Source organism: Parasteatoda tepidariorum, chromosome 1 (genome assembly GCF_982258835.1).
Source record: "Parasteatoda tepidariorum strain Cologne lab strain chromosome 1, Ptep-v5.0, whole genome shotgun sequence".
Classification (NCBI taxonomy): domain Eukaryota; kingdom Metazoa; phylum Arthropoda; class Arachnida; order Araneae; family Theridiidae; genus Parasteatoda; species Parasteatoda tepidariorum.
The window spans coordinates 137777746-137849834 of NC_141755.1; the positions used below are offsets into that span (position 1 = coordinate 137777746).

The 72089-nt window shown below is 30.2% G+C and overlaps 1 protein-coding gene and 1 long non-coding RNA gene across 26 annotated transcripts; one reads left to right on the plus strand and one right to left on the minus strand.

The window, feature by feature from the left end:
* Positions 1-6347: 6347 nt before the first annotated feature.
* LOC147817080 (pre-mRNA 3' end processing protein WDR33-like) lies at positions 6348-23390 on the minus strand. 23 transcript variants are annotated; one of them, XR_015430208.1, is made up of 7 exons: positions 23089-23384; positions 19782-21360; positions 19604-19708; positions 14544-14626; positions 13088-13147; positions 10450-10508; positions 6348-7561 (listed from the first exon to the last, which is right to left on the minus strand). XR_015430208.1 is itself a non-coding variant. In XM_087154493.1 (5 exons), exons 2-4 carry the CDS (start codon positions 19809-19811, stop codon positions 14558-14560), a joined length of 204 nt encoding a protein of 67 aa, XP_087010619.1. In that variant the 5' UTR covers positions 19812-21360; positions 23089-23385; the 3' UTR covers positions 6348-7561; positions 14544-14557. The 23 variants fall into 23 exon arrangements, 5 of the variants coding, with proteins under 5 accessions (XP_087010619.1, XP_087010632.1, XP_087010617.1 ...); XR_015430213.1 differs by lacking the exons at positions 10450-10508; positions 23089-23384 and adding exons at positions 16716-16817; positions 17596-17684 and having other exon boundaries at positions 19782-20728; XR_015430218.1 differs by lacking the exon at positions 14544-14626.
* Positions 23391-23757: 367 nt separating this feature from the next.
* On the plus strand, positions 23758-37082 carry LOC147817081 (uncharacterized). 3 transcript variants are annotated; one of them, XR_015430204.1, is made up of 5 exons: positions 23758-25777; positions 27282-27370; positions 29305-29389; positions 31006-31082; positions 36811-37082. It is a non-coding gene; the product is annotated as an uncharacterized LOC147817081 (long non-coding RNA). The 3 variants fall into 3 exon arrangements; XR_015430206.1 differs by lacking the exon at positions 27282-27370; XR_015430205.1 differs by lacking the exons at positions 23758-25777; positions 27282-27370 and adding an exon at positions 27383-27542.
* Positions 37083-72089: the final 35007 nt, after the last annotated feature.

Genomic DNA, 72089 nt, shown 5'->3' on the forward strand with positions numbered 1-72089 from the left:
GATGCCGCTACGGGAAAACAAGAAACGCACCTTCTGCCTTAAGTTCGCTTGACTTCCAGCAGGTTTGGATACTGGCAAGTGGCATTAGAGACAACAACAAGAAGACTTCTGTAGTTTCATTAAAATCGGAAGTATCTTTTTTAAAATAAAATTATATTTATTATTCAATTCATAATTTTATTTTTAAAAAGCATATGGTTGCTAATTTCAATTTTGAAGATAAATGAAATCTATCAATTTAGGAGGGGAGGACATCACTCTCGGTGACCGAAATTCTCTCTGGATCCGCAGAGGGAACGGTTAAAGGCGCTTTTCAAAATAGTTCAAACCAATCTTCCTTGATGATGGAAATATGACTGCGTAACCTACATTTAAAGTATCCTGCTCTCAGTTTCGGTTTTAGGCATTGGTTTCTTAGGTTTACATTTGGCTGTTTTTCGTAGGGTCATATGAAATGATGCCTTTTTTGCGAATAATATACTATTTTCATAGCTGATGAGTTTTCAGCAGTTACTCGTCACTGTTAGGTCAAGTTTAGCCTATCTAAAGCAACCGCTGTCTTTGCTTATTTTCTGAAAATGCCGCAAAACGTTAATCCCAGTCGATACGAATTCCGCATCCGGCTTGCACCGACCACAGTGCTGACATGAAATATCTTCAGTGGTCGACGGATCATGGGTTAGAGTCCCCTTGCCGTCAGGCTAATCGTGGGAGGTTCACGAGGTCTTCCTCTCCGTGTGACGCAAATTCGAGTGAGCTCCATCAAAAAGTCCTCTACGAAGACAAAATTTCTCCCAATACTCGATCCAGGAGTTCTCTTGTCTGCTGAATGGGTTTAAAATTACAATTCCACGGAGTTGAACATTAGTAGTCGTAAACCCTAAATTGGGTCGTCTGTTCAATGACGGTTATATTAAATAAAATAGTTTCTTGTTCAGCCCCGATGGCTCAGGGGATCGAGCGTTCGCCTTCCAATGAGGAGAACCGGGTTCGAACTCCGAGATGGCTTGCACCGACCACAGTACTGATGCGAAATATCCTCAGTGGTAGACAGATCATGGGTTAGAGGGCTAACCGTGAGAGGTTTTAGAGGTCTTCCTCTCCATGTAAAGCAAACGCGTGTTAATTCCATCAAAAATCCCTTCACGAAGGCGAAATTCAAGCCAATACTCGATCTAGCAGTTCCCTTGTCTTTGGGATTGTGTTTAAAATTACAAGGCTACGGAGATGAACATTAGTAGGGTCGGCTTTCAACGACGGTTATAAAATAAAAAAATTAAATAGTTTCCTGTGCACCGCTGATGTAAAATAACCTCAGTTGTAGATGGATCATGGATTAGAGTCTCTTTGCCCACAGGCTTACCGTGGTAGGTTTTTGTGGCTTTCCTCTCCATATAACGCAAATGCTGGTTAGTTTCATCAAAAAGTCCTCCACGAAGGCAAATTTCTCCTGATACTTGATCCAGGAGTTCCCTTGTCTTCTGGATTGGGTTGGTTCAAAATAACAAGGCTACGGAGTTAAACATTAGTAGTCATAAACCCAAATTTGGTTCGGCTGTTCAACGACGGTTACAAAATAAAATAAAATTATAGCCAACAGTTAATTTTTAAAGTACTACAAATTGTAACTACAACCTGAAGCTTTATTTAAAAGTGCATCACACAGAAATTCGAATTTAGCTTAACTATGACGGAAAAAAAATTTATTAAATTTATTTGACACAGTTAAAGATGTTGGTGAGAATGACGTCGATCAAAGTGTCGATTGCATTCTGAAATATCATTCGTAAAATTCATTATTTTCTTCAAAAAGCACTTAGTATTCAATTTATTGGAGATAATAATTTTATGAATCATAACGATCTATCTCGTATCTAACACAATTTTTTGCAACTCACGTTAAATATATTTATCATTTTAAAATAACGTTGACAATATAATGTAAATAGCTTGAAAGTTAACTTTAACGCTTAATAACATAATCATACACCGATTAAACTTAAAGAGAAAAATATTCTTTTTTAAAAAACTCAATTCTCATTTTTAATTCTCGAACAAAACTTTTCTTACAAGCTCGAGTAGGGGTTTTGAGAACGCACCTCGAATACCCTCCTGTAAACCAGTTCCTGTTAACAAATAATAATAAATCAAATGGATTTTAATAACCACTTTATTTAGGTTGACTAAAAATGTGATAGTTTTAAATATTTATCACACTATAAATTGAAATTGTGGAGTGAATCACACTTAAAAAAAAGAAAGAAAAACAACGACGAGGTGATAGAAGCTTAATGCAAAAAAGAATTTATATATCACGGTGATCGAAATTATTTTAAATCAAATTTAAATCATTATTTGCGGAGCAACTGAAATACATTTTACAAACCACATTCTCATCTGTGCGACTATTTTTATTTAAGCATCTAGTTTTGTTCCATTTCAAAACGGGGTCTTCATTTCTTTCAATACGATATGCCTCTTTTGCTAGCAGATGCTTAACTTACTCATCAAATTTTACTGTGTCTGTCAACTGTGTCTTTTAAAATATCGTTTTCATTCTCAAGCAAAATTTTTCTTTTAATTTTATTTCTATGACACAATTTTAAAACGATTTTATAACTCTAATAAAAAACATGTAACTTTCTTCGACACTGCGCTTAAAAATAATGATATTTAAATCACAGTTTTTTTTAAAGTGCTTGCTTAAAAAAATAATAAAAGTAATGAGAATAGTAATGATATTCCTCACTTTTAAAGTATAATGTCATTTCTTTAATACCCACATACACTCGAAAGTTCTTCGAATTCAGAGGAGATGGTAAAAAAAAATTTGAATTATCCAAAAATTCAAATTTAGAATGAATATTTGAAAAACACTGATTTCACTAAGTTATTTATAAAAAAAATAAACGTACTTTAAAATTGCTTATTTTTAATGATTGCCTACGAGTTGTGTCAGATTAAATTGATTGCTAATCTGATAAATAAGCTACACTAAATCAGAAACGAATCGACGATTTTGTGGTCAACGGATTATAACTTTTCTCTGGGGCCATCTCTCTAAAAACAATATTATACACACACTGTGGAAATTTTTACTCTTTAAATTATAAATTAAGAGTTGATTTATACATACTTTAAGTATTAATTCTTAGTTTAAATTAATAGGGCTTTGAATCGGAACTTAATATGTTAATGAATTAGTGTTAACTATTAAGTCACGAAATCAGACAACAAAAAAAAAAAACGCACTTTCTTCTAATTAATGAAACTTTTTTTTTTTGTTAACGGATATAGATTTTTGACCACCAAAGTAGCCATAATTGTGGAAAATAGGGTTCCAATAATTTAGACTTACGTTTGGGTCCCTTAATATTAATTTTTCTTTTTCCGTATTTCGCGGACTTATCAAGCAAGCCAAAACATTTTTTCACACAATTATAAAATTTGATATTTTCCACAAAAAAAAATAAATAAATAAATAAATTCTTTTTTATTATTTTGTTCAATAATTGTCAATTTTTTTAAAATTGTATGATGTGTAAATTTTTACATCTTTTTAAAGCATGTAACTTTAAATGAGACAAAATTTGAACGAAATCGGTTAAACGGTTTCTGAGTTATTCAATTTAAAAAAACCGTATGCTTAAAATTTGATTTCTTATGAACTACTCCGTAGATTTTATTCTAATTTTGCCATTTAAAATAATTTATTTTGTAATTTAAATTTTGCCATAATAATAGAAAATAATAAATAATTATTAAGAAGTATTTTCTTCTCAAATTATCTTAAATTTAACGAGCTTCATTGATAAGTGTAAGAATTGTTTTTAAATTACTTAATTAAAATAAAGCATTTTATATTTTGCTAATTTTCAATCTTTAAAATGAAAACGAGGTTCTCAAAGTGGTTTGTGGTTTGCTTTCGATGATAAACAAAGTCTGATAGTCTAAAAAAAAAATATCGAGTGGAAAAAATACGTTTACGTTTATGAGTTCGTATTAAAAGTTCTTAAAATGAATCACAACATTTTTGAATTTACTATACTCAATTCCTCGTTCAATTTATATCACACGTCTTTGGAGGCAAATTGTTATTATTATTTCTTTTTTTTTACTTTTTATCATGTTCTTTCCTTTACCGTTCTGCTCTTTTTAATACCTCACACCTCAAAGAAAGAAACGATTACTTTGTTTATATAATAAAAGTGCAAATAACAAAACTTATAATAGTTTCTTTTCATGAATACTGTAATTTTGTCCTTCTTTGAAAAGTATTAACTTAATATTTTATTTTATATTATAACCGTCGTTGAACAGCCGACCCAATTTTTGGGTTTACGACTACTAATGTTCAGCTCCGTAGTCTTGTAATTTTGAACCCAATCCCGAAGACAAGGAAACCCCTGGATCAGTACCCCCAGAGATATGATTTGTTATGGGGACATGGAGGAGTTTGTGACTCGGCAGATTTAGTGTGCACCAGTCACCATTTACTAAATCAGTCACCATGTTTACTAAATCAGTCACCATTTACTACACGGGGAGTCTTCGGCCGGCAGGGATCGAACCCACGACCTCTTGGACATGGGCCCAGTGCCCTACCAAACAGGCTATCCCGGTCTCTTCACTTAATATTTTGGAATATTAATTGCTAATTCCATATAGTAGACGGAGTAAAAAAAAGTTCTGATTTTTTTAGTCTTAATAAATAACCCAAAAATGGATATTTTTTTTTCGTCTTTAAAGGGGCTTCTGGATTTGCACGAGTATAGGCCAACCGGATTTCTGGTTAGTATAAGATACGACCAGAATAAATAATTATAAATAAAACGAATATCATTATCATTTACAATTATAATTAAATCAAATGATCAAAGGTTAGAATTCCTTTGCCATTAAGGCTCCGTTAGAGATTCTCATGGTTTTCCTCTCCATATAAAATTCTATCAAAAAAATTTTCTAGTTTATCCCAATTCTCTATCTAGAACTTTCTTTGTCTTCTAGGCTGAGTTCGAAATTAAAAAAAAACTAGGAATAGAGCATAGATAGACGTAAACCCAAACATAGATCGGCTTTTCAATACCAGACACAAATTAAAATCATATTCGTGACTTTAAGTTATAATTACTTGCACTCGTTAAATTTTTAGTAGCAAAACAGGTTCTAACACTGCTCCTGAATGCAAAGTGCAATTAATATATGAACTTTCTTAATAGGTTGCAATCATAGTTTAAATTCTTTGAACTCAGTGGTCGGAATTAGAGCACTACAAGTTGTGAAACTACTGTAGTCACCACATTTATTCGTAGTTTGAAGTGTAGAGTGCTACTTTTTTTGTAAAAAAAAAAGTAGTATAGTAGTTTGTTACCTATAGTGAGGAGAAAAATTTAAATATCTCCATAAAGTTCGGTTCTTCTTTACTGAAGTAATAAAGCAAAGGGGGTCCCAATTAGGCTAAGTCGGGGCTCTTGTGAATTTTTCAAACATGAAAAAAATTATAAACAACAATGAAATTGACTGATCAACATTTCTCATCAACCTCCAATTACTTCAAGATCAATTTGAAAAGCGAATTCAACAATTCAATATCATAAGGAGCTTATAGGCACCTTTTTTTGTAAATCCAAATAAACGTAACCGAAATAGCAACATACATTTCAGAATTTCTTCAAGTAAGGAGATAGAAATTTTGGATCTCCAGAATCACATTAGCCTCAAAACTATTATATCTGAATCTGAAAAACGGGAAATTCTGGAATACAGAAATAAATTTCCATTCTTAAAAAGAGCAGCATATAAAAAAAAGTCGTTTTTTAGTTCCACATATACTTGTGCGAATCATTACTTTTGACAATGAATATCATAAAATCAAAATATGGATCATGACTTACAGATGAACACCTTGCCGATTGCTTGCAAGCAGGAATTTCGTCATATTCTCCCGATTCTGAAGTGCTGGTCAGTGAAATGCAATGCCAAAGATCACATTGACTGTATTTTATATATTTTATAAGTAATTTTTATATATTGCTTTGCAAGTTATTTAGTGATCATTTATTTTACACAATATTAATTATTCATAAATTAAATTAATTTTTAAAATTAAATCTTTTGCGCATTACATGTAGTGTGTATTATTACCTATATCTAACAACTACAAATTAATCTTAAAAAAATAAATGGTGCCCGCCATTCGATCGATATTTTGGTATTTGCTCTTAGGTACAAAAAGGTTGAGGACCCCTGGCTCAGAGTATTAAGCATTACCAATTTCATTTTTATTAATTTCAATTCAGTAATTCTATGGAAGTTTTGTATGCAACAAATCGAAAAATAAGCTTAACTATTTTCAAAAAACAATTTTATTAAAAAAATATTTACATGTCCATTAATACAAAAAACGCAAGTATAATTAAAACAAAGTATTCAAAAATATATATGTTTTTAACATTAAATGTCAACACTACAGATCAAATTAAAAAATTTACAGATAAAACAATGAACTCATATATTTACAGGATGGTGAACATATTTTTTAATGGAGTTTAGCTTGCTAAAACTTCAATATAAAAAGTATTTTACGAATTCGGAACGTCTTGCAGCCTTCCTTTAAAAAAATTATAAAACTCTGCTCCATTTTTCAAGATATTCTCAAATTCAGACTTCATTTTCCATCCCCTGATATCGAACCGAAAATTCTCTTTATCAAAGAGTTCTTTTTCAAAAACTGGTTATTTTATCATGATCAAGTAAAGTCCATAAAAATTATTTTGCATTTTGTTAATGTATATAGTGCTTGAAAATATTTTTTGAGTACTTAAAAAGTTCTTAAAAGGTGCTTATTTTTTGTTTTAGGATTTGGGTACTAACCTTGTACATGAACTCTTTACCTTTACAGTTTGAGTACAATTCTCAACCTGTGTTTTTACGGTAAAACAGTAAAGTTCACACCATTGAAGGAACCATTCCTCAATTTCACAAGACTGATATTGTAAGCTTAGGATATAATACATCACTTGTAAGATAATGTACTGGGTGAGAACAATTATTAAAATAATTATTTTAATTGCTCTCAGTATACAACCCTAATTTTTGTATGTTGTAAAATTATATACATAACGAGTTATCATTGTATAATTATTTAATATTGTATAATTATGTCCCCTTGTCATCTGTCTAACCGTGGGAGGTTTTCGTGGTTTTCCTCCACATTAAATTAAATGCAGGTTGGTTCCACCAAGAAGCTCTCCTTGAAGCAAATTTCTCCCAATACTTGATCCAGGAGTTCCCTTGTCTTCTGGATTAGCTTCAAAATTACAAGGCGACAGAGCTGAACACGAGTAGTTGTAAACCCAAAATTGGGACAATTTGTAAAATCACTGTTATTTTATTTCTCCAATGTTGGCAGGAATGCAATGAAAAACTACTTATCATTTTGAAAATATTTAACATGATGAACGTATTTTCCTTGTTTCATCAGTCATAAAATTAAGTGTTAAAGAAGAAAGTTTAATTTACTGGTTTGGAATGGCATCTAGTCTATTGGCATCTGCACAAGCTAAAAATGAATATAATAAGAATTATGGTAATTTTCCACTCAAACTTAGTAATAAAATCTCCTGACTTTTCCACAATTTTCATTAAAATTTAAATTAAATTCCGAACTACACTTTTGTTATAAAAGGCAATATTTTGTCAGAAATAAAATATATTTTTGTTCAATTGGCAATAAAACTTATTTCTTGATAGAAAATTTGCAATATATCAAATTTTGTAAAAAATAAAATTCAAATAAGCTTAACATGTGGATTTTTAGTGTAGACAATTAGATGAATTTCAGACAGAAGCATTATTTTGGACAGAAAATGGAAAGAAATTTTTTTTTTATGAAGTAATATATTAAAATTATTTAGTCTGCCATCAAGCAGCCAATTTATGATTAGAAAATAACAAAAAGCTTAAAAAGCAAGCTTAATTTTTAAAAACTAAGCATTTTTAACTAATTTGAAACAGGAAATTGTTTAACAAAAATATTTTTCACAAATTAATATTTTTAACAAAATTTAATAATAGCAAAATTTTTACACAGAATAATAAAAATATATGTTAGACATTGGAGCCTCATTGGTTACTAATTGTTATCATCAATTTTAAAATTGATTATTTCTCAGGTCTGTGTAAAGTTTTTTCAAGTTTTGGCCAACACCTGGAATGATTCTTGAAAATAATGATAATTAGCCAATGAGTTGAATAAGCTTCACAAAGTTAATAGGTTGTAAAAGCTTTACTGCAACATGGTTAAACTTTTTTGGATTAAAACTAAAATTATATCATTAATTTGTAAAAACTACTTTTTGTTCAAAAATTTGTTTTAAATTTTTTCTTCAATCTAACAATATTTTCAGTTCTAATACTATATTTTTAATCTTTCTGCATAAATTAAGTTTGGCTTTTAATCAGATGTAAGATTACTTTTTTCTTTAATAATAGATTTATTGATGAACTATGTTACTTTGTTACCATGCTACTTAATTTTTTTCAGATTTTGTGCTTAAAATATTGCTTCTATCTATAATTTATATACTTGTGTATTTTAAGATCTACATGGTAAACCATCTACTGAAATGTCATTTTTTACAAAAATAATATGTGATATATTTTTGATCAAAAAGTAATTTGTAATTTATTGTATAAAAAATTATATATTTGATGAGATCTTGCCTCATATTAAAAAAATATATTCTGGAAATTTGAAAAATATTTCTGACTAAGTATGGGGATTTTATTTCTGAAATTTTAGTGGGAACCCTGCCACAATAGTTATGAAAAAAAAAAAAAAAGCTTTTTGCATAGTAGCATAAAAAACTTCAAAGACACGATTTCCAAATCACAGATTAAAATTTAATAAAAAATGCAATTTAAAAGAAGCATATGTTAAATAAAATATTTTTTTCTTTTATTAATTTCAAAATTAGATTAATTATTTAACTCCCAAATGAAATAATTTCATAATATGAGCCCATTAAAAAAATTTAAAATTTAGTTTAAAATTGTAAATTAATTATTTTTTTTAATAAGATTTCAATATTTTTGATTGAAGTATTACTAATTTTAAATGCAACTAAATGTCATTTCCAAAAATATAAATTTGAATTCAATTCCTCAATTTTAAAAATTCTGTGGTTATTGAATTCAAGTTTTCTTCTTTATAATATTAAAAGTCCTAAAAATTCTGAAATAAAAAAGTAGTTAGAATGTATAAGATACTTTAATCACTTGGTAGAATTATTTGTGGATAGTTCCACACTTCAACAAATCAAATTTTTACAATTTCAATTTGTCTATTAAATCTTAATAGATTAGACAAAAAAGTAAAATTTCTAGGATCTATAGAAAGGTGATACATTTTGTATTTATTAAAACTTTTTAAAAGTTTTGTTGAAAAAATTACAATGTTCAGGTACTTATGTTGATAGGCAATTCTGAAACTAAATTGGCATGAATTTTGTTACTTTTCAATCTATCATATTGAGATATATTCCTGAATAGAAATATTATGCACATTATTATATTTGAAAATATTAGTCCATTTTAAAGAAAATTTTATGTAAAAGTATGTATAATTAAGCAAAAATTGTAACATATATATATATTTTTAAAAATATAAAATTTTACTTATCATTAAAATTTCTTTACATTTATTTAATTTTTCTTTTAAATATTACCTGTCAGTTTGGAAAAGATGATATATTGGAATATGATACTGAACGCAATAATCTCACTGAACTCAGCTCAGTAGACGCTCATACGGACTCACAAGTATTTCTTCAAACTGACAGTTGGATTGTGGTTAATTGTTAAAATGGGTTGTGGTTGAATGAATTGTGAAAACGTTGTACAGAACAATGTGAAAAGTAGGTATAAGAAAACCACGTTTTGCATAATACGAGGAAAAAACCGACAGGGTAAAGAAAAAAATCTCCTTTTCCAAAAGGGAAAATTAAGTACTTTTTAAAACACCCTATGGAAAAAGAACCTTAAAAGGCTTTTAAATAACGAAAATCGAAAATAGGCACCTTTAAACACTTTTTAAAAACGCTACACACCATGATGAACAGGGTAAGGCTAGCAACACCTAAAATTAACATATATTAAAGCATCATGATAAGAAAACAAATAATATAGTATTATTATTTCCCAGTAGATTTCCATAGACTTTAGAAAATATTGATCCTTAGGAAACATTACATCCAAATTTCCTTACACTAGAAGTGGGTTCCCTATTTCGAATGCGAAATCTCAAACTTTTTATTCATCTATTAATATGCACATTCATAATTATTCTCACTAATGATGGAAAAAACAAAGAAATTTAGAACTTGAATAATCAAGACACTGGCAACAAAGCAATGATGTAATTCGATACTCAGATTTATTATAACTTACCTCTATAATTTATTCAGAAAAATATTTTATACATACAGTAGGACCTTGATATGATGACGCTGTCAAATTGGTCAAAAACATCATAAATTAGAAGATATCATTATATCGGAGATATAAAAATTGCCATTATAATTGAAATTCCCATGAAAATGCAAACAAATTTAATTACATTTTGTTATTTTTGTTTGTTTACTCTCATCTTACTGGAAGGCTTGGACCCCTGCTCGCTTTGCTCACCAATCCCCCCAAACGATTCTCGTTCACCATTGTTTACTTCCCTCTTAAATGTCAATATTTTGCATAAACACATGGAACATTTTGGTTTCTAAATAAACAATCATTTTAGCTTCAAGAAAGAACATTTGCTAACATAACGAAACGGATGATCACTTGAATTTGTAAAATAAACCTTTTTTCTTTCTGTGCACTACAGCCTATGACAGGCCAAGGGAGTCCCAATAAGTTTTTGCCATCTTGATCTATTCTGTGCCATAGCCTTCCAGTTAGTTACTCCTATTATCTTTAGGTCCTTCTCAACTGCGTCCAGCCACCCAGTTGGTGGACGACCCTTTTTTCTTGTACCTTCCGGTTTAAAAATGGTTACTTTTTTGCAGAGTTTTGGTAAACAGATCTAAAAAGGTGTTCCAGTCATTAAATGATTAGCCTTAATAGCATGAACTAGGTCTGGGCGCTTATACTTCTTTTTTGAGAGAGAGGGATACTTAGAAGAATTTTTGGTGCAGTCTATGAGAATAACAAATGGCGCACCCTTTACAATCATGAGTTATATTACATGAAATAATCCTTTGGACTTTTAAAAAAAAAAGTTTAGCCACAAGAACACAGTATGTGTGACTCAATCAGAACAGATAAATAAAAAGTAATTTTACTCATTTACAAAATTTATATCAATTCAAATAGAGAAAGGTTATCAGGGGTCTGTCCAGACATATTGTAAAAGGTCCTGTTTTTGTAAAATTGTGAGAAAAACTACACATAATTTGTGAATATAAAACTAGCGGTAAGTCATACTCTTTCAACCAAAGTCCTACTTTTGAGAATTTGTGCAAATAGGGTCTTGTTATTGAAAAAATTGCTAAAAGCCTTTTTAAGAAGTTTTTAAATTGCAAATAGATACAAGATTCTGCTCAACAATGGCTGCTACTAAATTAGAGATGCTACATACAAATATTTGGTATTTAGCCTATACTGCTCAACATAGAATATTCATCTCAGATGAATAATGGAAACAAAATCACTCACATTTTTAATAATTTCATTTGACATACTTTAAATAACACAATTTAGTTATGTATCAATTTTAATGTGTTACACATTAAGTAAACTTAAACAATTCTTAAATTTATAATATTTTATTTCAAAAATTGCCAGAAATTAATTTTTATTACTTAATAATCTATTAATTAATGTTAAGAATAATTAATTGATTATGAATCATAAATTGATCAATTATTTATTTACAAAAAAAAATATTTAATATCATTATGAATATGCACACGATGCTTGTAAAAGTAGAAATATTTTCTTAGAATTTAAACTTGGGTTAAATTTAAAATCTGTAGTTGCATTTCAGCAGTTATCTTTTTTTTACTACAAGTTTAACAGTTGCTGAAATTGTAGTAAATTCTCGAAATAACAATAGAATCATACTTTTTTTCCTTGTACACATTTCTACATGCTTTCTTGATTTCAAGTTTCTAAGTCTAATACTTTTTGAGCAGAAAAAGCAAAATGCAATGCAAAAGCAATGAAAATAAAAAAAAGGTAGAAAAAATTCACACAAAAAGCTTTCAAAATTGAAAAATTCGTGAACAAATTGAAATTTTAAAAAAAATCTCCTTGTTAAGATTATAAACAAACACGTGGAAACCTTTTAACATGTCAAATTTTGACTCTGTAGTGGTATCCCTGCAGTCTGCGAACAATGGTATTTTTTCCAACAAGCTTAACAATTAATTTTTTAATGATAATTTTTTTTATTTCATCACAATTCCTGAGCACTTTTCTAAGTATCTTAGTAATTTCAAGTTTTCATGCAGCAAAACAAAACATAATGAACACTCAAAAGAGTTTTTATGATTTTTTAATAAAGAGAGAATACACAAAGAATTTTCCAACAATTCTAAAATACTTATTCTTTTTTGTTGAAAGATGACTTGGTAAGTTGTTGAAACATGGTATTTCAAGGCAATAATATTAGAGGACCCTCTAAATACCATGATTTTTAACATTATTAATATAGAAGATTAAATAGAACCAAGCTGAAAAGAGGCTAAAATTGAGAAATCGTCATTGACGGGTATATATATATTTAAAACTGCATATAGATTTAAAATCTGTTTGTAATTCTGTCGACATAAATCTACTAGCACGCTCATTTCCTTCATTTTTCTGCATTTGAGAATTACATGTCTAAGTAATGCATCATGATTACTTAATATTCACATCTCCTCTACAACCTTGGCCACAATTGACGCATTATAATGCGTAAGCAGATTACTCCTGTTATTTACGATAATGACTAGATTTTAAATTTCAAATGAAATCATAAAAAAAAAAGAAAAGTGATAAATAATTACACTGTTATTGTTCACAAATGCAAGTGCAAAATACACACCTAAAGCTTGTGTTCATAATTCAATTATCGGCACTTGGTTCGGGAGAAGGCTACATTCATCTGCAATATAAATTTATACTAAATATCAATTGCAAAAATTTAATTTTAGTTTGTTTAAATTTCAAAATAAAACATCTAATGAAGTACCAAAAACTTTGAATGAGAACTAATTGGGTTCATTAATTTTCTGTTAATAAGAAATAAAATAAAAGATTTTTCATAAAAAAGTAGGTCCAATTTAAATAGAATAGGATATTTAAAATGAAATCAAAGAATAATGAGGGTAATATGAAACATAATGCAAAAACTGCGCAATTTCCAGAATGATAAAAAAGATTTTGTGTTCATTGTTAAGAAATGATCCAATTATTTATACCTGTTACAAACATATTTATAATACATGGCAAGAAAAATAAATAAATAAACATTAAATAAGCTAATGTTTGAACAAGAAAAAGTTTATTTTTGTGCAATGCTTAACTTGTATAATTCTGATAGGATTTAGTTTAAAAAAATACTCAAAACATTAAATACTTTTTATTCATAAGCAGATAAAATAAAAACGGAATTGTTCTTAATAAGAAAAAAAAAAGGATTTTTTCTGGCCCATACAAAACAAATCCAAAATGAAATTAAAAGTTAAGATTTTTTGCTCATATTACCCTGCATTAAATGTATTCTTAAAACCTTAAAAAATGCAGTAAGGAAAAAAGAAGTAAATTCAATCTAGCCTGCCTTTAAAATCATATTTAAAAATATTTTTCATTACAATTGTTTTGATCGCAAAAATTGTAGTTTTTGATAATTACAATACTATTATAATTTAACTTTTAAAATATTATAAAATATTTTTTTTAAATGTAGTAAATAATTTTTACAGAATAAATATCACTTCATAGATTAGTGGGTATTTTCCTAACGTCTACTCTTTTTTATTATTAATAAAACCTTCGGAAGGTTAAGATAAAATAAAAGAAAAAATATATTTAGCAACCGAAACAAAGAATCAAGCATATATTTAGGACTGGCTTCTCAATTTTTTGGGTGCCAAAAATCAGTTACAAATTACTTCAGATTAGCCTCATTTATTTAAGCTAATATAAAACATGATAATATAAGTTCTGTAAAAATATGTTTTTACACAAGTAAAACAAAAACATGAACACCAACATTTTCATTTTGAACAGATTAAACAGTTAAAAATATTAACCCCAAATAACCTAATATTAAAAAATTTATGTGCATATATATTTAATAAATTCCTGATGGATTTTTCGACATTCCATTACAAAATTTACATGGGATCCAAAAATTAATTGGATGAAACAATATATTCTGCACTTTGTAACATAACACCTAGTTAATTTTAGCACTGGTTTAATGAATTTACTATTAAAGTATCATTAATTTAATCAGTTCAAATAAAATAACAAATAAAAAGAATTAACATTCATACCTAATAAAGTATCCTCAGGTTCTGAACCATGTGTAATCAAAGTTTTTGTAAACAACAAAAAAGTGACAGAACATCCAAATTATCTAAAATAATAATATAAAACATTTAAAATGCATATAGAATAAAATATATAAATTCATAGAAAGGAAATTTTATAGTAGCTAGGGATTTCCTCTTCTTGTTGCAAATCAAGCCAGAAAAATAGGAAATTGGAGCATACTGAAATTTTATAAACATATGCATATGCAAATACAATTTTATTTCAAGCTAGAAGAAACACATTTTTATTTGTTCAAGTAAAATATTTTAAATCTGTCGCTTCAAAAATGTATTATCAGACTATTGAATAAAAATTAAGTAAAATTGAAACACATAACAATCCATTTTTAATTAGAGAATTTTTAAATAAAAAAAATGTTACGACGATGGGGCACATTTTATAACTCATATTGCTTCCTTCAGTGGAAACTAAAAAAAGTTGATTTTAAAGATGTCATACAAACAAATTATGCTACTCACAAGACATAAGTTTCATCAAATATTTCAACAAAAAGCAAACACCTTTTAAATGCTTTTTAAGAAATCAAAAATTTTTCTTAAGCACTATATACATTAACAAAATGCAAATAATTTTCAAAGACTTTACATGATCATGATAAAATAACTAGTTTCTGATAAAGAACTCTTTTCTTGATTATATGAGCCATTATAAAATGATCGATAGATTTTTCAGCTTGATTTCAGAGGGTAAAAAAGAAGCCTGAAATGGAGAATATCTTGCAAAATGCTCCCACATATTTAATCTACTGTTTTACCTTAACTATATGGAAATGAAATATTTTATGACTGTGGTGTAAATGGCAAATATAAAGTACAAATTTTTATAACTCTATAAATAACTAAGGTTTTCAGAATAAAACATTTAAATTCTCACATTTGTGAGTCCAGCCAGCGAGTGTAGTAAATGATGACTGGTGCATGTTAAACCTGTCAGGTCACAAAGTTCTCCATAACAAATCAATACCCCTGGGGTACTGAATTAGAGATTCTGTGGTTCAGGTCAAAATTCTGTAAACAAATGAATGGGTTTGCCCTATAAGCAGATGTGGCAGAATTATTGGCCAAAGATGGAAAACAAGAACAATTGCACCAGCTCTGTCTCAATGGCCGACAACAACAAGAATCAACTATATTTGGACAACAGGAGAAATTTAAGAATATTGATTTATAACGGGGGTAATATAAAATGATATAATAATATCAATTTTATTAAAACATTAAACAGTATATTGTATTAAATTCATAATATTGAGTTCCATAATAATATCAACTATAGCAGTAATCTTAATTACACAAATTTAAGTTGTTTGGACTGTTAAATTATTTGAAACACTTTAAAAATTGAATAATATATTGCGGTTTAATTTCGAAGAAAAGCACAGTACTGCTTAAATTTAAATTATAAGTTTAGGCAGTGAGAAGTTAACAACTGAAATAAAATTAGTTCGAAACAATTCAAAAATGAAAACAAATCTTCAGTATAGTTGACATATTAACACATTAGAAACATTTATTATTTTCTCTCACAAAATCATTCATCAATGAATATGGATATTAGATTATCTGAATCATGCCCACCTGATATAAGACCATTCAAAGTTATAAAGAAAAATAAATAAAAGGTATAATTTTTAAAAAAATAAAATTATTTTAAACAGCCACGGAGGCTCAGGAGATAGAACGCTCGAATCTTCATGAGGTGGATCGGGTTCGAATCCCAGGGGTAGCTGATGATTACGAATTACACACCAGGCTCTCACAGCCCACAGTGCAGATGTAAAATATTCTCAGTAGTAGACAAATCATCGCTAGAGCTTCGGTGACAAAGATAATTGCAAAAATCGAAAGTGACATTCTAAAACCGGTCATAAGTGTGGAAGATCTCGAAGAATTACTCAGGTTGAGGGCTTAATCAAAATCGATGCCACTGAAGAGAATTTAAATGTATAGAAGAGTAAAAAGAAAAAAATAACTAGAACAAAATTTAGAACATCATTAAGAATTTAAACAAAGAACTTGATTCAAATAATTCCTTTCAGGAAGCTAATATTTCTCTAAATAGTCCCAATCAGAGTGACATTCAAACCGTTGAACAGAAACACATAAAGTTACCTAAATTAACTGCTCTTAAGTACTGAATGATTAAATGTTTGGAATTGTTTCAATTCTTCAATTAATGAGAACCTCAATTAATATAAGTGGTCATCAAAGGCACTGTAAAAAATTTACATATTTTAGAATTTATAAAAAAATTAATTAATATTACAAATGATCACAATATACACTAATTGTGAAGTAGGAATTAAAAGTTTAAAAATAATATACAGTTTATCTTCTCTTTTACGCACTTATAAATTGCGTGTTTCCCTGAGCAATGCACAAACAATTTCCCCTTAAAAGTTTTGTATCACTGGTTTATACAAATACAGCTCATAAAGATACTGTAAAAATTTTAAAAAAAATTAAAAAAACTATGGAGCATTGTAAAATTGTCTTAAATTGTTTTTAATTTATAATTTTATTCTTTTTATTTAATTTTTAATTTAAAAAATTATTCATTTTATAAAAAAAAAAGGTATGCAAGTACTCCATGAAAAAATTTTGCTTTTTAGTCCTGCATTTAGATAAAAATTATTAAATATTTTATAAAATGCATAAATGTTATTCTTTAACAGAGAGCTTTAACTTGGGTTCCCTTGACTTAACAGTTTATCTTTAAGTAATATACGAGGTGATTGTGTAGTAGTATGACAAAGAATGGTAGTGAAGTGTGACAAAGAATGGTAGTGAAGTGTGACAATTTCTGACAAAGAGAAAGAGGGAGTTGAAAATATTAATAAAAAAGTGAAATATCAATAATGAACATTGATTTCATGTAGGAATAAAAAGCAACATACGTGAATATAAATTTTATGATAAACTAAATTTTAATTCATAAGAAATGGATAAGAGAGAGATATCACAAAAAATTAGAAAACAACTATTATTTTACCTGTAAAATAGCTTCAAAATTAAAAGTTAATCCATTTCATAAAGTAAATTCACCACTAGATGCACCAGTCTTCTACCTTCAGGTGTCCACTAAAATTTAGGATATTCTTTATTACAAGCGCGTAATTAATTATAAAGTAAGTGATTTCACAATATACCTACACACACAATGTACATTTACCTATGCCGTGCAAGGTATCTCTATGTATTTACATATTGTATACTTAGAATAGCCTCCCTCCATTAACAAATTTATTTTTTTCTATCAACTGTTTTAGATACAAAATCAAAAATTGCAGTTTTTAAATATTTTATAATATTGATTAAAAAACACTTTAGATAAATTTTAATATATTTTGTATTTGTAACATCAGTCACAAGGGCTTTTCTTTTTATTTGCCATTTTCTATAGGTCATTTCATTATTTTTTTTAAATGCTTCCTGTTAGTTTAAAGCTTTCTCTAGATTAAATCATAAAAAACCATCCCATTAATGCATATGGATGGAGGAGCATTTTAAAATAAGACACATTACTCAATGTCCTTCCAATGTAATTTATCAATGAAAAAATTTCAAAAATAAGAAAACATATCAAAATGTAACACCAGTCACCATAGAATTGCCCATTTATGTACATACAATAACATGCATAGGTATTAGTGTGTACAATGTATTTACATAACTATGTTTGCACATATATCCTTAAAAGTATCCATTTAATATACCTAACAATAGCATTCATTTTAATATGCAATATATGCATTGTGTAGAAAAGTAATCAATTACCAACAATCCTGATTAAAATGTAATTAAACCTACGTGTAATTAGGATTGCATTACTGAAATTATTGTATTTTATAATTACTTGTATTAAAGATAATTGGTTATAATAAGTTTATAATTACTGAGAGTTATGATTTCTCCTAAACTCAAATTATGATAACAGGAAATGCTGATTACTTGCAATTATAGATTTTGATTACTTGTAATTGTGATTATCTGTAACCACTTTTTGTTATGATTATAAGCAATGATTACTGCCTGTAATGAGAAATTGTGATAATATTTTATTACTTGATTACAAATAGTTGATAAACATTTAATTATAATCTGTTATTAGTTACATTCATTTCTAATCAATTACTATAATCATCATGCAAGTTTCCATGAAAATGACAAAATATTTGCAATTTGCTTCTCTCATTCAAACATTTAGTCAGAAAAATTAGTTAAGACTGATAAATGTATTATCATGATGAGTGTATTAAGACTGATGAATGTATGAAATCATTAGTTCAAAATATGCATAATGAAAGATGAATAACAACTAAATTTACATATAAATTATCATTCACAATAAATTTAGTCTGACTAATTTTTCTTTGAGTGATATCAGTGGCGTAGTTTTGGGGGTCAAAACCCCCGCCAAAGTTATATATACATTACTTGATTAATGAAAAATTGAACGGGAATTAGGGGGAAATATGAAAAAGTTTTCATTATTCATTTTTTATAATTTAAACGTTTAGAATATATGTTAGAAGGAGATAACCCTCCTCGAACATACATTAAAACTACGTACATTGAGTGATCTCTGTAATAAATGCAGAAGAAAGTTATACGAAAATCACAAAAAGAAACTTTTTAAAAGAATCAAATAAAGAAATGTTTTAAAAGATTTAAATAAAGAAACTTCTTAAAACAAAATTAACTGAAGAAACTTGTCACAAAAATCAAATAAAACTAAAAAAAATCAAATAAATCAGAAATATAAACTTTAATTTCACATAGTGAGAAAATGTTTTTAGACAATATGTAATTTAAAAAGTAGAAAACACACAGACTTTTCTGTAACCTGATATTTTGTACTCAATTTTGATTTCTGAAATTTCATACTCTAAATTAAAATCTGTGAGAACAGAAATGTAGAGTAGCATTCCTGATAAAATTACATATTTCCTCCTTAAAACTATGCTTACAATATCAAAAGTTTATTGCAAATAACTTACTGCCACACAAAATATAGGACATCTCATTTTGTTAGTTGATGTACGCACAAATTTTGTGGTGACTGCATTTATGGGGTTGTCAGGCATACTCAGTGGTGGTGTCATCTGAGAAGTAGAAATAATTCAGCAACAAAAAATATAAAAAATGTTATAAACGATAGTTTGAAGGAATAAATACCTCTGTACAATATGCCGCATCAGGTTGCATTACTCTTCAATCTCTGTAGTCTATCTGCCATACTCGAGACTTAAAAAGATATACATAATAAAGTATTCATCTAAAAAAAAAAAAAAAAAAAAATAGATGTAAGCATTTTTTAAAAAAATTGAAGGTTTCCTTTTGTTTTTGTTTAAATAACAATGTTATTTATTTTAATAAAGAAATTTTTCCTTTCCAAATATCTTTTAAAAGAAAAATTTATAAACATTGCAAAATGAGAATTTTATTCCATATCAACAGCTCTGTGTATACCTAAATTGCGTGTTTTATAAACATTATTTAGAAGGTCATCAAAAATTAGGTACAACATTATTTAGAAGGAAGAAACATTATTTAGAAGGAAGAAAAATTTCACACAAATTAAATAAAGATTTCAAGAGATTAAATGAGATAAATTTGAAAATTGAAGAATCAATGCAAATTAAGTTTATTTTAAAATGAAATCTTTGACAGTAATCTATCAAAAATTAAGTAAATTTCCCTGAAATATTTAACAAAGATATAAGTTGTAAAAACTCAGTTACAGGGTTGTAATAAAAAAGAATTTTTTTAGAAACACAAAGTTAACAACTCTGGATAACTAACTAGCAGACAGACATTTGCGTCTTTTTTAATTTTCAGGATCTAATTCAAGATTCTTTATATCTTTTCCTGATTTATTGCTCATGGCAAATCTTATGTGTGTGATCTGGTAATAATAAGTATTAAGAAAAAGAAAATCCTAGCAAATAAATTCTGCAAAATTTAGAAAATATTTTATCTAAAAAAAAAGAAAAGAAAACTGTAGGTCAGATTGTGCAAAACCAACAACCATCTGAATATAGAAGTAACAAGAAAATGGAACAGGCCTATATATATTAGGCCATATTAAACTATAACTATATATAAACTATATAGTATTATATATATATATATAATATATAAACTATATATTAACAGAACTATATATTAGGCCATATTAAATTATAACAGACTTCTAATTTAATATAACTTATACTGGCATAAATTTGAGATTAAATATCTTAAAAATTACAAATTTTCTTCAAAAAATATTTTTACTTTAAGAACCAGTGCATATATGCCAGTAAATATAAGTCATCATTATCTTATTCCAATTTTAAGGTTATATATATACTATATAAATATTGGATCACCGAGTCACATAATTAGGTACCTGTCTATATTTCCCATTAATTAGTTCATAATAACTTTCATCAAAAATATTTTTATCTCATCCATAACTTTAAATATTTCATTCTGAGTTTTTGTTCTTTCTGGCATATAAACAAATTTAATGTTTCTACCAGCAACCCTTGACATTCATCCCCCCCCCCAAAAAAAAAACAAGTTTCCCTTTTGTTTTAACAGAGCCTTGCAAGTCAAGGACACAAATTGTCAAGAAGGCACTCTTAATGGTGGCTCCATGATGATGTGGACTGCTTTTTCATGTCATGAACTGGGTCCTGTAATTCGATTGCACCACCCATAAATGACTAGAAAAGGTAATCAATTGCAGCCATTCGTGGACATCATGTACCTAAGCAACAATGAAGAAAAAAATAACATTAGTTTAAAAAATCCTTAATTGAATATTAAAAGATTTATAGCAACAGATTTACAAATGGTAAAAATGTAAATTTTAAATAACAAAAAAAAAATTGTAAATAAACTTATTAATAATTATAACACACAATTACTCAATGATTTTTTATAGAACTTAATTTCATTATTAGAATATCAATTGTTTTTAATCAAATTTTTGAAGGAGTTTGTCCATTTGTTTTTTGGATAAATAAACAATGCTAAAAATCCCTTTAATTCCATCTATTTGATTGAAAATGATATTTAAATAAATTTTTTTAGACACATTAGAATTCCATGTAATTAGTTTATTTATATTAAATTTAAAATCATTCCTTTTATCGTAGAAGTCAACAGGGGTTATGTAGGGTTATGAAAATAATTTTCAAAGACTTTACATGATCGTGATAAAATTACAGATATTCTTCTTTTTTAATACTTTATCTAAAAAACTAAAATTAATACAGGGTTCCCACTCTTTAAACAAAGCAAAATTTAAGCACTTTTGAGGACTTTCTCTTTGAAAAAATTAAGGACTTTAAAAATAGTATGATTGTTTATCATCGAATATACCTTCCCAAAAAAAAATCAAAAAATATTAAAAAACAATTTTATGTCAAAAACATTATTATGTATAATGTAAGCATTGATATAATTGTTATAATTAACAGGGCTTGCCAAAGAATTACCGGGAAATTTTTGCAAAATCGGGTGGTTTTTTTTTGTTTTGTTTTTTAATTTCTAGATTGTTAAAAAATGTCATTCAGATTGTAAAAGTTAACATATGAAACTAATCTGCATTCCATTTTTAATGATTTCATTGAAATTGAATTGTAAAATTAAGTGCAGAAATTAAGATTTGCAATTTTTCTTATGTATATCAAAAGAAAAAAAAAGAGTAAATAAAGAAATTTGTCTAAAACATTGAAAAAATTAATTCAACAAGTTTTTATCATTCAACAAGTTTCAATTTAAGTACAAGTATCACTACTACAAGGCGCATAGCCAAATTTTTCAACAAAAAAATTTCACCTTTTAAGTACTTTTAAAGCACTCAAAAAATATTTTTAAGCATGATATACATTGACAAAATGTAAAATAATTTTCAAAGACTTTACATGATCGTGATAAAATAACTAGTTTCTGACAAAGAACTCTTTCTTTGATTATATTAGTCATTATAAAATGATCAAGAGATTTATTGATTCTATAACAGAGGGTGGAAAATGAAGCCTTGTAATATATCATAAAGTAAGATTAATTCCTCAGAGTAAATATTCCTTAACGGAATTGTATAATTTCGAAAATTAAATGTATTAAATCAAAAATAATTCTAAAAACATATTTAATATTAAAAGTGCAAAAATAAGTTAGCTAGAAGTGACAAAAAAATTTGATGTATTCTATCAATTCGAACAAACTAAATGTTTTACATTGTGAAGATAATTATTAATTAGAATTTCCTAAAATTCAAAATTGCAATTATGTATATTTTTATAATTATAATAAGAATTTAAAAGAACATCTTTCAGTTTAGAAAGAGGAATGCTATAATAACAACATTATATACTAAATAAAAACTATATTTTTATACATTAAATAGAGTTACTACTGTAACTGCCAATACAATTTCTTACAGTTCAACTCGAATGTATTATATTATTAAAAAAAAATTTGCACTTGCATATTAGAAATCTTTTCAAATCAAGCGTGAGCTCATAACGATAGGAGCAACTTTTCTGCGGAATCTGTCCCGAGAAGCTGGTCTAAATACTACTTTCTAGGGGACTAAAACCATTAAAAAAACTTCGTAGTAGCTTATAAAAAAGAAGGAACTGTAAAATTAGCTTTTCGTACACAAGTATTTGTTTACTCCCATACAAAGCACTTTTTCTCGTGTTTTTATCTGACTCTCTATAATATTTGAATTTCAAAAGAATAAAACAGCCTTCGCATATAAGTAAGCTACAAGCTGAAAATATTTCTTCCCCACAAGTGTTCTAAATAAAACCAAACTTCAGCTCAATATAAGGGAGCTTATTTATATATATATGTATTTATATACAGGTGATTATCAAAATAATGGAAACACTTGTGAATAAAAGGGTCATTTAAGAATTCGCTTCAAAAGCTTTAAAATATAATCTTAGCTTTCAGTTTATTTTAAATATAAAATGTACATATATTAGGTGGTATAAGAGAGCTTTAGCAGAGTTGTCTACGTTTTGATTTTTTGTCAGAAGCGTAAAATGTCAGACCTCACAGATTTTCAGGGAGGCCAAACTGTAGGAACCCGACTAGTTGGAGCAACAGTGACCGAAACATCCCAGCTTTTAGGCCTTTCTAGACGGTGTCTAAAGTCCTGACAGCATACACATAGCGTGGAAAAACAAGCTCAGCACAGCAAAATAGTGGACGGAAAGAGAAACTGAGTGAAAGAGACCGACGGGTATTGAAGCGGATTGTAATGTCTAAAAAGAAAACAATTGCAGCCAAAGTGACCGCAGAGATCAATCAGCATCTGGATTTTCCAGTGTCAACAATTACAGTTAGGAGATACCTTCATAAAGAGAACATTTACGGCAGAACAGAATTCTCAAGCCTTCAAAACCTAGGGTGTTTCCATTATTTTGATAACCACCTGTATATATATATGCTTATTGATATATTTTATTATAAATGAAGTAGTGACGGGGCCATTTCCAAAGGCCCTGCATGCATGTCTTACTACTATTTATGAAAATACAATTGAAATATTACATGGATTTACGTTACAATTGTCGTAAATTGATTTGAAATGATTCAAAATTTTAAGTATAAATGCTTGTAGAAAAGGAAACTTTTTACTTTTCAAAAGGAAGGTTCTGTAACATTCTGCTACTAGTTCGACACGTCGCTGCAATTTTGCCACTGGGAAAATGTTTATTGGTCGTTTTTAGGGGTTACCTCTATTGACTTCAAAATGTTAAAATATACATGATTTTTGCCCAGTGTTTTTAATTTTAGCTATTTTCATTTTCTTGGTGCGGAAAAGCCACTGGTTTTGGTATCGTGAAATCAGAATCAATGAATAACATTTTGTGTTTATAAGAATAATCCCTACTGATATAATTATGAGTAAAAATAAATTTACCAATTATGATGATGGAACTATTTAAATGAAAGAAAAATTATGATATTGTTTAAGTTTGGCTTTATTTTTATCAGATACAAATTAGTTAGCTTTAAAGGATGGGAAGAGGTTTGTTTGTTTGAGGTGCTTAGTTTTTTCTAAAAAGACATAACTATGTAATATCTTTAAAGTTTCATAATTTGTTATAAAATTATTTTAAGTGTCAAGCATTACTTTACTGTAAGTTTGAGTAATATTTGACACTTTTAGTCAATAAATACTAATACAAATACTCCACTTTACTATTAGAGTTAATTTTAACAGTCGCAAATATAAAGTGTGGAACCTATGCCAATATCTTCAATAAGTTGAAAAAGTTTTTTATTATGTTCTTTAGAAAATCAGTTATGTTACTTTTCTAGTTGTAACTTTTATATTCAATTTAAGTATAGGAGAAATACAAAATAATCTCAATCTGAACTGTAACTTAAAAAGAAAATTGCAAGACTTATTCTGTTTTTTTTTATAACACTTTATGTAATTTATGAATGAAATACCAGGAAGAAAGTTCACCTAATTTCATCATATGTTTTGTTTTTTAATATTTTAGTAACAATGAATTATCTTAATTAAAAAGTATATTTTTTCTTAACTATTCACATCATTCATTACCAAGAGTGATATCTTCATAATGATAAAATTTTTGTCTCATGGTTTTAAATTTTTGAGATTAACTAAAAAGAAATAAATTACTATTATATTTTTACTGTTCATTGGTTTTATCCCTTTGTAGCTTGGTGAAATTCTTTTGTTTTAAGGGCATCACCAAGGATCTTTTCTAGTAAATGCTTCTATGGTTTTATATATATTAGTGCCAAAAACATTTCTTTAGATATATTTATTATTTTTTTAAAACTTTTTTCTATATTTAAGAAAATAACAAACTATCTTCTAGGAAAAAATAGTTTAGTTTATGATAGTATTAAATATTTTTACGATTTGATTTTTTATAAATATTGATATATTTATCTTATTATCCAAAGATTTTGCAAAGCTTGTATTTAATTTTATTTTAAATTATTTGGTGATTCATATTGTAAATTTTTTCTAGTACATTAATGGTGGAAGCTTGGAACAGCTTTTTCAGAACAAGCATATTGAGTTGTCATGGGAGACAAGAATTAAACTGCCATTAGATATAGCTCATGGCATATGTTACTTACATTCACGTGGTGTTTTTCGCAGAGATCTTACTTCAAAGGTATGAAACATCTGTTATGATTTGACCTCATCTTTCTTTTCATTCTGTGTTTATTCTTGTGTTGCTGGCATCAGATTTGTTTGATTAGTATTTTATTTACTTGTATTTTAGTGTGTGCACTGGTAAGAAATTACCAGCTATTAAAACTATTTTTACATCTCATAATTATGGAGAACTGTATGTGTATTGTAAGGATAATAACTGAAATTTTTTTTTAGAGTTTATCTTTTTTTCTATAATTTTACCTACTGGTTATGAGAATATGTTGGCTGTAAAATTATTAAATTATAATCAGTTATTTTTTTAAGTGTTATAAATTAAACAAAATAAAAATTTTAAATTTACCTAAAATAGTTTTTTAGTTTAAATTTGTGCCATGCTTAACATAGTGCCCCAGCACGATGTTTTTCTTCCCCCCTCCCCCTTTTTTTCCCTTAAGGTTTTTTTAAAAAATTAATTAGACCTAAAGTGCTTAAACAATATTTTTTTAGTAGATTTGAATTTTTAATACTTGTAAATCTTAATTGAACTACTATGACATTTAACTCTTTGACACACAATTTTTATTAAACATATTTTTTATTATTTAATATTAATTTAGGTCAAAATGAGTGAAAAATATTATATTTAGCACTTTAATAATTTATGGTTATGATATACAGCTATGTCTTTTCTTGTGTTAAAGATTAAATCTTCCAAACACTGCTCACTTCCAAACAATAATTTTTCAAATTTGCACTTAATTGCAGTTATATATATTTAAAAGGAAGTTATTTATCATTGAAATTTCTTTAATTTACAAAATCAATAATTGATCAATTTTAATGGGATTAAAAAGAAATAACTACTTTCTTTGGATTTTATATTTTAGTGTAAATATAATTGTGATAATCTTCTAACAATTTGTTTTCGTAACTATTACTGATTTTCATAATTTAAAAATACCAAAATATATGTGTTTGTAATTAGAATATATATATGAAAGGGACACTGGCGTCCCACTTGCATCAAAGTGTCTAAGATGAATTGAGATTAAACTGTTCCCAGCGCAAGTTCAGTTTAGCTAAAAGGTTTCAGGCTAAGGCAAAACTTTTCTTTCACTAAAGTTCTCTTTTTCTGAAAGTTAAGGAATTATACCAAATTATACATATATTATAAAGAATTATACATTATATATATATATTATAAAGAATTATACATTATATATATATATATATTATAAAGAATTATACATTATTTCTTTCATTGCAAATTATGGCTTTAATTTGACATATCGTTGTGCATGCAACTTTAACACAAATTTTTTTACTTCAAACATTTGAAATCTTTTATCTTCATAAGTTACTATAATGTTCTAATTTGCTGCGCATTTGCAATATATGAGACATAAAAATGTGTTATTATTTTTATTTTAATATACATTTCATTTATATAGAAAATTTGAAAGTTTTAACTTTTATTATTATTGTATATGATTTGTAAGTAGTGATACTTTGTTCTACAGAATGTCCTCATCAAACTGAATGAAGATGAGATGACCCAGTTGTTGGGGATTTTGACTTAGCAGAGAAAATACCAGATTCAAGTTAAACTGTAACTGCCCATGAGCCTGTATATATTTGAATGTTTATAGAACATTATTTTAATATATTTTCTGTATTAATCTGTTAACTGGGTGAGAAACAAAATAGCCAAACTTCATTAAGACTTCAGCAATAGATTATTCTTTTGAAAAAATTGAATTCTTGTGTCCACCTTTTATTTGGTTAGTCCATCTTAATTTAAACAGCTTCCTTAAACTTTAAAAAAACTTAACTTTTTTAAGTTTACTTTTAATTAGTTTAAGATAAATCAGATTAGTTGTAACTGTCCTTCTTAATGCTGAAAAACTTGTAACCATTTTGATGAAGGTACCCAGCTAATGGATAAATATCTCAATCAATTCAAAACTCCCGTTTGAATTTCTGGTTTCTTATATATGATGTTAGCACTTTTTAATTGGTAGATAACACTGATGGAAGTATCAACAGATGGCGATAATTTTGGTTTTTTTTATTAACCCACTGGCGGTTAAGGAAATGGGCAAAATTGGGAGAATGTTTCTCCCCTACACACAGTTCCCCTATCAGTTAACATGGGAAAACCGGTTTTGCTATGCAGAGAAGACTGCAGGTTAAAATGCGACTTTTTACGTGCAGAACCGTCAGTGGGTTAAAGCATATTTTATCTGTAACTTAATTACAGTACCAGTTTATTCTTAATATATGCTATGTTAAAATAATTTGTTTATATGACTGAAAAACATAAAACATTGGTTTATATGTTTGTTTGTTTTTCTGTACTTTGACTTTTTCTTCTTTTTTTTTCATGTAATCTCTAAATATTTGCCTTGGATTTCAGAAACTCTTAAGGCTTCCTAAACTCTAAAATACAATTTTTACCCCTTCAATTTGTTTTCTTCTTAATTGTCTATGTGTGTGGAAAGAATTGTATATATTTGTGTACTCAAATTATTAAGTAATGGTATGATTATTTTAAACTTATTTCTATATTTTTTCTACATCGATAACATTAAATGTCACCTTAACAATGGCTATTGCATTGTCAAAATTAGTGTTCTTATGAAATATTAAATTTAAGTTATTTGATTTTCCGAAGTAAATATATCAATTTACTTTGGAAATTGATGTATTACAATTATGAATTGACCAAAGTAAATATATCAATTTACTTCGGTACCTTGAAAAAAAATGTTTTATTGTAATATTAAAATTTAAAAATATGAAGGAAGGATAGTCACTTTAGAAGGCCTCTTTTATCCTGTAGTGTGCTTGGTGATCATGAATGCTATATTTATTCTAGTGGTAGTAAACTAAAGCAGAAATTTTAAAACAAATAAATTTTTTGTTCAATGTTAATTCAAACTTATGAGCTTTTGTGTATCAGACTTTTCATACATTAATTTAAATCATTTGCATGTAGTGGTGAACAATTTTATTTTAAATTTAGTTAATTAAAATATTAATACTTTGCATTTGCTATCATTAAAAATATTTTCTGTAACTAAGAAAATTCTGTAGTTGTTAAAGGGTTTGTGACACAAACTTCTATGTTGTGCAATAACTGTTGCAGCATAACCATAAAGTGTCTATAAAGAAAAAAAGATCTGATTTTTCTCTTTTTTTAAAATTTGGAATTTTTTTGTAGAATTTATTTAATTACATTCAAAATTAGCATGTCTCAAAAATATATAGCATTTTTAAAAGCACTTGAATAATTCAATATAAGCTTAATATGTATATATTTTTTTAATAAAAGTGTAAATATCTTTTTAACAAAGTCTAAATTATACATGCTAGTATTTAAACTTCTTTTGTCCTTATTTTGAGACTTTTTCTGTTGAATTATAAATTTAACTGCTTTTTATAACTAAGCTTAATTGTTTTTTCTAAAATATTATGATGTTATTTGTTCACTTAAATATTAAGAGGTTATTAAGGTATTAAGACATTATTTGTTTATTTTAGGGATCATAGTCAACTTTTACTAATTGTTGGTTCATCTTATTGGATGACACCTGAGTGTTAAAAGGAAAAGTGGTATAATGAAAAGGTAAATATTTTTTAAGGTTCAATGCATCATGGGCAGTGGCACTTGACCTTAAAAAATATTGATGTAGGACATACCGAGCAGTGATACTCAACATGACCAAGTATATATTTTAGCCGTTTATTGCAGTAACATATATACATTCTGTTGCTGGGTAAAAACTAACAAGATTAAACTGCAATTATAAAGTTTAAAAAAATATATTTATTTTAAAATCTTGAAGCAATCACAAAAGAAGTACTTAACAAAATACCTGATATTATAAATTGAACATCGCCCACTGGTAATTTGACTGAAGGAACAAAATAATGTATTACAAGTATTAATTCTGTAATGAATTACATTTGTTGTATCTTCTAACAGCCAATTGACAAGCAATACAATTAAACAAGGAGCTTCATAAAAAAATCCCTATTGAAATAGCATTTTTACACAGATATTTAATTTGAATAGATATTGAATAGACACATAATAAAGCGAGTCTTATTTATACAAATCAGTTTAAGACTTTTTTTTTTGCTTTAAAATGTTCAGTTTTTTTTATTTATGCTGAAATCCCTTTTTGAAATTAATTAAAAAGTTTTAACTATCTTTGATGCCTGTTACTATTAAAAATTATGAATAAACAGAATAAATGTTCATTTAATATAAAATCATAACTGTAAAGTATTACAGTTTTTTTCTATTTTGATGACCATAAAAATTCCTAAAATTAACTATGTGTATAGTTCATTATGCAACAATTATCATGAAATTTGTATTATTTTGTAAAATCTACTGGATTTTTTTCTATCCATGTTGGGAGCTATGTTTTTATGTTGACTTTTAAATTTGTGTCCCATTCATTTTGTCCAGAAACAGCCTTTCACTGAAAGAAAGTGGGAAAAACTTTTATGAAAAGAAAAAAACTGAGAAACTGGAGGAAATGAATAAATAAAATAACTATTTTCAATTTATTTATTTTAGTTTTGTACAGAATTTTAAAATACATGAATCATTTAGATTTAGTCGCATACTAAACAAGTTTCAATGAACAAAAATAAGTATGTTATTTGTAATTGTGAATAAATTTTGTTATTTGCAGTAGTACGCAATCTTTAGTATGTGATTTGTTAATTGAAAAGCATTAAAAAACTGATTATGATATTTTAACAGTTTATGGCATAAACTGTTTAAATATGATAATAACTGCCTTTTTAAAAAATATAAAAATTTATATTTCATTTCTAACATGTAAGTAAAATATTAAAGCTCTACAATAATTTTATTTTCTTTAGAAATGCATTAAATTTATTTTTATTCCTAAGTGTTGTTTTTTTATTATAATGATGTATTAAACAGCTTGGAAATTAATACTATTATTTGAACTTCATTGCAATTAAAAACTGTTTTTTCCACTTCGGTTGAAAGAAGCATAATTTATTTCTTACTGAATCTAGAAACTTGAAACAACAATATTTCTTCTATATATATGTATGTTAATTTTAAATTATTTTAAGCTCTATTAAGTTATACTTATTTAAAACTAGTATAAAATTTAAATTAATTTATGATTCATTAAATTTTTTTTTTAAAATTACATTAAAAAAATAAATGTTTAAATTTTATTTTTCTTTTAGGTTTGGTAAAATTCCAAACAAAATTTTTGAACAATACAAGATGTCTTGCCATGAAGAACAACAAAATCTTATTGCAGGTAACATTTAAATTGTTTTCTAGTTGCACATTTTATGTGTATATGTTTTTATTTCTTGGTTGTTTTATCATAGTAGTTGTTTATGAATGTATTTATTTCTTAATGCCTCATACTATAAACATGTGAAAGTTATATTAAAAATTTATGGAGCAGCTAACTTTTGATTTTGCAATGAGTGATAACAAAACTCAATCTCAGAAACAAACTTTTCAAATTAAGTTTTATGTTAGAATTAAATCTCTAATGATTTTTTTTATTGAGGCTATTCAATTATTGTGCTATGAGAGTTGAATTATAGTCTATCATAAACAAATGCTTCATAGTGGCTATATTCTGTTTTGTAACATTTTTGTCTAAAGCACTAATACCACAAAACATAATTGTTTATATTTAATTTCATAATAATACTTGAGTGCAATGTTCTAATTTTCCATTGCATGAAATTTTTGAATGATTCTTCGATACTTTTGTTTTGCTGTATTTCAAGCAATGCGAATACTCTTCATCTTTTTATGGTGGTTTATATAATCAAGAAAGAAAAAGAGTTTTTTTTAAAATCAGAAACTTAGTTATTTTATAATGATCATGTAAAGTCTCTGAAAGCTATTTTGCATTTTATTAATGTATATAGTGCTTAAAAAGTACTTAAAAGGTGCTTATTTTTTGTTGAAAGATTTGACTATGCACCCTGTTATATATTTCATGCAACGAAAAAAAAATTTCTTATTTTATGTTGCATAAAATATTTGAACAATTCTTTCATACTTTTATATTGCTATATCAGGGTGGCTACCCTCCTGGAAAACCTGGAATTATCAGGGAATTTTTTTGTACTAGAGAAAATCAGGGAAATTTGGATAAAAGCCTAGAAAGATCAGGGAATTTTGAAGAAAAGCAGGAATTTTTTTTCTTAATTCAAATTATTTTACCATCCGTTTAACCCCCTTTTTTTAGATGGACATTTATTGCCAAACAGTTGAAATATCATCAACTTAGCAATACCTTACTTGCATCAAAATTTGCTTCATTATAACCCTGTTAAACTAGAATACCACATTAAACTCCCATGGTAGCTAAATGAGTGAATAAACCTTTGACCTCTTTGGAGAAGATGGGACTGTATAGTTCAGAATGGGCAAAGATTGTGGGGGAAGAGGTTAGGATATTTGCTTCTGATAATAAAAGTGGATTTTTTCCCCTTTTAGTCTGTGGGCTGAATCCATTTATTGTTCTAGTTTGTTTCAATGCTATTGGGATAGTTTTTTTTCTTCTTTTTTTTGACAAAATTTTTTACTTTTAGCGTAATAAAATTCTCCAAAAATTACTTGGTTATACAACAAAGGTTGGTTATAATAACAAAAGATTTTATATAGCACTAGCTTTTGTGCACTCAGCCAATGAAATCAGTGGATTATTTCTCGGCAAAGCCGATCAATCACACATTTTCTTGCAATCACTAACAGCAATATTTGACAATGAATCGTTTCAATTGTTGCATTTCTTCTAATTTTCTCAATTTCAGTTTAGCCTCCTAATTCATATTTTAATTATAGAAAGGTTCTTTTAAGTACCAACTACAGTAGATAACCATTTATCCGGTATCCAGAAAACCTGGGAAATGAGAAAATTGGGAAGAATTTTGCTTAGTTTTCGCACTATTTTGAAGTAATATGGTAAATATTCTATTTTTGCTTCAAAATACAAAATGTGTAGTAATTAAAATGTTAAACGTTTGTAAGTGTTGTTTGCAATCTAGAGATATTTTTGAAACTGTTTCTCCTTTTACCTTAAAAAGCTGGCAAAGACTGAAAAATGTATAAGAAATATGTTAAATGATGTATTAAAGTAAGATCTCAAAAGTTTTTATTCATGTGCAGGCCCCACACTAAACACTCCAAATTACTAGCCAATAAATTATCCAAACATTTATTAAAGGTTCAAATATAAAAAGTGTTAATCAAAGGAAAGAGTTCTGTTGCATGATATCGCGTAATGCAGCAACAGACATGTGATCTGAATTTTTTTCCCTTTGCTTTTTTGTTGCTTAAATTATCTGGACTTAATATAATTCTAATTGTTATATGACATATCCATAAAAAATTACTGTAATCGAATAAAATAAACAAGATTTATTAAAAAAAAAAAATCATATTGATGTAATTTTCATGATCAATAGGAATATATATTTTTCTTAACTATGGAAAAATTGTTCACGAAAACTCTATTTCTTTCGCTGAATTTACAATTTTATCGCATTCGGCGAATATTCTGCATGGGCTCTATGTGTGTCTTTCTTGGAAAGAAGGAAAACAAAACTTTGTTTTTTTTTCTGTACTGTACAAGGGCAGGTTTCTAGTTGTAAAAACAATTGACTAATTTAAACTAAAAAACTATGTGGTTAGATTGGAATTCTTTAAATATTTTTATTTCAACTAAGAAGGCAAAATGAATAAGATTTAAAGAATTTTATGGAGTTTTCTTATAGAGTGCGCAAGAAAAAATTTGACAATTCTGCATTTACTACATTCATTTTTGTATTCTGACTATCTCTTAGAATAATGCTAATTCCTAACAAACTACATTATTTATTCATTGATACTTTAGGTATTGGTTTACTTTACTTTAGGTATACTTTAGATATTGGTTTAAATAAAATAGGATCAATGAATTTTATAAAGAGCTCTGTTTAAATAATATAAAGTACAAAATAGCTTTATATTGAAATATAAATATAGTGTCTCTTAAAAAAGTTCATACACTAATGACTTTCAATGAAATAGGACTTTGTATATTAATTAAAATGAATATTTCAGAATGGATATATCAATAAAAAATATACTCTATTCTTGGCAAAACTGCATAGAATATTTTAAAAACAAAGCAAAAGTTTATTTTTAAGAAAGTCGTCGTACACTTTAAAAAAAAACTCTGCTTATTGGTAAATATTCTAATTTTTAGTATAATTAGAATATTTACCAATTAAATTTACCAGTAGCAATTTTAATATAAAACAAAGTTTCCAATAACCAAATTTTTGGCTGATAATTGTAAATTGTATTTTAAAATATTTAAATAAACAGGTTAATTCATTATGCCATCAATTAATGACTAATTACCTTATCCCTGTGATATGCACCAACATACAAAGACACCACCATGCTTAACTGTTCCAACTATTTTGGATAAAGTTCCTCATTTTTTCTGCTTCATAATGCACATCAAAACCCAATGTATTAAGTTTGTTTCCATTAACCGATTAAACATTATTACTACATTAGGGATCTATTTATCATTGATTTTGCAAAGTAAAGCCTCATCGAAAATGAAATTTAAGCAGAATATTTTTATTAAATTTTGCAGAAAATTTTACAACTTTCAAATTGGAATTTATGAATTTTTTCGCAAATTTTATAATTTTAATCTCAGATCACGCTGATATGAAGCATTTTACCTCATGTTGCATAATGGAATGGGACAAAATAGACAAATTTAGCAATATTCATTACTGAATTACCTCTTATGATGACAAATAATCATCTTTCAAATGTTGTCTGTTGAATAATTATGACTACGAGCCACTTATAAATGATAGAAGATAATATTATGGAGTTAGCCAGCAAAAATCTATATATATATTTCTCTTACACGGCACAAAAAAAAAGTCTCATTACAACTCCACGAATGGCAACGTTAGAAAATCGACTAATGATTGCTGCTAAAAATGTCACATGGCAACTGTCACATGAGGTGGCTCAACATATAGCGCTTTTAAAAACGGATATTTCTCTTACACAGCACCAAAAAAAAGCCTCATTACAACTCCTCGAATGGCAACGTTAGAAAATCGACCAATGATTGCTGCTAAAAATGTCACATGGCAACTGTCACATGAGGTGGCTCAACATATAGCGCTTTTAAAAACGGAAACAATAACCAGAGTGAGCATTATCAGGTTGTTCAATTCAGATTCATGCCCTAAAAACATGATAATATTTAATTTAAACTCAATTAGGAATTAATTAGGCTGGCCTTCTCCATGACTATAAATAAGTCACAAGGTCAGAGTTTTGATAAAATCAGTATAGTATTGACTGAACAAGTTTTTAGTCATGGACAACTTTATGTTGGCCTGTCAAGAGTTAAGTCATTTGACAGCCTTTCAGTAATTGTTCCAAGATGCCAAATCTATAATTGTGTTTTCAAAGAAATTCTAAATGCTTAGTGTTAATTTCTTAGAGCTTTGCAGAAAAAAAATGTTTTTTGGAAAAAATTTAATTGAAACTTCTATTGGCAGTAGGCAAGGGGAACTGCCAAAATCAAAACTCCCCGATTAGAAATGCAGCATGGCGACCTCCACGTGGTACTTCTCGGGTAATGCTAACAGCTATGCATTGTAATTTATTGTATGTAAAACATCCTTATTTTGTTCTAAAATGTTATGTACTTTATCACAAATGTTAATTAATATAGAAATTGATTTCAATAATGCTGATCACCAAAAAATATTTCATTTGGCGATAAAACAAATTTTTGTGTTCTTGAAAATGAAAGACTTTTTGAGGGTTATTATCTCACAAGGAAAAGTTAGGGTTTAAAGTTTATATTTTTAAATAATAAATTTTTTTCTAAAACTTTCAGAATTTCTAGCATTAACTAATATATTATACACATTTAGTTGAATTTAGGTGAGTAACTGCAATATTTGATAATTTATTTTGCTAATATGTTTCTCATTTAGCTAATATTTTGATTTTATCACCATGTACAATCTAAATAGCTAATATACTTTTTTAAAAGCCAATAAGAACATTGATAGAATTGTTCTACATAAGTACAATACTATGTCTTTGGTGATAAAATACTATGTCTTTGATGATAATATACTGTGTCTTTGTGCTAGAACATTGTGTTCATTGGTGAGCGAGTGCAGCGAGCCATGGTTCACGGCGTGAACCACGTAGGATTGCGTAGCAATTCTCGGGGGTTGGCGAGTGTTAGCGAGCAGGGGGCAGAGCCTCCTAATTAAAATATAATTTTGCTAACAAACGTTTGATACTAAATTGCAAATAAATAAATAAATAAAAATTAAGTGAAAATAATTAAATAAAAAAAAATTAAAGTAATAGACACTAATTTTAATTCTGAAATCCGAAAGCATTTAAGTGTACAATGATTGTAAAGTAAAATTTTTGTTATTTTTTTATTGATTTCTTAAAAATAAACTTTTGCTTTGTTTTTAAAATATTCTATGAAGTTTTGCCAAGAATATATTATACATCTTATTATTAAATACCCATTCTGAAATATTCATTTTAATTAATGAAAAGAGCCCTATTTCAATAAAAGTCATAAGTGTGCGAACACTTTTGGAAGCCACTGTAAAAATAAAAAATTTTGGGATATAATTGCTTAGAATCCTTTTCTTTTACTTAATGAAAATATATGAAACAATACTTATTCAGGGTTTTTTTTTTTTTTTTGGTCACTCTTTATTTCACATTTGGTACACTTTGTGAGAAACCTACTTAATGTATCATATTAAAACATTTTTTATTCTCTAAAAACAATGTATTCTACTAGTTAAAGATATTTCCTCCACATCTGTCTTAATTTTTTAAAAATTTATCCAAACATTAAAAATAAAAGAACAATATCTTACTAAGTTACAAATTATAAGAAACAATATCTTACTTAAATAAAATAGTAACCGGACATGATTGTCTTGCAGATCACCTTCACCGTATTCGGATCTTCTCAAGCCCTTACTGCCCCCTCTGTAACTCTAATATCCCTATCCACACCACATCCGCCACTGTGCAGTCGTTAGGGGCGACTCCGAGACTGGACTTTATTGGAAGGCCAGAGAGCTTATGAGGCATTAACTTCGGTCAATTTATTGTTGTGTCATCTTTACTTTTGTTCCTGTTCATTTATTTTTATTTTTGTCTTGCCATTGGAAATATTAAAAAAAATGAATGAAAAAAAAAATATTTCATAATATGGAGACTTTTCTTGTACCTATCCTACACTTTATGAGAATAAAACTTGACGACCTGGAAATTTTAATATGTTTACATGGAAAAACCTGAAAAAAATTAGGGAAATTTGAAACTGGATTTAAGTGACCACCCTGCTCAGTGTTGGTTGATGTAAATATAATTGTATTTAATGTAAATTTTTGTCATGTAGAGGTTTGTTTGATTTTAATTGAATCCATTCTATGATATTTTCCTGATTTTAAACTGGGTCTTATTGTTATTATTATTGTTTATTTAACCTTATTTTTCATCTTCTCTAATTATAATTTTCTATTTACAATACCAGTTTGCTTTTTACATTTATATAACTATTCTGCTTTAGATATTTTAATAATATTTATAGCATTTCCCTGAAAATGCTCATACGTCATGAATTTTGCAGAAAATTTCCTAAATTGTAAAGGCATTTTTTACAATAAAAAAATTTTGAATGATAAAAATATTTTATTTAAGATTTATTGCAGTGTTATATTATTATTAGTTTTAAATCTAAAAGATTTTAATAAAATTTACTGGGGTTTATTAGTTTTTTATTTACTTTTTCAAGTATTTTTCTGAAAAATCTACTCTGAGCTCTTAAGCTTTTCAACTTATTGTAAAAATTTTGGGAATGTATTATTTAATATTTGGCCTTGGTTTTACAGACTACTGTAGTGTTGCTACAGCTTACTTGTTATGCAACCTGTTCTCTCTTTTTTATAATATCTGATTTCTTCTTTTTATAGTCTCTAATTTTAGATTGATTTTTTTTCGATTTTTCTATTTCATGTTTTTGAATGTTTGCATTTTTTTAAGTCCAGGGGGGAATTTATAATTTTAAGTGAAAAAATTGAAAGTTGTATAGATTGCGAATGGTATTCATTGGTAAAAGACTATTATCAAGAAAAAATAAACAGAATAATAAACAAAAAAAAATCAAGAAAAATAAACAAATGACTTTGAACAGACAGAGAGTAAATAAAAACTATTAAAATCTTTTTTGAAAGAATTCATTTAATTGAAAAGTAGGCTTACAAAGATTTATCTGCAGCTAATTGTGTATTAAATTTTTTGTCATTTTTTACAAAAGTGTGTTTTTTATAAATCTTATTTTTATATACTGATTGTATATTATGATTATAAATTGTATTCATTTCATGTTAGTTGTGCTTCTAACATAGGGAACGTATTGTAAATAGAGAATACTTTTTTATAAATTTTTAGATGGTAATACAAATTTTTCGGGAAAGTGGGCTGCAACATAAAAAGCTTTAATCTTTTTATGTTATTTTATTATCTAAATCTTCTTCTTAATTTATTATTCAAAACTAAACGTTTTCTCACACTTAATTATTCACTCATAATTTTATTCACACATATAAATTTTATTCTTTTCATGTTCATTGTGCTTCTAACATAGGGAAAATATTGTAAATATAGAATAATTTTTTATAAATTTGCCTGGAACTTTAATACATATATATATATATATTATTGCCATTCATAAATTTCATGTTTGAAATACTTATTGATTTTAATTTTATAGCTTGTGGTCTTTGAAGGTGAAAAATAAATTTCTATGTGGTTCTTTGATTATTTTTCTGGCATTTGCCCGGAATTTTTATATTTAATATTTTTGCTTTTCTTAAATTTTTGCTTCAATTATTTATTGATTTTAATTTACAGCTGGTATTTTCTACAGATGAAGAAATTGTAGTATGATCTATTGACTGGAAGTTCTCTTTGCCTTTATAATTTCTTTCTAGCATTTGCCTGGAACTTTTATATTTCATACTTTTCTGCCTATTATAAATTCCATGGTTAAGGTATTAGTTGATTTCAATTTATAGCTTGTGGTCTTGAGATAAAGATGAAATTGCAATATAGTCTTTGGATATACAGTTTTCCTAGTTTCTTGTAAAAAAAAATTCTGGCATCTGCCTGAATTTATTACTTTTTTTTTCTTCCTTAAATTATATTTCCTTGTGCTTGAATTTGCAAATTGCACTTGTATTTTTCTGACTTTCATTAATGGTGACATTTCCATAATTCAGTTATTCCTTAATCTTAATTTAATTAAAATGATCTTAATTCAAAGAATCATAATATGATTAACCAGCTGTTTTCCTTGCTACTGAAAGTTTTCTTTTGAACCTGTAGTTGTTGAGTTGCTATTTTGAAACTAATGTATTTCAGTTTGTAATGCAGGATTGTCACAATGCATTTGGATTTGCAGCTATCTTAATTTACTGGTACATGTGTGGTTCACTCTAAGTATCTATTCTTTGTTTTAATTGTGCTATAATCCATGAGATATTTTACTAAGAACTTAATCTAGCGTTCTTGATCTCTTCTTTCAAATTTAACCTACAGACTTGGTTTTAATATTTTCTTGGTTTTATTCTTAGTTTTCTTTTCCTGGAGTATTTTCTCTAATTCTTGCGTAGAAACATTTCTTCATTTAGTACTTTTACTATACTATACCTAAAAGTACTAAGTAGTACTTTTTTTTGTTATTTCATTTTATTTATTATTGGTTGCTCACACAGCTATTACCTTTTCAGTTTATAAAAATATATGCCTTTTAAGTTCATAAATATATATATACTAATACGTATGTATATATTTTTCCATCTTTCAGCTTTTAGGGTTTAAGGGTTTAGTTAATGCGCATAATCACATTTTTATTTCAGATTAGTTTAAATGTTTCATGTGGTATCATTCCTTGGGATAAGTGTATGAAGTATCATTTAGCCATATATGTATATGGCTAAATAACTAACTCCGTTGAAGTTGATAATAGTAAATTGTGCAACTCCTTGGAGTTGGTGATATTTAGTCATTAGTTAATGAAAAGAAGGCCAGAATGTTCTGATATTGAAAACTTTGAAGGGTATACCTTTTATTTTCTGTTGATTTGAAGAAGAAAAACAACATTGTGAAAACTTACAAATATTAGGTTTCTGACTTTAATATTTTCTTGCTGTAGGATTATTATTATGAACTATTTTCTTTTGGATAAAGTTATAATTTTACAGCTTTGCTTTTCTTATTAATCGTTCGTTTAAGTAACTATATTTAAATTTCCGTTCACAATTTTTTTTTTCTAATACAGTTTATCTTGAAATTCAATTTCATAATATGTGAGTTGTTAAACATAAAGTTTTTTTCCAGATTATTTTTAATGCTCTAAGCATGAAAGTACTCTTTTCCACAGAATTATCATTCCTAAATGATTTATTATATGCTAAATATTCGTTTCCATTAGAAAAGGTAACATCAAAAACTTTACATAAACCAATTTCGTGCTTAGAATTTGGTTTAGTTTCTTGTTATATAAGGTTTCTTTACAATATGAATCCAATTATTAAATTATTCTCTCCTTGCAAACTTGTAATTTTGCATCAACTTGCACTTTTTTTCTTGCTCTTTAAATATTTCTTCTTACAATTGTATTTCTACAATTGTAAGTAATTGTATTGTAATTCTTACAATTGTATTTCAGCTTGCTCTTTGATTTAGTTAAAACACACAAGCTTATTTCAAATTACTTTAAATGTTTTGGGTCTTAGAGCACTTTTTCCTTATAATTAGTGTGTGAAGTATCATCCTTTGAGTCATCAAAAAAGATATGGCTAAATAACTGACTCCATTGAAGTTGATGTTAATAAAACTATGCAACTCTTTGGAGTCAGTGATATTTGGCAAAGAGTTAATGACGCAGAAGCAAGAGAGTTCTTATGATGAAAATTGATTTAATTGACTTTGCCCAGGTATGACTTTTTTTTCCTGTTAATATGAAGCAATCCAACATATTTGGTCAAATTTAAAGATATTGAGATTTCTTACTGTAAGATTTCTTTTTAATGTTCTTAACACTGTTCCTAAATAAAGTTTCAATAGTGTTTTTCTAAACTTTTTATACTTGCCTTTTTTTATACAAAAAATTATTTTTTTTTGGACAATACAGTTTATTAAAAGTAAAGATAATAGATTGCAGATTGGAAATCATAATGAACAGATTCTTTTCTGAAATTAATTATTTGACAGAAGCAGAGTTTTCTAGAATATTGCCTTAAAGGACTATAAAAGCATAATTTTTATTTGAAAACTATGAAAAGTTTTAATGGAAAAACAGTTTTAATACAGTTCTTTTAAAGTTTAACATTCAATTAATTGAAATCAATAGCTCTCCAAATGAATCTATAATAAACTTTTATTTTACGTTTGATTAATTTTTGAACTACTAAAATAGTATGTAACTTTGCGAATTTGTTTTGAAAAAATTTAATAAAGGGAAAAATACAAAAATAACTTCTCGTTTACTAAAAAACTAAAGAAATAAATGTTTGTTTTTGCATGATATATGTTTAGTACCTTTAGCCCCGGTAAATTCTATAACATCACTCTAAAACAAAATAGAGATCAAGCAATTTTTTAAAAATGCCCTCATTTTATGGGTTTGTTTCAAAAAATTAAATTAATTAATCATCAAGCAATTTTTCTCTCAAAAAATATATTTGCCTGCTCTATCTTCTGGAAATTCTTTAAAATCACGGAAAAATCAATACACTCAATTACATTTTAAAAAAAACTCAGCACATTCTTTAATTTTTTAAACGATATGCTAAAAACTGACTATTTTGCTTTTTTTTAAATGTTTTTACAGTATTTAAAATTATTTTATCTAAATCCTCTTTAATAAATCGCAAAACTGTTTAATTAATCTGTTACTTTACTCCCCAGAAGCAGAAAGTGCCTAAAACTGTGACGTACGTCGCAGAACAAACGAAATCCTGCAGAACAATTTGTATCTTGAATAGAATTCTCTTTAGCTTTGACCACTTGCTGTTTTCCTGGAGTGATGTTGCTTTAAAAGAGGAACATTTGACACCCTGCACAAATTTCAGCACATTTATCAGTATTCTCCCTCTCCCGTATCTTTGCCATTCTGAGGAGGAAATTAAAGAATAAGCTTTTGGCTATAACATTTTTATAAAATGGGTGTATCAGTGTTTAGCAGACAGCAGGAGAAATCGATCACCTATTTTATCAAGAAAGCTTCTAAATCAAGCCGTTAAAGAATTAAATTCCGAGATTTCCAATTTCATAAAGTTTATGACTTTTATATTTTCCATTCCCATTTCAAAAGCAATTTGAGAATCGTGGGGATCCACGATTGACAGAATTGTTTCTGAAAGACCAAATGCTTTCGATGGAGATGAAGAAGTTGTTGGAACAACAGCCAGCGAATGTTTGTGTTTGCAAATGGTGCACCATTTGGGCACTTGTCCCTTCGAAAGATTTTTAAGGCAGCCCTTATTTTAATGTTCGGATCTTCATATCATAGGTATTTTATTTATAATTTATCATCATCATCGTCGTCATTAACAAAAGTTGTACTTCAAAAGTGATTGAAAAAGTAACAAATCAAGAATGTTTGCATTGGTTTAAAAAATAATGCAGTGTATCTGTGTATAATCCTGTATTTTAATAAGTGAAAATATAGTATTTTAACGTAAAGTTGACTTTTTTTCGCAATGAAATGCATGCAGAACATTTGTATAAATTAATAAGTCCTGTTGCAGAACATTTGAAAATATTCTGCTTATGGGCTTTACTCTATCTAGTTATAAATTAAAATTTTTATCACGCCTAAATAAGAAATGAAACTGCCGTTTTTTATTTTTACATAGATTAACTGATGAAGATTTTTGAGATCACGACGGGAAATAAGAAATTATTATTTTCTTTACATAAATTGAATTTCTAACAATTTATAATATTTAATCTGCCATAATTACTAAGAATGATTTCGACCGGCATTTCATGAACACTTAACTAAAGTCGTTGCTTAACCGCTTCCCTAATTATCCCGAGTTAACTCGGAATATACTGCAAATTATTTATCAACCCGAGAAAACTCGGGCTTAGCACAATTTGTCAGTTCGTTTTGTTTTATCACGATTTTACTCGGTCGGAAGCGAAAAACCTGCTGTTTGCCAAGTTTTATTTGTATGTTGGACTGCACACGTGTTTTGTGCGATTGTATAAACGATGGCTGCTGAATATACATAGCCAATAAGAGTAAATGATGTATTCCTTCACTGACGTTTGAAAAGTATCACTTAGTGTTGTGTAAGAACTATCATACAAAGACTAATATTTAACTTTTTTCATTTGCTCGGAATAGTAAACTGATTTTAAATGAAATGTTTCTTACACATGAAAAAATTCAAACAACAATTTAAAACTTGTGCAATATCTTTTGTTTTAGTTCCTCGTATTTATTAATAAAATAAAAAATATGTTCATTTTTTGCATTTTTTTTTCTTTTTCAAAATAATTGGTATGGGAAGTAGTTAAAAGATGGGGGCTATATCTATTTTAGTTGTTCCCAATTAACGCAATCAATGGATTTTTAATCTACTCATATCGCATTTGCCGATGACCGATGTTTTCGCTAACTGTTTGGCAAACTCATCCAAGATTTGCAGTCAGCGCTTTCTTTGTCATCCCCAGATGAGGAGAGAAATGGAGAAGTTCTGCAACTAGGAGTAATGTTTGTTTGGGAGGTTTAAAAAGATCTGATTCCGCTTTCTATGCGTGAGCTGGTAATCCTACCTCTTCAAAAACAATGATTAGAATAAAGATCTTCATGATTAAAAAAATATAAATCTCAAAACTATAAAAAAAAAAGTTAGAATTTAACACCTCTTTATATTTAAACTTTATTGATTTCAGTAAAGCCTTTGATTCAGTTAAGAGAGAGAAATTATGGGAAATTTTATCACTTTATAATATACCATCGAAATATATTAACATAATCAAAGATATGTATTATAACAGCAAAGCATGTATAGAAGTAAATGGAGAATTAACTGAATTCTTCTTGGTAAAAACTGGCGTGAGACAGGGATGTATTTTATCAGGATTTTTATTTATACTGGTGATAGACTGGATTATGCGAAACAGCTTGAAAGATGAAAAAAGAGGAATAAGGTGGAATTTCACAACTACTTCAGAAGACCTTGATTTTGCTGATGACATCGTACTTTTTTCATCCAAGTGTACAGACCTTCTGCATAAAACAGACAAATTCAACAAATATTCAAATAGTGTAGGTTTATTCATTAACAAGAAGAAAACTAAAGTAATGAGAATAAATCAAAAGAAAAATGACAAAATCAAAATCGAAAATCATGAAATAGATGACATAGAGTCATTTAGATATTTAGGTTCTATTGTAGATAAAAAAAAAAAAGGTGGAAGTAGCGAAGATATTAGACAGAGAATAATCAAACCAAGAACATGTTTTAAGGGATTACATAAATTTCAGTCATATATATTGAAATAAAGACAAAAATAGTTGTTTACAAAGCTATTGTTAGTGCAGTACTATTATATGGCGCAGAAACCCGGAAACAGACTAAGATCGAAATACGAAAATTAGAAATCTTTCAAAACAAATGTTTAAGATTTATTTTTAAAATTTTCTGGCCTTCAAAAGTATCAAGTCAAAATCTATTAAAGAAAGCTAAAATAAAAACAATAGAAGATGAAATTAAAAAACAAAGAGGGAGCTGGCTCGGACATATCCTTAGAATGCCCAAAGAAAAAATTACATCTGTTGCGCTTACATGGGCCCCTGATGGTAAAAGAACAAGAGGAAGACCCAGACTTACCATCCAGCGCATGCTTTTGGGCGAATTAAAAGAATGTAGAATATCTGGCTGAGAGGAAGCAAGATCTAATTCTAGAGACAGGAGGCGTTGGAGGGATATGCTAGAGGCCTTAAGTGCCCAAAGGCACGTAGAGGATAAGTAAGTAAGTATAAAAAAAAGAGAAGAAAATAGTAGAAAGTGAAAGTTAAATGAAAATTATTGCAATCTCAAGTGAAATGTGTTCTTGTTCCTGTTTAATTTATCTGGTTTCAAATCGACATTGCCATTTTGAAATGGAAAATAAAGTTATTTAATTGACAAATTATAATTCTGATGGTCAGATAAATTCTTTTCCTCCCTCAGCAGTATTCAAAGTTTAAGCATTAAAAATTTCACAAATGCATACCTTAAACATTTTTAAAAATAATGCATAAAGAAGTTTCCAAAAAGTTAATTACCACAATTACTTTGATTATCCTATATGATTTTGATTAAAAACAACTAGATAAATTTTGCTCAACACTATTCCCTTCTCAAAATGTTATGGAAACAAATTATCCCAATTTTAAAAATATGTTGTTTTTTTCTAATTAAAGTAGTTTTTATTACTGATAATAAAATTTTATAGAATTTTTTTATGAATTTTTTGAATTAAAAATATTTTTTCGTTATTTTAATTGTTTAAGCTTTATTTTGAGATTAATTCTTTCTATTGGAATAAACATTACCTTTGTTTATATAAATTATGGTTGTTGAATAAATGATATTTTAAATGGTTTATTTCAAATAAAAAAGAGTCAATATGTTACGGATGAAATGTTTCAGTTCCGCTCTACATAATATCGTTATCCTATAAGAAAAGAATAAAACAATGAATTTAAATGAAGATTAATTATTCAACCCTATCGTGTTATTTCCCTGATTTTTGAATTAACAGTTTTCTTTTTTTAAGTATACCTGTAATATATACCATTTTTTTGTCAATGAAAGCAAAGGACGTGAAAGAAAAGAAAACATTGAAATTAAAAATGAAATAAAGGTGAGTAAGGAAAGAACAAATAAGGCTTAAATTTCACATTAGAAAAAAATAATTTTAAAAAAATGAGGAAACGTTAGATCTTAAATAATAGCACACAGAAGAGAGTTTTGTACTGCCTGATACTTTGAAAGGCTACCCTACCTCTACCGAGGTGGGACACCATCGTACACCGCCACAATGAACTTTCTTTCGCCCCACCCTGACAAAAGCATTGCAGGCAACAAAGTGGATATTAGTCAGAAGAAGAAAAAACATTGAAATTAAAAAAAAAAAGGTGAGAAAGGAAGGAACAAATAAGACTTAGGTTTCACATTAGAAAAAGATATTTTTAAAGAAATGAGGAAAAGTTAGATCTTAAATAATAGCACACAGAAGAGAGTTTTGTACTGCCTGATACTTTGAAAGGCTACCCTACCTCTACCGAGGTGGGACAAAATCGTACAGCGCCACAATGAACTTTCTTTCGCCCCACCCTGACAAAAGCATTGCAGGCAACAAAGTGGATATTAGTCAGAAGAAGAAAAAACATTGAAATTAAAAAAAAAAAGGTGAGAAAGGAAGGAACAAATAAGACTTAGGTTTCACATTAGAAAAAGATATTTTTAAAGAAATGAGGAAAAGTTAGATCTTAAATAATAGCACACAGAAGAGAGTTTTGTACTGCCTGATACTTTGAAAGGCTACCCTACCTCTACCGAGGTGGGACACCATCGTACACCGCCACAATGAACTTTCTTTCGCCCCACCCTGACAAAAGCATTGCAGGCAACAAAGTGGATATTAGTCAGAAGAAGAAAAAAAATTGAAATTAAAAAAAAAAGGTGAGTCAGGAAGGAACAGATAAGGCATAGGTTTCACATTAGAAAAAGATATTTTTAAAAAAAATGAGGAAAAGTTAGATCTTAAATAATAGCACACAGAAGAGAGTTTTGTACTGCCTGATACTTTGAAAGGCTACCCTACCTCTACCGAGGTGGGACACCATCGTACACCGCCACAATGAACTTTCTTTCGCCCCACCCTGACAAAAGCATTGCAGGCAACAAAGTGAATATTAGTCAGAAGAAGAAAAAAAATTGAAATTAAAAAAAAAAGGTGAGTCAGGAAGGAACAAATAAGGCATAGGTTTCACATTAGAAAAAGATATTTTTAAAAAAAATGAGGAAAAGTTAGATCTTAAATAATAGCACACAGAAGAGAGTTTTGTACTGCCTGATACTTTGAAAGGCTACCCTACCTCTTCCGAGGTGGGACACCATCGTACACCGCCACAATGAACTTTCTTTCGCCCCACCCTGACAAAAGCATTGCAGGCAACAAAGTGGATATTAGTCAGAAGAAGAAAAAAAATTGAAATTAAAAAAAAAAGGTGAGTCAGGAAGGAACAAATAAGGCATAGGTTTCACATTAGAAAAAGATATTTTTAAAAAAAATGAGGAAAAGTTAGATCTTAAATAATAGCACACAGAAGAGAGTTTTGTACCGCCTGATACTTTGAAAGGCTACCCTACCTCTTCCGAGGTGGGACACCATCGTACACCGCCACAATGAACTTTCTTTCGCCCCACCCAGACAAAAGCATTGCAGGCAACAAAGTGAATATTAGTCAGAAGAAAAAAAAAATCATTGAAATTAAAAAAAATAAAAGTTGAGTAAGGAAGGAACAAATAAGGCTTAGGTTTCACATTAGAAAAAGATATTTTTAAAAAAATGAGGAAAAGTTAGATCTTAAATAATAGCACACAGAAGAGAGTTTTGTACTGCCTGATACTTTGAAAGGCTACCCTACCTCTACCGAGGTGGGACACCATCGTACACCGCCACAATGAACTTTCTTTCGCCCCACCCAGACAAAAGCATTGCAGGCAACAAAGTGAATATTAGTCAGAAGAAAAAAAAAATCATTGAAATTAAAAAAAATAAAAGTTGAGTAAGGAAGGAACAAATAAGGCTTAGGTTTCACATTAGAAAAAGATATTTTTAAAAAAATGAGGAAAAGTTAGATCTTAAATAATAGCACACAGAAGAGAGTTTTGTACTGCCTGATACTTTGAAAGGCTACCCTACCTCTACCGAGGTGGGACACCATCGTACACCGCCACAATGAACTTTCTTTCGCCCCACCCAGACAAAAGCATTGCAGGCAACAAAGTGAATATTAGTCAGAAGAAAAAAAAAATCATTGAAATTAAAAAAAATAAAAGTTGAGTAAGGAAGGAACAAATAAGGCTTAGGTTTCACATTAGAAAAAGATATTTTTAAAAAAATGAGGAAAAGTTAGATCTTAAATAATAGCACACAGAAGAGAGTTTTGTACTGCCTGATACTTTGAAAGGCTACCCTACCTCTACCGAGGTGGGACACCATCGTACACCGCCACAATGAACTTTCTTTCGCCCCACCCAGACAAAAGCATTGCAGGCAACAAAGTGAATATTAGTCAGAAGAAAAAAAAAATCATTGAAATTAAAAAAAATAAAAGTTGAGTAAGGAAGGAACAAATAAGGCATAGGTTTCACATTAGAAAAAGATATTTTTAAAAAAAATGAGGAAAAGTTAGATCTTAAATAATAGCACACAGAAGAGAGTTTTGTACTGCCTGATACTTTGAAAGGCTACCCTACCTCTACCGAGGTGGGACACCATCGTACACCGCCACAATGAACTTTCTTTCGCCCCACCCAGACAAAAGCATTGCAGGCATCAAAGTGAATATTAGTCAGAAGAAAAAAAAAATCATTGAAATTAAAAAAAATAAAAGTTGAGTAAGGAAGGAACAACTAAGGCTTAGGTTTCACATTAGAAAAAGATATTTTTAAAAAAAATGAGGAAAAGTTAGATCTTAAATAATAGCACACAGAAGAGAGTTTTGTACTGCCTGATACTTTGAAAGGCTACCCTACCTCTACCGAGGTGGGACACCATCGTACACCGCCACAATGAACTTTCTTTCGCCCCACCCAGACAAAAGCATTGCAGGCAACAAAGTGAATATTAGTCAGAAGAAAAAAAAATCATTGAAATTAAAAAAAATAAAAGTTGAGTAAGGAAGGAACAAATAAGGCTTAGGTTTCACATTAGAAAAAGATATTTTTAAAAAAATGAGGAAAAGTTAGATCTTAAATAATAGCACACAGAAGAGAGTTTTGTACTGCCTGATACTTTGAAAGGCTACCCTACCTCTACCGAGGTGGGACACCATCGTACACCGCCACAATGAACTTTCTTTCGCCCCACCCAGACAAAAGCATTGCAGGCAACAAAGTGAATATTAGTCAGAAGAAAAAAAAATCATTGAAATTAAAAAAAAAAAAAGTTGAGTAAGGAAGGAACAAATAAGGCTTAGGTTTCACATTAGAAAAAGATATTTTTTAAAAAATGAGAAAAAGTTAGATCTTAAATAATAGCACACAGAAGAGAGTTTTGTACTGCCTGATACTTTGAAAGGCTACCCTACCTCTACCGAGGTGGGACACCATCGTACACCGCCACAATGAACTTTCTTTCGCCCCACCCTGACAAAACCATTGCAGGCAACAAAGTGGATATTAGTCAGAAGAAGAAAAAAAAATGAAATTAAAAAAAAAAAGGTGAGAAAGGAAGGAACAAATAAGGCTTAGGTTTCACATTAGAAAAAGATATTTTTTAAAAAATGAGGAAAAGTTAGATCTTAAATAATAGCACACAGAAGAGAGTTTTGTACTGCCTGATACTTTGAAAGGCTACCCTACCTCTACCGAGGTGGGACACCATCGTACACCGCCACAATGAACTTTCTTTCGCCCCACCCTGACAAAACCATTGCAGGCAACAAAGTGGATATTAGTCAGAAGAAGAAAAGAAATTGAAATTAAAAAAAAATTGTGAGTAAGGAAGGAACAAATAAGGCTTAGGTTTCACATTAGAAAAAGATATTTTTAAAAAAATGAGGAAAAGTTAGATCTTAAATAATAGCACACAGATGAGAGTTTTGTACTGCCTGATACTTTGAAAGGCTACCCTACCTCTACCGAGGTGGGACACCATCGTACACCGCCACAATGAACTTTCTTTCGCCCCACCCAGACAAAAGCATTGCAGGCAGCAGAGTGAATATTAGTCAGAAGAAAAAAAAACATTGAAATTAAAAAAAAAAAAAAGGTGAGTAAGGAAGGAACAAATAAGGCTTAGGTTTCACATTAGAAAAAGATATTTTTAAAAAAATGAGGAAAAGTTAGATCTTAAATAATGGCACACAGAAGTGAGTTTTGTACTGCCTGATACTTTGAAAGGCTACCCTACCTCTACCGAGTTGGAACACCATCGTACACCGCCACAATGAACTTTCTTTCGCCCCACCCTGACAAAACCATTGCAGGCAAAAAAGTGGATATTAGTCAGAAGAAGAAAAAAAATTGAAATTAAAAAAAAATTGTGAGTAAGGAAGGAACAAATAAGGCTTAGGTTTCACATTAGAAAAAGATATTTTTAAAAAAATGAGGAAAAGTTAGATCTTAAATAATAGCACACAGAAGAGAGTTTTGTACTGCCTGATACTTTGAAAGGCTACCCTACCTCTACCGAGGTGGGACACCATCGTACACCGCCACAATGAACTTTCTTTCGCCCCACCCAGACAAAAGCATTGCAGGCAGCAGAGTGAATATTAGTCAGAAGAAAAAAAAACATTGAAATTAAAAAAAAAAAAAAAGGTGAGTAAGGAAGGAACAAATAAGGCTTAGGTTTCACATTAGAAAAAGATATTTTTAAAAAAATGAGGAAAAGTTAGATCTTAAATAATAGCACACAGAAGAGAGTTTTGTACTGCCTGATACTTTGAAAGGCTACCCTACCTCTACCGAGGTGGGACACCATCGTACACCGCCACAATGAACTTTCTTTCGCCCCACCCAGACAAAAGCATTGCAGGCAACAAAGTGAATATTAGTCAGAAGAAAAAAAAAATCATTGAAATTAAAAAAAAAAAAAGTTGAGTAAGGAAGGAACAAATAAGGCTTAGGTTTCACATTAGAAAAAGATATTTTTTAAAAAATGAGGAAAAGTTAGATCTTAAATAATAGCACACACAAGAGAGTTTTGTACTGCCTGATACTTTGAAAGGCTACCCTTTTTATCATTATTCCATTATGCGTTTTTTAACAAAGAAAGATACACAATTTTACACATAGAACACCTTACGGATTAGAAAATGTCGAATATATTCTAAAAATAATTTAAAACAATTGAAATAAACCAATTTTCCTGGATTTTTCCAGTTTTTACCCATTATTCGCCATTTTCTCAATTAAAAAATTTATTTCCTATATGTAGGACTCTCTTAAATATGGAAAAACACATTGAAAAAATAATATTATACAAAATTATCGGAAGAAAAAAAAAGAAATTTTTTGAAAAAATGATAACGCTGGGATTCGAACCTGCGCCCCCTCGCCCCAGCCGTCAGTTACTTGTCCCGTGTCCTGACCACAATACCACTAGAACACGAGAAGCCGGACACAATTTCTCTTCAAAAGTCCTCTTTCTGTCAGCTATCCAATAGAACTTTGAGGGGCCCCCTGCTCCCCTTAATTCATCTATAAAAATTTCCTGCAGCAGATATGTTTGGACCATAGACCCCTACTCAGGATCCGAGTTTGAAATTTATAACTTAGTATTAAAGGGAGTTAGACGGCTTCGAAATTTGAACCCCACCCCGCCATTTTTTTTATATTTATTATATGTTTATTAATATTCCATTATGCGTTCTTTAACAAAGAAAGATGCACAATTTTACTCTTAGTACACCTTACGCATTAGAAACTGTCGAATATATTTTAAAAATAATTTAAAACAATGGAAATAAACCAATTTTCCTGGATTTTTCCAGTTTTTACCCATTATTCGCCATTTTCTCAAATTAAAAAAATTATTTCCTATTTGTAGGACCCTCTTAAATATGGAAAAACTCATTGAAAAAATAATATAATACAAAATTATCGGAAGAAAAAAAGAGAAATTTTTTGAAAACATGATAACGATGGGATTCGAACCTGCGCCCCCTCGCCCCTGCCGTCAGTTAATAGTCCCGTGTCCTGACCACAATACCACTAGAACACGAGAAGCCGGACACAATTTCTCTTCAAAAGTCCTCTTTCTGTCAGGTGTCCAATAGAACTTTGAGGGGCCCCCTGCTCCCCCTAATTAATCTATAAAAATTTCCTGCAGCAGATATGTTTGGACCGTAGACCCCTACTTAATTTTCGAGTTTGAAAATTATAACTTAATATTCAAGGGAGTTAGACGGCTTCGAAATTCGAACCCCACCCCGCCATTTTTTTTATATTTATTATATGTTTATTAATATTCCATTATGCGTTCTTTAACAAAGAAAGATGCACAATTTTACTCTTAGAACACCTTACGCATTAGAAACTGTCGAATATATTGTAAAAATAATTTAAAACAATGGAAATAAACCAATTTTACTGGATTTTTCCAGTTTTTACCCATTATTCGCCATTTTCTCAAATTAAAAAAATTTTTTCCTATATGTAGGACCCTCTTAAATATGGAAAAACAGATTGAAAAAATAATATAATACAAAATTATCAAAAGAAAAAAAAGAAATTTTTTGAAAAAATGATAACGCTGGGATTCGAACCTGCGCCCCCTCTCCTTTGCCGTCAGTTACTTGTCCCGTGTCCTGACCACAATACCACTAGAACACGAGAAGCCGGACTCAATTTCTCTTCAAAAGTCCTATTTCTGTCAGCTATCCAATAGAACTTTGAGGGGCCCCCTGCTCCCCCTAATTCATCTATAAAAATTTTCTGCAGCAGATGTGCTTGGACCATAGACCCCTACTTAAGGTTCGAGTTTGAAAATTATAACTTAATATTCAAGGGAATTAGACGGCTTCGAAATTCGAACCCCATCCCGCCATTTTTTTAATCTATTATATGTTTATTAATATTCCATTATGCGTTCTTTAGCAAAGAAAGATGCACAATTTTACTCTTAGTACACCTTACGCATTAGAAACTGTCGAATATATTGTAAAAATAAATTAAAACAATGGAAATAAACCAATTTTCCTGGATTTTTCCAGTTTTTACCCATCATTCGCCATTTTCTCAAATTAAAAAAATTATTTCCTATATGTAGGACCCTCTGAAATATGGAAAAACACATTGGAGAAATAATATAATACAAAATTATCGGAAGAAAAAAAAAGAAATTTTTTGAAAAAATTATAACGCTGGGATTCGAACCTGCGCCCCCTCGCCTCTGCCGTCAGTTACTTGTTCCGTGTCCTGACCACAATACCACTAGAACACGAGAAGCCGGACACAATTTCTCTTCAAAAGTCCTCTTTCTGTCAGCTATCCAATAAAACTTTGAGGGGCCCCCTGCTCCCCCTAATTCATCTATAAAAATTTCCCGCAGCAGATATGCTTGAACCATAGACCCCTTCTCAGGATCCGAGTTTGAAAATTATAACTTAGTATTAAAGGGAGTTAGACGACTTCGAAATTCGTACCCCACCCCGCCATTTTTTTTTTTTATTTATTATATGTTTATTAATATTCCATTATGCGTTCTTTAATAAAGAAAGATGCACACTTTTACTCTTAGTACACCTTACGCATTAGAAACTGTCGAATATATTGTAAAAATAATTTAAAACAGTGGAAATAAACCAATTTTCCTGGATTTTTCCAGTTTTTACCCATTATTCGCCAATTTCTCAAATTAAAAAAATTATTTCCTATATGTAGGACCCTTTTAAATATGGAAATGCACATTGGAAAAATAATATAATACAAAATTATCGGAAGAAAAAAAAAAGAAATTTTTTGAAAAAATGATAACGCTGGGATTCGAACCTGCGCCCCCTCGCCCCAGCCGTCATTTACTTGTCCCGTGTCCTGACCACAATACCACTAGAACACGAGAAGCCGGACACAATTTCTCTTCAAAAGTCCTCTTTCTGTCCGCTATCCAATAGAAATTTGAGGGGCCCCCTGCTCTCCCTAATTCATCTATAAAAATTTCCTGCAGCAGATATGTTTGGACCATAGACCCCTACTCAGGATCCGAGTTTGAAAATTATAACTTAGTATTAAAGGGAGTTAGACGGCTTCGAAATTCGAACCCCACCCCGCCATTTTTTTTTATTTATTATATGTTTATTAATATTCCATTATGCGTTCTTTAGCAAAGAAAGATGCACAATTTTACTCTTAGTACACCTTACGCATTAGAAACTGTCGAATATATTGTAAAAATAAATTAAAACAATGGAAATAAACCAATTTTCCTGGATTTTTCCAGTTTTTACCCATTATTCGCCATTTACTCAAATTAAAAAAATTATTTCCTATATGTAGGACCCTCTTAAATATGGAAAAACACATTGGAAAAATAATATAATACAAAATTATCGGAAGAAAAAAAAAGAAATTTTTTGAAAATATTATAACGCTGGGATTCGAACCTGCGCCCCCTCGCCCCTGCCGTCAGTTACTTGTTCCGTGTCCTGACCACAATACCACTAGAACACGAGAAGCCGGACACAATTTCTCTTCAAAAGTCCTCTTTCTGTCCGCTATCCAATAGAAATTTGAGGGGCCCCCTGCTCTCCCTAATTCATCTATAAAAATTTCCTGCAGCAGATATGTTTGGACCATAGACCCCTACTCAGGATCCGAGTTTGAAAATTATAACTTAGTATTAAAGGGAGTAAGACGGCTTCGAAATTCGAACCCCACCCCGCCATTTTTTTTTATTTATTATATGTTTATTAATATTCCATTATGCGTTCTTTAGCAAAGAAAGATGCACAATTTTACTCTTAGTACACCTTACGCATTAGAAACTGTCGAATATATTGTAAAAATAAATTAAAACAATGGAAATAAACCAATTTTCCTGGATTTTTCCAGTTTTTACCCATTATTCGCCATTTACTCAAATTAAAAAAATTATTTCCTATATGTAGGACCCTCTTAAATATGGAAAAACACATTGGAAAAATAATATAATACAAAATTATCGGAAGAAAAAAAAAGAAATTTTTTGAAAATATTATAACGCTGGGATTCGAACCTGCGCCCCCTCGCCCCTGCCGTCAGTTACTTGTTCCGTGTCCTGACCACAATACCACTAGAACACGAGAAGCCGGACACAATTTCTCTTCAAAAGTCCTCTTTCTGTCAGCTATCCAATAAAACTTTGAGAGGCCCCCTGCTCCCCCTAATTCATCTATAAAAATTTCCCGCAGTAGATATGCTTGGACCATAGACCCCTTCTCAGGATCCGAGTTTGAAAATTATAACTTAGTATTAAAGGGAGTTAGACGACTTCGAAATTCGTACCCCACCCCGCCATTTTTTTTTATTTATTATATGTTTATTAATATTCCATTATGCGTTCTTTAATAAAGAAAGATGCACAATTTTACTCTTAGTACACCTTACGCATTAGAAACTGTCGAATATATTGTAAAAATAATTTAAAACAATGGAAATAAACCAATTTTCCTGGATTTTTCCAGTTTTTACCCATTATTCGCCAATTTCTCAAATTAAAAAAATTATTTCCTATATGTAGGACCCTTTTAAATATGGAAATGCACATTGGAAAAATAATATAATACAAAATTATCGGAAGAAAAAAAAAAGAAATTTTTTGAAAAAATGATAACGCTGGGATTCGAACCTGCGCCCCCTCGCCCCAGCCGTCATTTACTTGTCCCGTGTCCTGACCACAATACAACTAGAACACGAGAAGCCGGACACAATTTCTCTTCAAAAGTCCTCTTTCTGTCCGCTATCCAATAGAACTTTGAGGGGCCCCCTGCTCCCCCTAATTCATCTATAAAAATTTCCTGCAGCAGATATGTTTGGACCATAGACCCCTACTCAGGATCCGAGTTTGAAATTTATAACTTAGTATTAAAGGGAGTTAGACGGCTTCGAAATTCGAACTCCACCCCGCCATTTTTTTTTATTTATTATATGTTTATTAATATTCCATTATGCGTTCCTTAGCAAAGAAAGATGCACAATTTTACTCTTAGTACACCTTACGCATTAGAAACTGTCGAATATATTTTAAAAATAATTTAAAACAATGGAAATAAACCAATTTTCCTGGATTTTTCCAGTTTTTACGCATTATTCGCCATTTTCTCAAATTAAAAAAATTATTTCCTATATGTAGGACCCTCTTAAATATGGAAAAACACATTGAAAAAATAATATAATACAAAATTATCGGAAGAAAAAAAAATTTTTTTTGAATAAATGATAACGCTGGGATTCGAACCTGCGCCCCCTCGAACCTGCCGTCAGTTACTTGTCCCGTGTCCTGACCACAATACCACTAGAACACGAGATGCCGGACACAATTTCTCTTCAAAAGTCCTCTTTCTGTCAGCTTTCCAATAGAACTTTGAGGGGCCCCCTGCTCCCCTTAATTCATCTATAAAAATTTCCTGCAGCAGATATGTTTGGACCATAGACCCCTACTTAAGGTTCGAGTTTGAAAATTATAACTTAATATTCAAGGGAGTTAGACGACTTCGAAATTCGAACCCCTCCCCGCCATTTTTTTTTATTTTTTATATGTTTATTAATATTCCATTATGCGTTCTTTAACAAAGAAAGATGCACGATTTTACTCTTAGTACACCTTACGCATTAGAAACTGTCGAATATATTGTAAAAATAATTTAAAACAATGGAAATAAACCAATTTTCCTGGATTTTTCCAGTTTTTACCCATTATTCGCCATTTTCTCAAATTTAAAAAATTATTTCCTATATGTAGGACCCTCTTAAATATGGAAAAACACATTGAAAAAATAATATAATACAAAATTATCGGAAGAAAAAAAAATTTTTTTTGAATAAATGATAACGCTGGGATTCGAACCTGCGCCCCCTCGAACCTGCCGTCAGTTACTTGTCCCGTGTCCTGACCACAATACCACTAGAACACGAGATGCCGGACACAATTTCTCTTCAAAAGTCCTCTTTCTGTCAGCTATCCAATAGAACTTTGAGGGGCCCCCTGCTCCCCTTAATTCATCTATAAAAATTTCCTGCAGCAGATATGTTTGGACCATAGACCCCTACTTAAGGTTCGAGTTTGAAAATTATAACTTAATATTCAAGGGAGTTAGACGACTTCGAAATTCGAACCCCTCCCCGCCATTTTTTTTTATTTTTTATATGTTTATTAATATTCCATTATGCGTTCTTTAACAAAGAAAGATGCACGATTTTACTCTTAGTACACCTTACGCATTAGAAACTGTCGAATATATTGTAAAAATAATTTAAAACAATGGAAATAAACCAATTTTCCTGGATTTTTCCAGTTTTTACCCATTATTCGCCATTTTCTCAAATTTAAAAAATTATTTCCTATATGTAGGACCCTCTTAAATATGGAAAAACACATTGAAAAAATAATATAATACAAAATTATCGGAAGAAAAAAAAATTTTTTTTGAATAAATGATAACGCTGGGATTCGAACCTGCGCCCCCTCGAACCTGCCATCAGTTACTTGTCCCGTGTCCTGACTACAATACCACTAGATCACGAGAAGCCGGACACAATTTCTCTTCAAAAGTCCTCTTTCTGTCAGCTGTCCAGTAGAACTTTGAGGGGCCCCCTGCTCCCCCTAATTCATCTATAAAAATTTCCCGCAGCAGATATGTTTGGACCATTGACCCCTACTTAAGGTTCGAGTTTGAAAATTATAACTTAATATTCAAGGGAGTTAGACGGCTTCGAAATTCGAACCCCTACCCGCCATTTTTTTTTATTGATTATATGTTTATTAATATTCCATTATGCGTTCTTTAACAAGGAAAGATGCACAATTTTACTCTTAGAACACCTTACGCATTAGAAACTGTCGAATATATTGTAAAAATAATTTAAAACAATGGAAATAAACCAATTTTACTGGATTTTTCCAGTTTTTACCCATTATTCGCCATTTTCTCAAATTAAAAAAAAATTTTCCTATATGTAGGACCCTCTTAAATATGGAAAAACACATTGAAAAAATAATATAATACAAAATTATCGGAAGAAAAAAAATTTTTTTTGAATAAATGATAACGCTGGGATTCGAACCTGCGCCCCCTCGAACCAGCCGTCAGTTACTTGTCCCGTGTCCTGACCACAATACCACTAGAACACGAGAAGCCGGACACAATTTCTCTTCAAAAGTCCTCTTTCTGTAAGCTATCCAATAGAACTTTGAGGGGCCCCCTGCTCCCCCTAATTCATCTATAAAAATTTCCTGCAGCAGATATGTTTGGACCATAGACCCCTACTTAAGGTTTGAGTTTGAAAATTATAACTTAATATTCAAGGGAGTTAGACGGCTTCGAAATTCGAACCCCACCCCGCCATTTTTTTTTATTGATTATATGTTTATTAATATTCCATTATGCGTTCTTTAACAAGGAAAGATGCACAATTTTACTCTTAGAACACCTTACGCATTAGAAACTGTCGAATATATTGTAAAAATAATTTAAAACAATGGAAATAAACCAATTTTACTGGATTTTTCCAGTTTTTACCCATTATTCGCCATTTTCTCAAATTAAAAAAAAATTTTCCTATATGTAGGACCCTCTTAAATATGGAAAAACACATTGAAAAAATAATATAATACAAAATTATCGGAAGAAAAAAAATTTTTTTTGAATAAATGATAACGCTGGGATTCGAACCTGCGCCCCCTCGAACCAGCCGTCAGTTACTTGTCCCGTGTCCTGACCACAATACCACTAGAACACGAGAAGCCGGACACAATTTCTCTTCAAAAGTCCTCTTTCTGTAAGCTATCCAATAGAACTTTGAGGGGCCCCCTGCTCCCCCTAATTCATCTATAAAAATTTCCTGCAGCAGATATGTTTGGACCATAGACCCCTACTTAAGGTTTGAGTTTGAAAATTATAACTTAATATTCAAGGGAGTTAGACGGCTTCGAAATTCGAACCCCACCCCGCCATTTTTTTTTATTTATTATATGTTTATTAATATTCCATTATGCGTTCTTTAACGAAGAAAGATGCACAATTTTACTCTTAGTACACCTTACGCATTAGAAACTGTCGAATATATTGTAAAAATAATTTAAAACAATTGAAATAAACCAATTTTCCTGGATTTTTCCAGTTTTTACCCATTATTCGCCATTTTCTCAATTAAAAAATTTATTTCCTATAAGTAGGACTCTCTTAAATATGGAAAAACACATTGAAAAAATAATATTATACAAAATTATCGGAAGAAAAAAAAAAGAAATTTTTTGAAAAAATGATAACGCTGGGATTCGAACCTGCGTCTCCTCGCCCCTGCCGTCAGTTACTTGTCCCGTGTCCTGACCACAATACCACTAGATCACGAGAAGCCGGACACAATTTCTCTTCAAAAGTCCTCTTTCTGTCAGCCATCCAATAGAACTTTGAGGGGCCCCCTGCTCCCCTTAATTCATCTATAAAAATTTCCTGCAGCGGATATGTTTGGACCATAGACCCCTACTTAAGGTTCGAGTTTGAAAATTATAACTTAATATTCAATGGAGTTAGACGACTTCGAAATTCGAACCCCTCCCCGCCATTTTTTTTTATTTATTATATGTTTATTAATATTCCATTATGCGTTCTTTAACAAAGAAAGATGCACAATTTTACTCTTAGTTCACCTTACGCATTAGAAACTGTCGAATATATTGTAAAAATAATTTAAAACAATGGAAATAAACCAATTTTCCTGGATTTTTCCAGTTTTTACCCATTATTCGCCATTTTCTCAAATTGAAAAAATTATTTCCTATTTGTAGGACCCTCTTAAATATGGAAAAACTGATTGAAAAAATAATATAATACAAAATTATCGGAAGAAAAAAAAAGAAATTTTTTGAAAACATGATAACGCTGGGATTCGAACCTGCGCCCCCTCGCCCCTGCCGTCAGTTACTAGTCCCGTGTCCTGACCACAATACCACTAGAACACGAGAAGCCGGACACAATTTCTCTTCAAAAGTCCTCTTTCTGTCAGCTGTCCAATAGAACTTTGAGGGGCCCCCTGCTCCCCCTAATTCATCTATAAAAATTTCCCGCTGCAGATATGTTTGGACCATTGACCCCTACTTAAGGTTCGAGTTTGAAAATTATAACTTAATATTCAAGGGAGTTAGACGGCTTCGAAATTCGAACCCCTACCCGCCATTTTTTTTTATTGATTATATGTTTATTAATATTCCATTATGCGTTCTTTAACAAGGAAAGATGCACAATTTTACTCTTAGAACACCTTACGCATTAGAAACTGTCGAATATATTGTAAAAATAATTTAAAACAATGGAAATAAACCAATTTTACTGGATTTTTCCAGATTTTACCCATTATTCGCCATTTTCTCAAATTAAAAAAAATTTTTCCTATATGTAGGACCCTCTTAAATATGGAAAAACACATTGAAAAAATAATATAATACAAAATTATCGGAAGAAAAAAAATTTTTTTTGAATAAATGATAACGCTGGGATTCGAACCTGCGCCCCCTCGAACCAGCCGTCAGTTACTTGTCCCGTGTCCTGACCACAATACCACTAGAACACGAGAAGCCGGACACAATTTCTCTTCAAAAGTCCTCTTTCTGTAAGCTATCCAATAGAACTTTGAGGGGCCCCCTGCTCCCCCTAATTCATCTATAAAAATTTCCTGCAGCAGATATGTTTGGACCATAGACCCCTACTTAAGGTTCGAGTTTGAAAATTATAACTTAATATTCAAGGGAGTTAGACGGCTTCGAAATTCGAACCCCACCCCGCCATTTTTTTTATTTATTATATGTTTATTAATATTCCATTATGCGTTCTTTAACGAAGAAAGAAGCACAATTTTACTCTTAGTACACCTTACGCATTAGAAACTGTCGAATATATTGTAAAAATAATTTAAAACAATTGAAATAAACCAATTTTCCTGGATTTTTCCAGTTTTTACGCATTATTCGCCATTTTCTCAAATTAAAAAATTTATTTCCTATATGTAGGACTCTCTTAAATATGGAAAAACACATTGAAAAAATAATATTATACAAAATTATCGGAAGAAAAAAAAAGAAATTTTTTGAAAAAATGATAACGCTGGGATTCGAACCTGCGTCCCCTCGCCCCTGCCGTCAGTTACTTGTCCCGTGTCCTGACCACAATACCACTAGAACACGAGAAGCCGGACACAATTTCTCTTCAAAAGTCCTCTTTCTGTCAGCCATCCAATAGAACTTTGAGGGGCCCCCTGCTCCCCTTAATTCATCTATAAAAACTTCCTGCAGCAGATATGTTTGGACCATAGACCCCTACTTAAGGTTCGAGTTTGAAAATTATAACTTAATATTCAAGGGAGTTAGACGACTTCGAAATTCGAACCCCTCCCCGCCATTTTTTTTTATTTATTATATGTTTATTAATATTCCATTATGCGTTCTTTAACAAAGAAAGATGCACAATTTTACTCTTAGTTCACCTTACGCATTAGAAACTGTCGAATATATTGTAAAAATAATTTAAAACAATGGAAATAAACCAATTTTCCAGGATTTTTCCAGTTTTTACCCATTATTCGCCATTTTCTCAAATTGAAAAAATTATTTCCTATTTGTAGGACCCTCTTAAATATGGAAAAACTCATTGAAAAAATAATATAATACAAAATTATCGGAAGAAAAAAAAAGAAATTTTTTGAAAACATGATAACGCTGGGATTCGAACCTGCGCCCCCTCGCCCCTGCCGTCAGTTACTAGTCCCGTGTCCTGACCACAATACCACTAGAACACGAGAAGCCGGACACAATTTCTCTTCAAAACTCCTCTTTCTGTAAGCTATCCAATAGAACTTTGAGGGGCCCCCTGCTCCCCCTAATTCATCTATAAAAATTTCCTGCAGCAGATATGTTTGGACCATAGACCCCTACTTAAGGTTTGAGTTTGAAAATTATAACTTAATATTCAAGGGAGTTAGACGGCTTCGAAATTCGAACCCCACCCCGCCATTTTTTTTTATTTATTATATGTTTATTAATATTCCATTATGCGTTCTTTAACGAAGAAAGATGCACAATTTTACTCTTAGTACACCTTACGCATTAGAAACTGTCGAATATATTGTAAAAATAATTTAAAACAATTGAAATAAACCAATTTTCCTGGATTTTTCCAGTTTTTACCCATTATTCGCCATTTTCTCAATTAAAAAATTTATTTCCTATAAGTAGGACTCTCTTAAATATGGAAAAACACATTGAAAAAATAATATTATACAAAATTATCGGAAGAAAAAAAAAAGAAATTTTTTGAAAAAATGATAACGCTGGGATTCGAACCTGCGTCTCCTCGCCCCTGCCGTCAGTTACTTGTCCCGTGTCCTGACCACAATACCACTAGATCACGAGAAGCCGGACACAATTTCTCTTCAAAAGTCCTCTTTCTGTCAGCCATCCAATAGAACTTTGAGGGGCCCCCTGCTCCCCTTAATTCATCTATAAAAATTTCCTGCAGCGGATATGTTTGGACCATAGACCCCTACTTAAGGTTCGAGTTTGAAAATTATAACTTAATATTCAATGGAGTTAGACGACTTCGAAATTCGAACCCCTCCCCGCCATTTTTTTTTATTTATTATATGTTTATTAATATTCCATTATGCGTTCTTTAACAAAGAAAGATGCACAATTTTACTCTTAGTTCACCTTACGCATTAGAAACTGTCGAATATATTGTAAAAATAATTTAAAACAATGGAAATAAACCAATTTTCCTGGATTTTTCCAGTTTTTACCCATTATTCGCCATTTTCTCAAATTGAAAAAATTATTTCCTATTTGTAGGACCCTCTTAAATATGGAAAAACTGATTGAAAAAATAATATAATACAAAATTATCGGAAGAAAAAAAAAGAAATTTTTTGAAAACATGATAACGCTGGGATTCGAACCTGCGCCCCCTCGCCCCTGCCGTCAGTTACTAGTCCCGTGTCCTGACCACAATACCACTAGAACACGAGAAGCCGGACACAATTTCTCTTCAAAACTCCTCTTTCTGTAAGTTATCCAATAGAACTTTGAGGGGCCCCCTGCTCCCCCTAATTCATCTATAAAAATTTCCTGCAGCAGATATGTTTGGACCATAGACCCCTACTTAAGGTTCGAGTTTGAAAATTATAACTTAATATTCAAGGGAGTTAGACGGCTTCGAAATTCGAACCCCACCCCGCCATTTTTTTTTATTTATTATATGTTTATTAATATTCCATTATGCGTTCTTTAACGAAGAAAGATGCACAATTTTACTCTTAGTACACCTTACGCATTAGAAACTGTCGAATATATTGTAAAAATAATTTAAAACAATGGAAATAAACCAATTTTCCTGGATTTTTCCAGTTTTTACCCATTATTCGCCATTTTCTCAAATTGAAAAAATTATTTCCTATTTGTAGGACCCTCTTAAATATGGAAAAACTCATTGAAAAAATAATATAATACAAAATTATCGGAAGAAACAAAAAGAAATTTTTTGAAAACATGATAACGCTGGGATTCGAACCTGCGCTCCCTCGCCCCTGCCGTCAGTTACTAGTCCCGTGTCCTGACCACAATACCACTAGAACACGAGAAGCCGAACACAATTTCTCTTCAAAAGTCCTCTTTCTGTCAGCTATCCAATAGAACTTTGAGGGGCCCCCTGCTCCCCCTAATTCATCTATAAAAATTTCCTGCAGCAGATATGTTTGGACCATAGACCCCTACTTAAGGTTCGAGTTTGAAAATTATAACTTAATATTCAAGGGAGTTAGACGGCTTCGAAATTCGAACCCCTCCCCGCCATTTTTTTTATTTATTATATGTTTATTAATATTCCATTATGCGTTCTTTAATGAAGAAAGATGCACAATTTTACTCTTAGTACACCTTACGCATTAGAAACTGTCGAATATATTGTAAAAATAATTTAAAACAATGGAAATAAACCAATTTTCCTGGATTTTTCCAGTTTTTACCCATTATTCGCCATTTTCTCAAATTGAAAAAATTATTTCCTATTTGTAGGACCCTCTTAAATATGGAAAAACTCATTGAAAAAATAATATAATACAAAATTATCGGAAGAAACAAAAAGAAATTTTTTGAAAACATGATAACGCTGGGATTCGAACCTGCGTCCCCTCGCCCCTGCCGTCAGTTACTTGTCCCGTGTCCTGACCACAATACCACTAGAACACGAGAAGCCGGACACAATTTCTCTTCAAAAGTCCTCTTTCTGTCAGCCATCCAATAGAACTTTGAGGGGCCCCCTGCTCCCCTTAATTCATCTATAAAAATTTCCTGCAGCAGATATGTTTGGACCATAGACCCCTACTTAAGGTTCGAGTTTGAAAATTATAACTTAATATTCAAGGGAGTTAGACGACTTCGAAATTCGAACCCCTCCCCGCCATTTTTTTTTATTTATTATATGTTTATTAATATTCCATTATGCGTTCTTTAACAAAGAAAGATGCACAATTTTACTCTTAGTTCACCTTACGCATTAGAAACTGTCGAATATATTGTAAAAATAATTTAAAACAATGGAAATAAACCAATTTTCCTGGATTTTTCCAGTTTTTACCCATTATTCGCCATTTTCTCAATTAAAAAATTTATTTCCTATATGTAGGACTCTCTTAAATATGGAAAAACACATTGAAAAAATAATATTATACAAAATTATCGGAAGAAAAAAAAAAGAAATTTTTTGAAAAAATGATAACGCTGGGATTCGAACCTGCGTCTCCTCGCCCCTGCCGTCAGTTACTTGTCCCGTGTCCTGACCACAATACCACTAGATCACGAGAAGCCGGACACAATTTCTCTTCAAAAGTCCTCTTTCTGTCAGCCATCCAATAGAACTTTGAGGGGCCCCCTGCTCCCCTTAATTCATCTATAAAAATTTCCTGCAGCGGATATGTTTGGACCATAGACCCCTACTTAAGGTTCGAGTTTGAAAATTATAACTTAATATTCAATGGAGTTAGACGACTTCGAAATTCGAACCCCTCCCCGCCATTTTTTTTTATTTATTATATGTTTATTAATATTCCATTATGCGTTCTTTAACAAAGAAAGATGCACAATTTTACTCTTAGTTCACCTTACGCATTAGAAACTGTCGAATATATTGTAAAAATAATTTAAAACAATGGAAATAAACCAATTTTCCTGGATTTTTCCAGTTTTTACCCATTATTCGCCATTTTCTCAAATTGAAAAAATTATTTCCTATTTGTAGGACCCTCTTAAATATGGAAAAACTGATTGAAAAAATAATATAATACAAAATTATCGGAAGAAAAAAAAAGAAATTTTTTGAAAACATGATAACGCTGGGATTCGAACCTGCGCCCCCTCGCCCCTGCCGTCAGTTACTAGTCCCGTGTCCTGACCACAATACCACTAGAACACGAGAAGCCGGACACAATTTCTCTTCAAAACCCCTCTTTCTGTAAGTTATCCAATAGAACTTTGAGGGGCCCCCTGCTCCCCCTAATTCATCTATAAAAATTTCCTGCAGCAGATATGTTTGGACCATAGACCCCTACTTAAGGTTCGAGTTTGAAAATTATAACTTAATATTCAAGGGAGTTAGACGGCTTCGAAATTCGAACCCCACCCCGCCATTTTTTTTATTTATTATATGTTTATTAATATTCCATTATGCGTTCTTTAACGAAGAAAGATGCACAATTTTACTCTTAGTACACCTTACGCATTAGAAACTGTCGAATATATTGTAAAAATAATTTAAAACAATGGAAATAAACCAATTTTCCTGGATTTTTCCAGTTTTTACCCATTATTCGCCATTTTCTCAATTAAAAAATTTATTTCCTATATGTAGGACTCTCTTAAATATGGAAAAACACATTGAAAAAATAATATTATACAAAATTACCGGAAGAAAAAAAAAGAAATTTTTTGAAAAAATGATAACGCTAGGATTCGAACCTGCGTCTCCTCGCCCCTGCCGTCAGTTACTTGTCCCGTGTCCTGACCACAATACCACTAGATCACGAGAAGCCGGACACAATTTCTCTTCAAAAGTCCTCTTTCTGTCAGCTGTCCAATAGAACTTTGAGGGGCCCCCTGCTCCCCCTAATTCATCTATAAAAATTTCCCGCTGCAGATATGTTTGGACCATTGACCCCTACTTAAGGTTCGAGTTTGAAAATTATAACTTAATATTCAAGGGAGTTAGACGGCTTCGAAATTCGAACCCCTACCCGCCATTTTTTTTTATTGATTATATGTTTATTAATATTCCATTATGCGTTCTTTAACAAGGAAAGATGCACAATTTTACTCTTAGAACACCTTACGCATTAGAAACTGTCGAATATATTGTAAAAATAATTTAAAACAATGGAAATAAACCAATTTTACTGGATTTTTCCAGATTTTACCCATTATTCGCCATTTTCTCAAATTAAAAAAAATTTTTCCTATATGTAGGACCCTCTTAAATATGGAAAAACACATTGAAAAAATAATATAATACAAAATTATCGGAAGAAAAAAAATTTTTTTTGAATAAATGATAACGCTGGGATTCGAACCTGCGCCCCCTCGAACCAGCCGTCAGTTACTTGTCCCGTGTCCTGACCACAATACCACTAGAACACGAGAAGCCGGACACAATTTCTCTTCAAAAGTCCTCTTTCTGTAAGCTATCCAATAGAACTTTGAGGGGCCCCCTGCTCCCCCTAATTCATCTATAAAAATTTCCTGCAGCAGATATGTTTGGACCATAGACCCCTACTTAAGGTTCGAGTTTGAAAATTATAACTTAATATTCAAGGGAGTTAGACGGCTTCGAAATTCGAACCCCACCCCGCCATTTTTTTTATTTATTATATGTTTATTAATATTCCATTATGCGTTCTTTAACGAAGAAAGAAGCACAATTTTACTCTTAGTACACCTTACGCATTAGAAACTGTCGAATATATTGTAAAAATAATTTAAAACAATTGAAATAAACCAATTTTCCTGGATTTTTCCAGTTTTTACGCATTATTCGCCATTTTCTCAAATTAAAAAATTTATTTCCTATATGTAGGACTCTCTTAAATATGGAAAAACACATTGAAAAAATAATATTATACAAAATTATCGGAAGAAAAAAAAAGAAATTTTTTGAAAAAATGATAACGCTGGGATTCGAACCTGCGTCCCCTCGCCCCTGCCGTCAGTTACTTGTCCCGTGTCCTGACCACAATACCACTAGAACACGAGAAGCCGGACACAATTTCTCTTCAAAAGTCCTCTTTCTGTCAGCCATCCAATAGAACTTTGAGGGGCCCCCTGCTCCCCTTAATTCATCTATAAAAACTTCCTGCAGCAGATATGTTTGGACCATAGACCCCTACTTAAGGTTCGAGTTTGAAAATTATAACTTAATATTCAAGGGAGTTAGACGACTTCGAAATTCGAACCCCTCCCCGCCATTTTTTTTTATTTATTATATGTTTATTAATATTCCATTATGCGTTCTTTAACAAAGAAAGATGCACAATTTTACTCTTAGTTCACCTTACGCATTAGAAACTGTCGAATATATTGTAAAAATAATTTAAAACAATGGAAATAAACCAATTTTCCAGGATTTTTCCAGTTTTTACCCATTATTCGCCATTTTCTCAAATTGAAAAAATTATTTCCTATTTGTAGGACCCTCTTAAATATGGAAAAACTCATTGAAAAAATAATATAATACAAAATTATCGGAAGAAAAAAAAAGAAATTTTTTGAAAACATGATAACGCTGGGATTCGAACCTGCGCCCCCTCGCCCCTGCCGTCAGTTACTAGTCCCGTGTCCTGACCACAATACCACTAGAACACGAGAAGCCGGACACAATTTCTCTTCAAAACTCCTCTTTCTGTAAGCTATCCAATAGAACTTTGAGGGGCCCCCTGCTCCCCCTAATTCATCTATAAAAATTTCCTGCAGCAGATATGTTTGGACCATAGACCCCTACTTAAGGTTTGAGTTTGAAAATTATAACTTAATATTCAAGGGAGTTAGACGGCTTCGAAATTCGAACCCCACCCCGCCATTTTTTTTTATTTATTATATGTTTATTAATATTCCATTATGCGTTCTTTAACGAAGAAAGATGCACAATTTTACTCTTAGTACACCTTACGCATTAGAAACTGTCGAATATATTGTAAAAATAATTTAAAACAATTGAAATAAACCAATTTTCCTGGATTTTTCCAGTTTTTACCCATTATTCGCCATTTTCTCAATTAAAAAATTTATTTCCTGTAAGTAGGACTCTCTTAAATATGGAAAAACACATTGAAAAAATAATATTATACAAAATTATCGGAAGAAAAAAAAAAGAAATTTTTTGAAAAAATGATAACGCTGGGATTCGAACCTGCGTCTCCTCGCCCCTGCCGTCAGTTACTTGTCCCGTGTCCTGACCACAATACCACTAGATCACGAGAAGCCGGACACAATTTCTCTTCAAAAGTCCTCTTTCTGTCAGCCATCCAATAGAACTTTGAGGGGCCCCCTGCTCCCCTTAATTCATCTATAAAAATTTCCTGCAGCGGATATGTTTGGACCATAGACCCCTACTTAAGGTTCGAGTTTGAAAATTATAACTTAATATTCAATGGAGTTAGACGACTTCGAAATTCGAACCCCTCCCCGCCATTTTTTTTTATTTATTATATGTTTATTAATATTCCATTATGCGTTCTTTAACAAAGAAAGATGCACAATTTTACTCTTAGTTCACCTTACGCATTAGAAACTGTCGAATATATTGTAAAAATAATTTAAAACAATGGAAATAAACCAATTTTCCTGGATTTTTCCAGTTTTTACCCATTATTCGCCATTTTCTCAAATTGAAAAAATTATTTCCTATTTGTAGGACCCTCTTAAATATGGAAAAACTGATTGAAAAAATAATATAATACAAAATTATCGGAAGAAAAAAAAAGAAATTTTTTGAAAACATGATAACGCTGGGATTCGAACCTGCGCCCCCTCGCCCCTGCCGTCAGTTACTAGTCCCGTGTCCTGACCACAATACCACTAGAACACGAGAAGCCGGACACAATTTCTCTTCAAAACTCCTCTTTCTGTAAGTTATCCAATAGAACTTTGAGGGGCCCCCTGCTCCCCCTAATTCATCTATAAAAATTTCCTGCAGCAGATATGTTTGGACCATAGACCCCTACTTAAGGTTCGAGTTTGAAAATTATAACTTAATATTCAAGGGAGTTAGACGGCTTCGAAATTCGAACCCCACCCCGCCATTTTTTTTATTTATTATATGTTTATTAATATTCCATTATGCGTTCTTTAACGAAGAAAGATGCACAATTTTACTCTTAGTACACCTTACGCATTAGAAACTGTCGAATATATTGTAAAAATAATTTAAAACAATGGAAATAAACCAATTTTCCTGGATTTTTCCAGTTTTTACCCATTATTCGCCATTTTCTCAAATTGAAAAAATTATTTCCTATTTGTAGGACCCTCTTAAATATGGAAAAACTCATTGAAAAAATAATATAATACAAAATTATCGGAAGAAACAAAAAGAAATTTTTTGAAAACATGATAACGCTGGGATTCGAACCTGCGCTCCCTCGCCCCTGCCGTCAGTTACTAGTCCCGTGTCCTGACCACAATACCACTAGAACACGAGAAGCCGAACACAATTTCTCTTCAAAAGTCCTCTTTCTGTCAGCTATCCAATAGAACTTTGAGGGGCCCCCTGCTCCCCCTAATTCATCTATAAAAATTTCCTGCAGCAGATATGTTTGGACCATAGACCCCTACTTAAGGTTCGAGTTTGAAAATTATAACTTAATATTCAAGGGAGTTAGACGGCTTCGAAATTCGAACCCCTCCCCGCCATTTTTTTTATTTATTATATGTTTATTAATATTCCATTATGCGTTCTTTAATGAAGAAAGATGCACAATTTTACTCTTAGTACACCTTACGCATTAGAAACTGTCGAATATATTGTAAAAATAATTTAAAACAATGGAAATAAACCAATTTTCCTGGATTTTTCCAGTTTTTACCCATTATTCGCCATTTTCTCAAATTGAAAAAATTATTTCCTATTTGTAGGACCCTCTTAAATATGGAAAAACTCATTGAAAAAATAATATAATACAAAATTATCGGAAGAAACAAAAAGAAATTTTTTGAAAACATGATAACGCTGGGATTCGAACCTGCGTCCCCTCGCCCCTGCCGTCAGTTACTTGTCCCGTGTCCTGACCACAATACCACTAGAACACGAGAAGCCGGACACAATTTCTCTTCAAAAGTCCTCTTTCTGTCAGCCATCCAATAGAACTTTGAGGGGCCCCCTGCTCCCCTTAATTCATCTATAAAAATTTCCTGCAGCAGATATGTTTGGACCATAGACCCCTACTTAAGGTTCGAGTTTGAAAATTATAACTTAATATTCAAGGGAGTTAGACGACTTCGAAATTCGAACCCCTCCCCGCCATTTTTTTTTATTTATTATATGTTTATTAATATTCCATTATGCGTTCTTTAACAAAGAAAGATGCACAATTTTACTCTTAGTTCACCTTACGCATTAGAAACTGTCGAATATATTGTAAAAATAATTTAAAACAATGGAAATAAACCAATTTTCCTGGATTTTTCCAGTTTTCACCCATTATTCGCCATTTTCTCAAATTGAAAAAATTATTTCCTATTTGTAGGACCCTCTTCAATATGGAAAAACTCATTGAAAAAATAATATAATACAAAATTATCGGAAGAAAAAAAAAGAAATTTTTTGAAAACATGATAACGCTGGGATTCGAACCTGCGTCCCCTCGCCCCTGCCGTCAGTTACTAGTCCCGTGTCCTGACCACAGTACCACTAGAACACGAGAAGCCGGACACAATTTCTCTTCAAAACTCCTCTTTCTGTAAGCTATCCAATAGAACTTTGAGGGGCCCCCTGCTCCCCTTAATTCATCTATAAAAATTTCCTGCAGCGGATATGTTTGGACCATAGACCCCTACTTAAGGTTCGAGTTTGAAAATTATAACTTAATATTCAATGGAGTTAGACGACTTCGAAATTCGAACCCCTCCCCGCCATTTTTTTTTATTTATTATATGTTTATTAATATTCCATTATGCGTTCTTTAACAAAGAAAGATGCACAATTTTACTCTTAGTTCACCTTACGCATTAGAAACTGTCGAATATATTGTAAAAATAATTTAAAACAATGGAAATAAACCAATTTTCCTGGATTTTTCCAGTTTTTACCCATTATTCGCCATTTTCTCAAATTGAAAAGATTATTTCCTATTTGTAGGACCCTCTTAAATATGGAAAAACTGATTGAAAAAATAATATAATACAAAATTATCGTAAGAAAAAAAAAGAAATTTTTTGAAAACATGATAACGCTGGGATTCGAACCTGCGCCCCCTCGCCCCTGCCGTCAGTTACTAGTCCCGTGTCCTGACCACAATACCACTAGAACACGAGAAGCCGGACACAATTTCTCTTCAAAACTCCTCTTTCTGTAAGTTATCCAATAGAACTTTGAGGGGCCCCCTGCTCCCCCTAATTCATCTATAAAAATTTCCTGCAGCAGATATGTTTGGACCATAGACCCCTACTTAAGGTTCGAGTTTGAAAATTATAACTTAATATTCAAGGGAGTTAGACGGCTTCGAAATTCGAACCCCACCCCGCCATTTTTTTTATTTATTATATGTTTATTAATATTCCATTATGCGTTCTTTAACGAAGAAAGATGCACAATTTTACTCTTAGTACACCTTACGCATTAGAAACTGTCGAATATATTGTAAAAATAATTTAAAACAATGGAAATAAACCAATTTTCCTGGATTTTTCCAGTTTTTACCCATTATTCGCCATTTTCTCAATTAAAAAATTTATTTCCTATATGTAGGACTCTCTTAAATATGGAAAAACACATTGAAAAAATAATATTATACAAAATTATCGGAAGAAAAAAAAAGAAATTTTTTGAAAAAATGATAACGCTGGGATTCGAACCTGCGTCTCCTCGCCCCTGCCGTCAGTTACTTGTCCCGTGTCCTGACCACAATACCACTAGATCACGAGAAGCCGGACACAATTTCTCTTCAAAAGTCCTCTTTCTGTCAGCTGTCCA

What these genes read in the sequence shown, in the direction of transcription:
- LOC147817080 (XM_087154493.1), bottom strand. Translation starts at nt 19,811, where the DNA reads ATGCAACCTGATGCGGCATATTGTACAGAG. An exon ending in ATGCGGCATATTGTACAGAG is followed by an intron (nt 19,709 to 19,781) that starts GTATTTATTCCT and finishes TCTACTTCTCAG; the next exon opens with ATGACACCACCACTGAGTAT. An exon ending in GTCCTATATTTTGTGTGGCA is followed by an intron (nt 14,627 to 19,603) that starts GTAAGTTATTTG and finishes TTATTATTTTAG; the next exon opens with ATAATTTGGATGTTCTGTCA.